The 71,235-nt window shown below is 43.9% G+C and overlaps 6 protein-coding genes across 6 annotated transcripts; 2 read left to right on the top strand and 4 right to left on the bottom strand.

The window, feature by feature from the left end:
- Positions 1-11,792: 11,792 nt before the first annotated feature.
- LOC306736787 (G-protein coupled receptor 22-like) lies at positions 11,793-13,346 on the bottom strand (the record flags this gene model as incomplete). Its single annotated transcript, XM_079218459.1, has 1 exon — positions 11,793-13,346. One exon carries the CDS (start codon positions 13,344-13,346, stop codon positions 11,793-11,795), a length of 1,554 nt encoding a protein of 517 aa, XP_079074585.1.
- An 11,268-nt stretch (positions 13,347-24,614) lies between these two features.
- Positions 24,615-27,554, bottom strand: cidec (cell death inducing DFFA like effector c; the record flags this gene model as incomplete). Its single annotated transcript, XM_079218468.1, has 6 exons — positions 27,451-27,554; positions 27,070-27,138; positions 26,803-26,956; positions 26,410-26,559; positions 25,564-25,754; positions 24,615-24,795 (listed from the first exon to the last, which is right to left on the bottom strand). The coding sequence occupies exons 2-6, from the start codon at positions 27,132-27,134 to the stop codon at positions 24,615-24,617; spliced, it is 741 nt and encodes a 246-aa protein (XP_079074594.1). The 5' UTR covers positions 27,135-27,138; positions 27,451-27,554.
- A 9,657-nt stretch (positions 27,555-37,211) lies between these two features.
- Positions 37,212-46,613, bottom strand: LOC306736796 (cytochrome b-c1 complex subunit 1, mitochondrial-like). The gene is made up of 17 exons (XM_079218470.1): positions 46,585-46,613; positions 46,352-46,500; positions 46,030-46,273; positions 45,603-45,862; positions 45,201-45,376; positions 42,476-42,616; positions 42,240-42,326; positions 41,444-41,573; positions 41,030-41,228; positions 39,885-39,964; positions 39,637-39,752; positions 39,144-39,287; positions 38,381-38,541; positions 38,185-38,270; positions 38,008-38,096; positions 37,822-37,897; positions 37,212-37,730 (listed from the first exon to the last, which is right to left on the bottom strand). The coding sequence occupies exons 2-17, from the start codon at positions 46,446-46,448 to the stop codon at positions 37,666-37,668; spliced, it is 2,151 nt and encodes a 716-aa protein (XP_079074596.1). The 5' UTR covers positions 46,449-46,500; positions 46,585-46,613; the 3' UTR covers positions 37,212-37,665.
- A 3,388-nt stretch (positions 46,614-50,001) lies between these two features.
- On the top strand, positions 50,002-51,982 carry hmces (5-hydroxymethylcytosine binding, ES cell specific; the record flags this gene model as incomplete). The annotated part of the gene is made up of 6 exons (XM_079217614.1): positions 50,002-50,190; positions 50,452-50,595; positions 50,690-50,914; positions 51,237-51,391; positions 51,474-51,666; positions 51,765-51,982. 6 exons carry the CDS (start codon positions 50,002-50,004, stop codon positions 51,954-51,956), a joined length of 1,098 nt encoding a protein of 365 aa, XP_079073740.1. The 3' UTR covers positions 51,957-51,982.
- A 12-nt stretch (positions 51,983-51,994) lies between these two features.
- LOC306736035 (ras-related protein rab7) lies at positions 51,995-54,781 on the bottom strand. The gene is made up of 5 exons (XM_079217615.1): positions 54,685-54,781; positions 54,331-54,457; positions 54,021-54,239; positions 53,713-53,841; positions 51,995-53,584 (listed from the first exon to the last, which is right to left on the bottom strand). Exons 1-5 carry the CDS (start codon positions 54,735-54,737, stop codon positions 53,489-53,491), a joined length of 624 nt encoding a protein of 207 aa, XP_079073741.1. The 5' UTR covers positions 54,738-54,781; the 3' UTR covers positions 51,995-53,488.
- Positions 54,782-59,158: 4,377 nt separating this feature from the next.
- Positions 59,159-68,710, top strand: rpn1 (ribophorin I). Its single transcript, XM_079218608.1, has 10 exons — positions 59,159-59,491; positions 60,198-60,262; positions 60,599-60,905; positions 60,993-61,202; positions 61,289-61,481; positions 61,702-61,801; positions 61,902-62,040; positions 62,948-63,067; positions 63,184-63,429; positions 67,701-68,710. The coding sequence occupies exons 1-10, from the start codon at positions 59,252-59,254 to the stop codon at positions 67,881-67,883; spliced, it is 1,803 nt and encodes a 600-aa protein (XP_079074734.1). The 5' UTR covers positions 59,159-59,251; the 3' UTR covers positions 67,884-68,710.
- The last annotated feature ends 2,525 nt before the right edge of the window (positions 68,711-71,235 follow it).

Here is a 71,235-nt window from a genome sequence, read left to right as displayed (position 1 = left end):
AAAACCACAGATGCACCACCCAAAAATACGCACACATGCTCAGACACAATGCCAAGGACGCACACATTTGCCCCAGAAAAGGCCTGAACCAGCATGCAAACACAGCAGTACTGTCACTGGAAAGGGGGACTGCTCTGATGATGACACGTCGACGCATTTGGTAACGAGCCTCGCCTCAGTCATTAACCCTTGCGACTTCTCAAAGGTCAAAGGGGTAACAGAAATGAAACGTAGATGCATAAGAGCATGACGTGGTAGTGGATGATCCGGGATGCGTGTAAATTCACAGATTGTGGAGGTCCACAGACTGGTGCACCTGGTCGTGTCAATCTCCAGCTGACCATGTCAGCGATCTTCATCTGGTTTAAACATGCAGAGCAGGAGGTCAGTAAAGAGCTCATATCCTGTGTGTGATCCTCCAGGTCTGCATGCAGAGAACGGAGGAAGAGAAGATTTACTAAATCTTTAAAAAAGCAAGTGTTAATTTATGGGGAACTGAAGCAGGAAGTGTACTTATATAACAAAAAGGTATGTTTACTACTTCTCCTTGCTCAAACTTCTTCCGTTACTTTTTAGTCACACTTCCTAGTAAAATGCAATTTTTGAAACTTATTTTCATAGCATAAGATTAGAGATATTTGAATTCTAGATTATAATTTTTTCTACACAAACACTCAAAGTTTATCCCCGTTGTTTAGATGAAGAGAACAGCATTTGCATATTGCTCTGATTTCATGACGTAGATCAGCACCCAGGCATTTTGCAAAGGTCAGCAGTGTTCAGCGAAAGAACAACCCCATCTACGCAGATTACACCGAGAAACAAGCCTCCCCGCTGTCGTTGGAGCTCGTTCATGGAACAGTGAGTGGGCTGCTCAGTCACTTTCTACTCAGTCAGTCTGAGAAAACAAAGACTCCTTTTGTCTGGAAGGACAAAAGCGATGTCATACTGTTCCCTTAGACAACCTCCCCTTGTCACATGTGGACTGAGTGCATCGTGGTGGGTTATGTCACAAGACCAACAACAAGACCATCTTCCAATTATTGCTTCTCATCTGAGGATCTCTGAACCTGCTGCCACCGCGACCCGACCCCGGATAAGCGGCTGATAATGGATGGATGGATCTGTAGATCCCTTCAATTCAGGGACACACTTATTTGAGACATGCAAACAAAATGACAGTGTGTCATGTCACTACAACATTCAATGGTAAATACTTTATCATTTTACAAGGCAGTTTGTAAAACACCTTTAAGCTTGATTTTCATTGTCTTTAATATCTCGCAAATATAGTGTGTCTGCATATTATTGTGTTATAAGTAGACAATTGTTACTGTGACCGGAATTCAGCTATAACCCCTGAAACCACACAGCCACACAGGCACACCCCCCTGGCGGCATGGCGGTAATTGCAGGCAATGCGTTCCCGTAGGTACGCCGTCGACGTGACGGAGAACCATAAACTAGGCTTAATGTATGCACCTTCCGCCTAGAAAAATTCCTCGTTTGTGTAAACATTCCTGGCAAATAAACGGTTTCTGATTCTGATTCTGAAGAAAAATACCATACTCCCTTAGAATGAACGGTGATGAAAATGACACAATAGCAAACAGTTGTTGTTAAACTTATTCTATCTTGTCCAGCAGCTCCTCCAACTTTGCATGGATGCACGAGCTGGCAGGGCCGCTTCTAGCTTCTTGGGGGCCCGATGCAAAATCTTTTTTCTTTTTTACCAAATGCCACTTAAGACAGACAAAAAAAAAAAATTAGATTCAATTTAAAGCTGCATTGTTACCATCAAAATATAAACATAAATATAATGTGCATAACCGAGTATGTACTTTATAAATCTCACTTTCTACAATATGTGCCCTTTCAACACACCCAGACACAAAGGAGAGTGACTGACAGAACAGAGCCATATCTTCTGTCACAGACCTGCGATGGGTTGGGTGTTTGCCAACTTAGTGGCGATGACAGCGGCTTGAGACGTCCAACAGCAATGGATTCCTGGTGACCTTTCATACTTCGTGAGCACATGAGAATGTGTATATAGCTGCCAAACTTTGAGAACTGTTTACTGGGCCACGGAAGGCCGGAGCGTGTCCAACATCGCTTGGACTGCTTCCTCGCGCAAGAGGCAGGTGTTTTCAGCAAAAAAACAAAAGTTAAAATACAGTACAGTACACAACCTGTACCCGCACCAAACAGCAGACAGCGATACGTAGACGCGACTCGTGAATCATTCAGCTGCTGGAGAGCCAGATAGCTCCCTCAGGAGTTGTCAGAGATCAGTTGACAGAGGAGAGGGTGGACTGAAGAGGATTCTTTTTGATCCTCTCACATCGTCACCTTGGTGAAGAAAGCCCGTCAGTGTCTCTATCGGCTCAGACGCCTCGGGGCCTTCAAGCTGCCCGCCAAGGTGCAGAACTCTCTCTGCACTTGCGCTGCATAGAGCGTCCTGACTGTTTTGGGAAGAGGGCTCACATGGCCCTGCAGAGAGAGTGGTGCTGTAACAGGGGAGGGGCAGGGAGAGGGAGAGGGGAAGGAGGGGAGTTTGCTGTGTGGACGTTATGCAAGCCTTCAAGCAATGCCAGACCGACCGCGGCGTCTGTTGGAGCTGCTTGGAAGTGGAACTAGACTGAATATAGTTTGGATTAATTCGAGCAAAAAAACATCCTCCCCCCGCAACCATGCATCCGTCTGTCCGGCTGCCGGGACTGTTCTCCACCTGCGGATTTCATTCAGCCATCTAATTGAATTGGTTTCAGAGCTTGACTGGCATCTTAAGGCATTTCTTTTTGTCAGTCTCCAAGAGCGCTGGGAACAAAGCCACCAGGAAACCACACTACAGTTGTGGAAACACTCCGTGCAAGGCACAGTCAAAAGGGAGAGAGAGGGATAGAGAGAGATAATGAGATATTGCATAACGGACAGAAATAAATGACATTGCAATAAATGAGGAAGCAGAACATCTATTAGAAAAAGAGGCACACAATTAGTAGTAATCTCTGTTGACTAATGTGCTCTCAGAGGTGCATTGAAGTAAGCCCAGCTTCACCCCCTCAAACACACACACACACACACACACAGTTACACAGTGTGTTTCAAAGGCAGGAATACAGGCACCATTACATAACTGCAATTAAAAAAAAGTATTTTAAGGGAAATTATGTTTATGTTGCTGTGGGAGGGTGTTGCTGCATAGAGGCATCCTATAGATCTAGCTGCATCTTGTTGTGGCCCCTTTTAAGGCCCTCCTTTTGAAAGCAACCCAGTTACAGGAACACGCTGTACGACACGCACACACGATCAGCGGGACATTTTACACCTTTTCTGTCCCCCCTCCTGCCAATCGTCCGCATTGTTAATTCTCTGAATCACTTTCGGTCTGTTCATTATCAATGCGCTGCTTATTAGCACATCACCATAGAGAGCCGGTTGGTCTTTCATTCAGGTTTCAATGGGAATGACGCAAATCCCTGACCTGCTTGCTGCCCCGTGGCCCGGACCTGCTCTCGTGGCCGAGGCTCTCTTGCCTCTCCGCGCCTCAGCTGGCACTCGGACAGGTGAGAACAGCTGAGAGACAGTGGACCACAGGAGGCCGAGGCTCTCTTGGCATGATATCATGTCTGATGTGACCTGAACTTTGTTTGTTTGTTTGTTTTGTTGCATAAGTGCGTATTTTGCACAAAGTGTTTTGACTACAGAAACATATTGAACCAAATGATTCTGTTAAATGTTTGTCTCTGTTACCTCCTCAGTGATGCTTGTTCGCTTGTATTGCACTAGGCTCCTTTTTCTTCACTTACACTTTCTGACGTATCTATATGTGCATAATGCAAATACATTCATACACGGCCATCTCATTAACATACTTGTATTTATACTAGCATCATATCAGCGGTTTTAGAAACTACTTAATAAGAAAAAATATACATACCTGGATCAAATCTGTATCATTATCTGTTGCTACCTTGTAACTCTTCAGTTATTCCTCTGGTCAAATGTGCACATAACCATAACAAACAACAGAAACAAAACAAAATTGTTTTGTCGATGGATACCTGTGCACTGCACTCTAACAATTTGAATACAAAATATCAAAACACTCAAAATGTATTCGCTCATTTGGCAGTCATAATAAATAATAATAATACATTGTATTTGTATAGCGCTTTAAAAAGGTACTCAAGGCACTTTACATGGTAAAGACAAACAATAGAGGCAGCAATAAAACAAGAAAGATGACAATAGTGAAGAATAAAACAACTGGTATCACAGTATGTGTGTGATCTGGATGCATCGCAGCAAGCTAGCGCCTTTCCTGGAATACCTGAGCTACTTCTGCATGCACAGTGTATGCAGGTGCAATAATCAATCCACTGTAGCACTGTTATTAGTGTCTGTGGTTGCAGTGTTTACAGTCTTTGTAAGTGGGCTGGAAACGCTGCATGAGTTCTGCCATCTGCTGGCTGTTAAATGAACTACTTATGTGTGTTATCCAAAAAATATCCTCCTAAAGTAATAATTACCTAGATTCACAAAAATAATAAACAATACCCTGCTTTGACTCTATGGTCAACGATGCTGTAGCTGGAGGACGAAAAATGACGTAAATTCCATGAAATACATTTATAAAAGTGTGTGTGTGTGTGTGTGTGTGTGTGTGTGTGTGTGTGTGTGTGTGTGTGTGTGTGTGTGTGTGTGTGTGTGTGTGCTTCTTCCACTTTATATAATCAGTCATTCCATTCCAAAATACAGGAAGGCTATCAAGCTTTGATACAGAAGTACAAAAGTTACATAAAAAACATAAACAAAAAATTAGACATTGTTTTTCTGACATGTCAATATCCACAAATGTAGAAAACAATTTGAAAATAGTATAATAGTATTCAGTATCAGAGCCTGATCAGGAAACTATCAAAAACAATTCCAAGCAGAAATAAGGTAGTTACAGCAGGTCCAAATCCCAAAAGGCATAATGTAAACTGAACATCTTGAAACAGTATCCATCATAATAATAGTAAATAAGCCTTCAACAACATTTCCAAGCAGAAATAAGGTGCTTTGTAGGTTCATATCCACAAACACAAACAGCCAGAGGATTCTGGTTAAACAGCATCCACCAGATTAACCAAAAATGGGCCGACTCATGATAATATCACAAACAAGCCAAAAATAAGGTGCCTATAGCAGGTTCATGACCATATTTGTTAAAGGTAAAAACTAAAACTCCAGACAAGCCAAAAGGGAGCCTGCTGAACCATAAAACAGATTTGTATTCTGTGCATTTTCAGTTTGATAGCATCACATGCCTCAGTCAGGGTATTTTACTACTACACAACTACCTTACTTATCAGACCTATGTGGTTTTGAGCCTGTTTGACTGAAAAATTGCATTGCCTTGATTTGGCAATTTCAACATAGTTTGGCTCATAAGTAGTAAGGGCAACCCTGAGACACTCGTGTAGCTTTTCATTGGTCATAGAGCAACGTGCCCTTGTGCTGATTGCATTCATGTGAGAAAAGCTAGACTGTAGGTGGATCCAAACATTGTTAGTATTAGCAGCGCCAGCGGAACGAGAACCTGAAAAAAAAACGACCTGATTCTGAAAACATGTTTTTAACCTGAAAAAAACGATCTGAATCTAAAAAAAAGTTTTGAACTTGAAAAAAATATTTGAATCCGAAAAAAAGAGATTTGAAACTGTAAAATTAAAGAGTGAAAGTTGAAAATATAAAATGTGTTACTGAAAACTAAAAAAAACTAAAAACAATTCAAAGTTCAATATCAAAACTTGATTTTTCAGGTTCAAATCTTGTTTTTTAAATGAACTGGATTTAGCTCCATAAACGCGCACTCCATCATAAAACCTCACATGTATGCACAGCTGGGCCATGTCGGTACAGTCAGGGTTCATCCACAGCGATAGACATAAACTCTGCTATTCGAAGGTTTTCCAAAAGCTTCCCTTCGACATCCGTTGCCAGTAGCTCCAGTCTGCGGAGAGTTGATGTGTCCGAGAGAGGCACTTTTTTAATGGATGAAGTGACGCTTTCACAGTCAACTTTACGACGCTTAGGCTTTGTGAGGGACATTTCGCAGCGTCAGCTAGCGCAGGTGTTTCAGTGGGCAGCCAGACCAGAGCGCAAGTGAGGAGTGGGTTACGGCAACCAACACAGGTGCGTAACATAAAGATGTAACCATACAGGTTTGGTTGAGGCAACAGTGAAAGTCAATGGCTCTGGGTTAGATCTCTCAATGTATAAAAGAGGCGTGTCCGTTACTTTTTTTCTTACCAAGCTATACTGATTTGCAGGCAGTCTTGCGGGCCATAGTTAAATCCGAACGGGCCGTGTCCGGCCCGGGGGCCGCTAGTTGAATAGGCCTGTCACCAACGTTGAAGTTGGACAGACAGGCAATGATCAGTACTAGAAAGCAATGATATTGCAGGGGAAACATGTTGGCTAACGGTAGCATCACACACTTTACAGGAATATGATCTGTTTAAGATGAAGCACAGCACGACTGAATAAAACATTCAAAACTGTTCCCTGCAGAAACCTACTGTTCTCTGAGTGTCCAGGTGTTAGCAGCAAAGGTGGACTTCCTCTGTTCTGCACACACAAAAAGAAGCTACATGGCTTCCTAGTTCACTGAAATCTAGTTTGTGCACTGCTAGTTTTCTCACATTGTCTACAGGGAAGATTTGCGAGGACTCGTTTGCTTCTGTCTAGCGCTCCTATTTGACCAAATCCCACTTAAGAATGAGGTTAGAACCGCACAGAAATAGATTAATGAAGGCCAACAAAAGTGTAGAAATGGGTTTATTTATGTATGACCCGCGTAGGAATAAACGTTAATTTACTTCAGCATTTTTTTATTTTATGTTCTATTCGGTTATTTTAGCATTCATTTCTGTAGTTCAATATACATTCATTTATACTTCATGTTCTGTCCTCCCTGCACACTAACATTTAATCTTGCACTTCAGATTTAAACAAATTAATTTTCAAAACGAACCCAGTCTCTGCCGAAACCCGGGATCGAACCAGGGACATTTAGATCTTCAGTCTAACGCTCTCCCAACTGAGCTATTTCGGCGGATGGTTACTGACGGACTCCCGTTTGTGTAATTCTCCCATCATCCCACCAGAGGACAGTCGAGCCCAAAATATTGTTCACCAGGGCTCTCAAGTTTTTAAGACAGGTAAGAGTGACATATCCTACCCCCCCGGCCGCGCCCCCGCCGTATGCCCACAGACCAGCCCTCCTGTCCCCATATTATTATTAGCTTTATTTTCATTGGTTGCTGGATTATATTTTACCCAGATACAACAGATACGTTTTTCTGATTGGCTGATTAGTGGCACCTCACGGCAGAGTTCCAGGGGATTCGGGGGAGACGTGCTTGATTCCTCCATGGTGAGGGCAGCGCGACCAGGTCATGTTTGTGCGCTGCGGCACATTAAATAACCTAGAGTTTTTTTTTCAGCGTGAGAAATACGATGTGTGGCGGGAGGGCGTGACTAAAGACCGAAATGCGTGACAGTCACGCTCAATGCGTGACACTTGAGAGCCCTGGTTCACCATATTAACACTTACAAGAAATGTTTTGATTATTTTCTCTCATGATTAACGACAAATATTTGAAGCATTTTTGCTCTTTCGTCTACAAAACGGTTTCTTTAATTAGAAGGAACAAATGACTCATTTGATATATTTGCTAGTTGTTCTGCAGTGTGGTGTAACATGCTGTCGTATAAATTAGGGTTTTTTATAAAACACACATTACTGTGCATCATACAAATTCACACATGCCTAATTTGATTGTCTTATTATGAGTCACGTTGTGTTTTTAGATGCTGTTTCTGAGCTATAGTATACAGAGGCCGGTGAGTTAACCTAAGTGCTGTACACATTTACAAAGAAGAGAAAATGAAGCTGACCTTTGAAAGTTATAACCCCAAAAATCTATTGTGAACACCACAAGTAAAGCTACCCCAACATTGACCTATAGCTGTTCTTTTTCAAAGTTAGGATCTTCATATCATGAAGTTTAAATCTCAAATTGTTGGCAGAAACTGGGCACAAAATAGCTCAGATGCTGCCACACATTTTACCAGACGGCGAAGGAAGCATGGAGTCCACGATGTAAGAGGTCAGTCTTGATGCAAGATGCAGCATGTTTGGCAGATGTTGAACCGAGGCCTGAGCTGATGTAATTGGAGCAGTGGTACAGTTTATGATAATTCACTCCAACAATGTCTGGTTGTTTGTAGCATTGCAACAGCCTCTGGCCAGCGGCCCTTCAGCTAATGCAGCATCATGTGAGCTTCTAACGCAAAGTACTGGACACCAGCTGCATGCTGTTTGCCTCACAGTGGCGTTTCCCCGCTCCCTCTCAGTATACATGTCCCCTTCTCCATTCAGCTATAAGAATGCATTGCTGTTGTAAAATGAGCATACTATACACACGCAAGCTATGCAAAGAATGCAAACATAGCCCATAGTATTGTAGGTTCATTCAAATGTGTTTATTACAAATGTTATGTGATAAAAAAATGGATTCATAATTCATGGATTTTATCCCATTGTAGTGCCAATGCATCTATTTAAAAAAAGGCATCTTCCTTGTTCTTTCTATTTTTTAGGTCCTATATCGTTACCTGAACAACAATCATAAACCCCACATAGTTCCTCGTCTTATTTTTGACTGATTTTCTTGTTTTCAGATCTCAACAGACTTCCAGGTTTGAACATTGGGAGTTTTGCTTGAGTGAGCTAAAGTCTTAACATTTTGTGAAACCATTTGTTTCTCTCCAGGAAACCACTCACATGACCTCTACCAGTAGACCTTGTGCTTCTCTCGTAATGTTTGTCATTCGAGCACAAGACATCTGCCTGTGACCTTTACAGCTTAATACTCTGTTCCTTTTCTATGAATTTCACTGTTCAAGCTCTACTCTGAAATGTTAAAACATATATTATGCTTGTAAAAGATATCAACTTGCACAGGTGTAATGTTAGATAATAACCGCAGAGGTCGATCTTGAGTTGTATGTATCATTCAAATAAATGTACAAATTACTAATTGTATGTGTAAATTGTGTGTTTTTAAATGTTGTTTTACTTTAACCAACGTAATATTAAAAGTAGCAGCAGTGGCCGGATGGTTCTTGCTAGGTTTAAGTGCTGCCGAATTACTTTGCCCTGCAGGCTTCATCCCACATGGATGACCTTCTTTTTCCCATGCTGCAGAGGTCTGCATCACCTTCCTCCCACGCAAGACAAAACCCACGCAAAGTTTTCAAATGGCATGCTGGTAGCTTTCCAACTGAATGCGTACAGTAAAGCTCATTGGGAGGAGCGGGACGTGAACACTGGCAGGTACCGGAGGTGCTCGTGCCTACTGAGGGCACCCGTTCTGAGCACGGATGCACCCACTTGAAACAGTAAAGGATGGCTAATCATCAGAAAGTATGCAACCGGTTCAACAGTGGAGTTAGACTTCACCATGCCAACAGTAACAAGACAATGCTAAAATTAACACATTACAAATTGCACCACCTACTCACTTTATTATTGGCTGCTTTCTGATTGTAATAACTGCACAAACAGTTTATCATATGCAAACATGCCGTCCTTGCTCAACACAGACCACAGAGAATGGTGAGGAACATTGAACACAAGTATATATTTATTTTATTGCAACAATGTGTGTCCAAGAGGACATGGCGTTCTTTGGCTCAGCAGTATATCGGCACATGTGTCCCTTCTGGGAACAAGGGAATAATCATGTGAGCTATATGGACAGTGTGTACATTGTCCTTGTGCTGTTCCCTTCACAGCAGGTTATAAGGAGGAAAAATACATTGTGATTGCTACACCCGAGGCAAAAGCCTTTTAGACAGAAACATTGTTTGTATTGTATAGTTTGTATAATATTTCAGTGGCCTACCTCACAAACTCATAGCAGGCAGCATACATGAATTCAAACAGACAGGAGCACGGGACAAAGACAGCAAGTCCAGACCTCAGTATTTCATATTTATTGATATAATTCAACATTGCATGGTGATACATTCACATAAGAACACCAACATGGAGAAAACCTAAAAAGATAGCATATTCTTGGTGTACATACAATATAATATATATCTTTTTTTTCATGTGTTTGCATTCAAGAATGCATTGTGTGTGTGTGTGTGTGTGTGTGTGTGTGTGTGTGTGTGTGTGTGTGTGTGTGTGTGTGTGTGTGTGTGTGTGTGATAAATCACGTGGCCTCAGTGCGAGTGCAGAGCAGTGAACACACAAGCAGGTAGAACAGAGTCCACAGGAAACACAAGTCCTATTAAGAATCCCACAGTCTGTCGGTGCTCGGCTGTGGTGACAGTTACTCTCTCGTGTCGACTCGACCCACGGGACCACATGTTGGGACGAGCCAGCTGCAGCCGAAAAACACTCCTCTAAATCTACAATCACACACAGACTTAGTGACTTGTGTCGTAGATTTCACATGAAATACATTTGAATCTGGTCAGTATTTACAGCATGTACATGCATGTTATTTCAAAAGACCGATGCATGCTTTTAGCATGCCAAAACCCCAAAATAGTGACCGTTAAACATAATGCAATCCAAAACAATAGGCCGACAATGAACACTATTTCTCATTAAGGCTGTTGATTGAACTCTATGGTTATTTTTCAAATTGCCGATTTTAGGTGATGAAACTGCATTATATTACATCACCCGTCATCCCACAACCAGCAGACTTTACTCATAAGTCTGTCAACATTAAATATAATAAAATAGATTCATTTTTTACTATAAAGGACTAGCAAGAACTTTTGGGAAAGAGGCTTATTGACTGTCTTGCTGAGAGTTAGATGAGAAGTTTGATAGCACTCTCATGTGTAACAGTGGAATCAATCTTCTCATCTAATTCTCTGCAAGAAAGCCAACGAGCCTATTTCCCAAAATGTCTAACTATGACTCCAATCAATGTCCCCCTACCTCGTCCAAGCAGTATATGCAAAACATCAATAAGACATTACACCATTTGATAGAAATTTTAGAGCAAAAGAGTTTCATTTATACAAAAGAGCTTTGCAAGATTTCTTGTAAACACTGTAGCATTGACTGTTTAATAACTACTTTAAGCAAAACTGCATTTGATTTTAAACCCTGGCACATTCACATCTCATCCTCATTATCACTGTCTTGCCTGTAAATATCCAACATGTTCCCCTTTGAGTTCAGAGTAGACATCACACCATTAGAGCGGAACTAAGACAGAGACAAATACATTCAAAGAGTTTGGAGTATTCATTTGTTCAAAGTGTAACAAATCTGTATTTTTAAAGCTGCCTTGGAGCATTCGAGTGGGTGGCAGACCAGATCATCTGCTGGCATTCTTTGGAGCAGTTAGGTAAGCACCACTATGAGAACGCTCTATCATACAAATCCATAGGTAAACAGACTTCACTAGTTGAGTGTAAATTATATACATTGTGTGTGTGTGTGTGTGTGTGTGTGTAGGTTGTATGATCTTCCTTCTTTTGCAGAGGCTATGTGTCGACTGCATCCTGCTCTCCCTGCTGCATGAGGTGAATGTTTGCCATTTGGGCTTCATGGTTACATTAAAACATCTCCCAGACGTGGCAATGTGTTTTTCACATTTCCTACACTGGCTTCACGCACCAGTGCGTTTCATAATAGAACACACCTGTGACTCCATTTTTAATTAGTATTAATAACCAGCCTGGCCCCATGGGTGTCAGTCTCACAGGACCTCTGCCAGGCAGCGGTCAGTACCTTCGCTTGCTTCCAGACGCACCTTCCGGCTGGTTTTTCTGTTCTCCACCCAGGAGTTGTGTATGACGGTGCCCCCTGGTGAAGGGTCTACCTGGAGCAGGGACACCACCCTCTTCTTGACCTTAGTACGGAGGGCACGACGCAGCTTCTGTCGGGTGAAGGCATAGAGCAGAGGGTGGGAGACGGTGGTGCCGTACGACAGGGCTAAGAACCAGAGGCGTAGGCTGACCAGGGCGTCACTGGGGCCGATACCCAAGATTAGCATGTTGGTCACAGAGAGGGGAGCCCAACAGCCCAGGAACGTGGTGATGATGATGAGCGACATCCTGAACACCCGCCGCTGTCGCTCTCGCCGATCCCTGTGTCGTCGCACTGCCCTCCTCAGAGCAATGATGGCAGACACGGAGGCCTGGACACCCAGGGTGGCGGGCATGGCGGTCGCAGCGCCTGTGTCGGAGGTGACGAGTGGGGCGGAGGACAGGGCGGGGGGGGAGGTGGCCGTGGGGGTGGGGGAGGGTGAAGGAATGAGGGGAGGGTGGCAGAGCTGTTTGGTACCATCAGTGGTGCACCGCTCCCCTCCTCCCTGCCCACCCTCATTTGTTCGGAGCCCCGCCTTCTTTCTATTCTGTCTCTTGTGGGGCCCCTCCTGCCCCCTGTAGGAAGGGCCCCTGAACCGCTGGCCCTTCTTCATGTGGGAGCCAATGCGGATGTTTAAAGCCCTCAGTATTTTGGAGTAGGTGAAGAGCATGACTGCCACTGTGGTGAAGAAGATGGGTACCTGCAGGATAAGATGGTAGTACATAGCCAGACCTGTGTGTAAGCCCTGCCCACCGACACACAGCAGAGTCTGGTTACGCCACGCTGGCAGCACTGCGGCACTGATACCGTGTGAGGACAACGACGCGGGTGTCACCTGCCCTCTCTCCTCTGCTCCTCCTCCACTGGACCACTGCACCTCCAAGAATGGGATAAAAAACACAGCTACCGAGGTGATCCAAACGGCCGCCAGGAGCAGCGTTGCTCTACGTGTGGTCAGCAGCCGGTTGGCCGGCCGCACTGAGATGTCATATCGGTCCAGGCTGATGACCAGGATGTTGATGGCCGTGGCTATGCTGGCAAAGGTGACGCCGGCCTCATGGAAGCAGCAGAGCAGGGCCATGTTGGGTCCCGGAGGCAGCAGCACAACCACCAGAGTGAGGGGCAGACACAGCACACACACCGCCACATCCAGCACATGCAGATTCACAGTCACCATGTTGCTCACAGAGTCCACTAAGTTGGATTGAGAGCAGTAGAGCACCAGCACCGTCAGGTTGCTGCTGAAACCCAACACCAGCTCCAGCATGAGGAAGGAGGTGAGCGACACCTGAAAGCCCAGCGAGTACGGTGTGTACCAGGCCGCCGGGCCGCTGGGCAAGCCCCCCCCTCCTTGCTCCTGAAGGAGTCCGATTCCCTCCAGGCCGGCCACCGTCCCAACCCAGTCAGTGTTGGCGGGGCCTGAGGTGTAGCTGTCAGTCTCCATGATGACCTCTCAGTCCTCATATATTGTATTTGTCACACCGTTGATCAGCTCCCATGATGCACTGGACTGAGCCTCCATGATGCAGCGATGAATAACAAGCTTGGTGACAGCGCCGGGGAGACAGGAACACAATCCAGACGGATGAGGAATGAACTGGGGAGAAGAAAATCAAAACACATTTTCTCTCTTATTGAATGTCATACATCTCAACAGAAAAGTCACAACACAGAGATCAGAACCCACGTTGTCTATCCATCCATCCATCCTAACCCTACCTACCTACGATCATTTGTTATAAATAAGCATGCAACATCCCTAGCGCCTGCAGATTGAACAGGTGCATTATGCAAAGCTTGCCTTCAGTCCGTCTCTGATTACCGCTGCGGCTCAGCCGGCGCGAGACCAGCACACACGCTGTCAGAACCTCAGGCCGCTACAGCAGGCCATCACTAATGTGTACTGCAGCTCTTGGGATTGGGCATTTGAATCAAGAGAAGTAATCACACCTTTCAATTGCTTTTTCAGTGGAGCAGTAAAAACAACACAGTCAGCAATTTACGCAAAATTGGTTATGATGACTAGTCTGTCTGTAGCAGACCACATCATTTATTTCAAAACCTTGACTGCCAAAGGAGCATATGTATTACAGTTGTTCACATTTGCTTTTGCTCAAGTCTTGAATGAGAATTTATTTTTCAAACCCCTGAGTTTTGGTTTGTTGTTCACAAGAGATATGAATTTGTCAATTTAACAATTGAAAGAATTGTCTATGCACAGTAACTACTTGCACATGGCTTGCTGATAAGAACTGATGAGACTGAACTGTATTTTCAAACCTCACACACACACACACACACACACACACACACACACACACACACACACACCTGATCCAATCCGGACTTAAACAAACCAAACTCTCGGCAATAATTGGCCATAATATGCCCATTTCCCAAAATAATTTTTGAAAATAACTTTTGGTCCTTGGTGGGGATACTTTTTGAAAAAAAATGCATATTATAGTTATACAAGTTGCAGGTGTATTCCCATAATTCCCATCTTGGAGAACACACAGTTAATTAACGGGCCACTGATTGCACCTGAGGGAAATCACTTGAACGAATCCAATCCCGGCTATTTTTTACCCCGTTAAATCATTAAGAGGTGAAAATCACAAACACAATGTTAAGAAATTTGCCGACGAAGTCAAAAGCACAGGAAACAAACAACGCGACAGATGAACTGCTGGAAACGAGACATTTGGAGCGATGGTCTCATTTTCTCCTGAGGTTCGGTTGCCACGGCAACCACATTACAAGAGCATAGATTAATGAGGGCACAGGTGCGATTGTATTGAAGTCTGTGACTCTGAGTTCTTTGGTGACGCCAGAGACGGTGGAGTGGTGGAGCTAAAACATCAACTAGGAAACATAGAGAGCATGCTACATTCCCACGGAGAAGATAAGGGAGACAAAAACAAATTCAGTGGAGGAAGGAGAAAGGAAGGGCGAGCCAGGAGCACTGGTAAACAAGATGTCCCAGGGTGCTGGTTTCCTGGTTGCCTCCAGTGCCCAACAGGCTGCCTCTGTCCCAAAAGACTGCACTCATGATTGCCTGAGTGAAAAGCGTGACGACGGCCCGGGTTAGATGCTTAGCACCGGAAAAAGCAGAAAAGCAATCTGGTCGTTGAATGGCACAGCAGATGATGGAGGCCAAAGCTCTATCTGACGCTTTAGACCGTTTAGAGTTTGTATGCTCTATTTTTAGGGAGTATTGGTGTGATTTTTTAGACAGTATTTTTTTGTAAGGGTACGTTTTCTACTTCCATTTAATCACTGTGAAATAAAAGGTTGATGTGAAGTGTGAAAAATCAATCAACACGGCCCCGCTTTAACCCAGCGGGCCTCGTGTCTGACCCTGGAGAGCGCCATGCCGTGTCACACTGTTCTTCACACACAAGCTGGTTATCAAGACTTGTCTCCCTCTTTGAAAAAACCTGAATCCGAGTCATCTCTGGGTTGGTTCGGGTTCGGTCTTGTAAAGCATGTTTTTGTATTTCCGAATCCAGATAAAACCTTGTCAGAAAGCCCCCCTCCCCCTCCTGCTAACTAATGTAAACCAGAGGCGCTGGTCATAAGATGGCTTCCTAATTATGTCGCCTGTGAGTGGAAGATGCTCGCCAGGGAGTTGCCCAGGTGACCGTGTGTGTGTGTGTGTGTGACCATTATCTGGCTTTGCAGAGGGCAATAAATGCATCTTAACATTCTGAGACCAGGAAAAGATCACATCAAGGAACTTGCTTTTAATCTGTGGTCGCCTCGTCTCAGCAACAGCTCGTCCGTTTACCCTCCAACAATTCAATGAAATCCAATGTGAAAGCATTGACTCAATTAAATTAAAAATTGAATGTCAGGTGATGATGTTGAGAACCAGGAAGTCGTCTGATCTTGTGTATCGTGAGAAAAAAAAAACATTTCATTGTTTGACAATAAACTAATGATAATGGTCATATCTGACTGCAGTTGATGTCCCTGATATTTTCCATGCAAAATGCAGAAATGTGCAATATGTAAACATTCATTTAATTCCCCAAAGCATTTGACATCACATCTGGGTCCTAATCCCTTATCCTGTCTTTTTGATTGTGTGTCTCTGTGTTTGATCTCATTTCTGTTCTATTTAGATGTAAAGACTTATAATGTTTAATATGCTATTTTGTATGTAACCCGCTTATGGATGCTTGTTTTGTTGCTTTGGGACTTTTTATGCCATTGTTCTTCAGGATAATCAAGTTGGACATTAAAACTTTTCGGCAATTCAGAATAGTAGACATTGCCAATTTCCATCTAATGTCTAAATCTGCATTATTTTAAAAGTAAAAGCCTCAGCACAGGGGTTAATTCACAAGCTGGTGCATCGCATCCAAGGCGAACACTTTCTACACACATCTTAGTGATGCTCGAACACGCTTTCTCCTCCTGTGTAGGAAGCCAGAAACTATGTGACAAGAGACTGTACAACATGTATAATTGAACAGCCCGTCGCATCGGCTATCCCCAGGAGCAGCAACAGCATAAAGATTAAACGGTAGAGAAGATAATCTTGCTATTCCAGTGAGACAAGCTGATGTAACAGGTTGTCAAACGGATGTATTGTAAAAAAGACAGGAGCGCAGACGAAGGGCACATGAGTAGGAATGTAATAGTATGAATGTATTTATATGGGAATGTAATGGAATATTATATTTATATTTTCATCAACCACACTAAAAAATATCATGATTTAATCAAATACAGCAACAAGCTTGTGATATTCTACTCTTTTAATCTGTGGCAACCAAAGCAGAGCCAGACATCACTTTTTATTTTTTGCACATATGTGACATTGTGTTGTTGTTGTATAAGCCACATGGAACCTGATCTTTTCAATTCAGGTCTGATTTCTTACAGTGGTACCTCAGTGTGAAAACTCCAATCGGAATTGATCATGATCCCACCACTACTGGCTCCCTCTCTGCGTCCTCACGCACCAACGTACAGAAGAAGCATCTATTGCTCCACAAAAAGCCATCATTTAAAATGTGGCCCTTTTTCCTCTTCATCCTCATTATCATTCGCTCACCTCGGGTGAGCGTGGTGGCGTCATTGGTGGGTGCCGGCGGAGAGCCATGCGGGGTGGCGGGGTGAGCGCCAGAGAGCAGGCAGGACAGCAGGGAGTTTGGCTGCTGCTGCTGAGAGGAGCCTGTTTTACAGTGAGATCACTCGTGAAGGGGATTCGGGAATATTTCACGTGAATTTTGTACCGTATGTGTCTGCAACTGCTGCTAAATTTAGAATCGGAAAAATCCACAAATTAGCCACACCGATATTTAAGGAAAAAAGTAGCGGCTTTTAACCCACATTTTATGGTATACGTTTGAACACATGCGCTTTTGCTTTTCAATCATTGTAACCGTAAAGACCGTCTTCTGTCTCGATCACCAGGTGATGTGGCGGTTCACTTTTACACTGTGATCTTTAGCTTCTATCTTGATATTTTTAACCTGTTTTCACTGTTCAATCAGTTTGACATCATGGATATATATTTTCATATATGTTCACATGAACTCTATAAATACCACAGATTTATAGTGGTTAGAAGTAAATCAGTTTAACCTCATTAAAATGCAAACTTATGCAGCAAGGTGCTTGAAAATCTAATCACACCGTCAACTTAACGAGGGAAGCTGTGAGGACAGTATGACATTTCTGCCATGTACGGTTTCATGCACTGTACGACACTCCGGGGGTAGGACGGACAAAAAAGGGAATAGTTAGGGTATTTATTCTATTGTATATATAATGACCCTGTATGCCTACTACAGCGTACGCGCTACAATAGAAGACTTGCCATCACAATGTGTGGTAGAAAGATTTTGTCTTCTTCAGGTACTTGAAATTAAGCTGACCGTCACAAAGCAGAATGTTGATTTTAACCAGACGTTACTTCGGACAAAGCAGACACAAGAATAGAACAGCGTTCAAGTCTGAGAGGCTTCAGTGTGAAGGGGTGAGTAATGACAAAACAGAGAGGCTGGAGTTAACACGAGGAGCACATACTGTGCACTCCTACTATGCATTAAACACCCACCAGCATGTGTGTGCGCACAGACAAGTGTAAAAAGACTCCCTATTGAGACGTCAAGCTGTTATTTGAGCACTCTCTCCAGTTACCACGTCATGATGAAGACAAAAGGTCAAGGCAGAGCCAAACTCTGGCAGTGCCCTGCTCATCCTCAGCACAGTCAGCCTGGGAGAGCAACACACACTATAATTACTATATTTGTGCATGCGCACGCACACACGCACACACACAGACACACACACACACACACAAACACACACACACAAACACACACACACACACACACACACACACTTGTACAACAGGACACCTGCTGAGTCTAAGTGGTCTTGTATCGGGAGATGAATACAGAAAGGACGAAAGTCTCATCTGGAGCAACGCTGGAGTGTTTTACAGTGTCGTAAATCTGAAGGATTATTTTTTTCTGCCGGCAGATGAAATGTTAAACAAATACGAATTGAATACAGATTTCCCCACTGAATCGGACTTAGCTGGTTGTCTGCCATTAGCACGCCAGCTCTTTGAGGCACGACTCCGACCTTCAAATGCGAGGACAAATACCATAGTGACATTATGTTCCCTGTTGTCAAGATTGGTATCAGCATGTAAAGTGTCATGAACACCCTCAATGCAAATAAATGGTTATATACTTTCAATGTGTCCATTTAATGCACGGTTGTGGACACACAACGGCAAACGGGCTTGTACATACATATGAGGCCCTAAACTGGGACTAAACATATTTTTAAATGAGCTGTAGCAATTTAAGATCGGTCGTTTGACAGAACTATCCCAGCTCAAGGTCCACTCACTAGCTTTTTCTGGAGCTTTCAACCACATCACTCACTTCAATCTCCATGACAATTTAGCCATCCACATGTGATGCGGTTTAAACGTGCCAGTAAAAACTATTAAGTGGTCCTTGAGTTGAAATGACTTTGTCCGATGTAATTAACTTTGATGCTAATCTATGAGGACGGACGTGTGAACATAGTTGTAGAATAGTGTGTGGTGTCTCATTGCTTTTTAGTGAACAATGTGAGTGTGTTGTCTTCTAAAAAAGGTTAGATCAACTTCTCTTTGGGTGAAAACTAAAGATTTTAACCATCAGGTTGTACTACACTTCTAAAAAACATTACGGGAACATGTAATCGTCAAAGTATCACACAGAGTCAACTAAACGTCTGGGATATCTGTCCAGTTAGGAAGCGTTAGTGATTGTGAATCAATTTCACCGGCTTTGGTGCAAATGAAAGCGACAGTCGGTGGACAGGAGAGGCAACAGGAAGACCAGCCCCAAAAAGGGAATGTTTTTTTTGCAGGTGGTGGCCACAGCAACCCTGTCTCCTAAAAATTACATTCCCCCAGAACCCCTCTCGGGCTCCCGGTGCGGCCGGCGCCCGGACCGGCCGGCTCTCACTGGCCGGCTGTCACTGGCCTCACCCCGTCCCTCTTTTCTTTTCTTTTTTTACCAGGATCTGCTCCTTTGTGTGAGGGGGAACACGAGGAGCACTGCCAGGGCCCTACAGCGTGACTTCCCTGGTTTCCTCCTGGTGCAGGACAATGCTCCAGTTTAGATTTTCTCGACAAAAAGTGAGGAGAATTCAAGTTAATACAACACTGTCTCATGATCAACACAAACCGATACATATATACTACATCAGGACACTCTTAATCTTCATTGATATGTTGGCAAGGGCCCGAGCAGGGTCAGGGGTCAGGGGTCAAGGGCCAGCTTCACTCCAATTGGTTTATTGACCCTTTATCCAAGGTTTCCACTGCCCTTAATTGCGGCTGTTGTTAAAGCTGCATCCATACTTTACAATGCAGCAATCCAATAATCATTTCAGTCCAAGTCATAAATATTTTTGACTCATTTCATAATGCAGCAGGACAGCATTAAATATGGAGAAATACAGAGAGTTCTATCGGGGAAAATATGAGGGAGAGTAAAAATCAAGCAAATGCCCTGCTTCTTCAGCAGGAGACTCATTTTTATGTATTTATCTCTTCAAGTTACCGCTGAGGAGAAATCTGAGCGATAACTTGACCGCTCAGCAAGTGCACCGATTGATATTTCGCTCAAAATACACTACAAATCCATTATTCAGACATATTCTCTGACAGACGGGCAATTCAGGTTTGAGCAAAGCATCCAGGCTCTCACTGGGGACCTTTGTGTTGTCCTGTTACCTTCATTATTTATTGCTGAGCTGAAATATGGACCTCAAATAGCCAACCATTTTAAAATCCTAAGCTTGGGGGGAAAAAGACGAGAAAAGTGGGGGGAAAGAAGCAATAGAAAATAAAAAAAGGGTGTTGCAGCTGACGGGTGTTGCAGCTGACATGCTGAAAACCAAGGTGACAGATGCAGACAACACACTGCAGAAGGAGTCAATCAGAAGACAATTGAATAATGTGTGTGAGAGGGAGAGGGGACGGCGATGTATTGACGCAGGCAGACACACTCCCTGTCTTCACGTGTCCAGTAGATTTGGTTTCCGTCCTTCATGTTCACAATCAAAGCCGTCCACAGCTGGACGGCGTGGCGGAGACACAGACCCAAATGCTTTCATTAAGACTGTTCTTTGCTTTCTTCCACCTCCACACGGTTACAACCAACCCCTTCCTGTTACTCCCCATCTCGCCTGCTTGGTCTTACTGCATTTAGTTTCACTTTTACTGTCTGTATTTGTCATCCCTCTTTTTTAGTTGTTCTTCGACAAAGAGCACTGTTGCTTGTGATGAACAGCTGAGAGAGAAAACTGCATGAGACAACACATGGATTGTTATTGGATAGTTATTTGATTCTGTGAGGGCGGCTCTAAAACGCTAGGCAGCATATTGTCCCATCGGTCAAAACACTGTTCGCCTTACTGTCTAACCCCAAAGGCTTTACCAAGCTTCAGTATTACTCAAACAATGCAGCAATAACTTCTGTTATCAATGCAATTATGTTCTCAATTCATCATTTGAACTAAAACATTTCAGAAAATAGAGAAAAATGCCAGTCACTATTTCTCAGAACCCAAAGTGTTGACTATAAAGTGCTTGTTTTTGCCAGCCCAGCCCCAAGCAAACTAATTAAAAATACAGAAGACTAAGAAAACCAGTAAATAATCAGTTGATCAACTTGAACCAGATACATTGTTGATCGACAGGTTGATTGAACTTGAGAACCACATTTTGGATGAAATAAATCAAGACAGACCTGGAGAAACAAAATCCTTTTGAGTGTTGTAAAAATGTTTCAGATTAAGGTATAAACCCTCAGTGCATAATTGTAGTAACCATATAATAATAGTTTAACAGACTAATGGCAAGTATACTGCATCCTGCTCATCACTCAATACACTATATCCTTATTAAGGTTTAATTACATTATTTCATGTAAATTGTATTTTGATGATTCTTCCTAAGGATGGGCAGATAGCCCGGGTCCTGGCTGGAAGTGGGAATAGATTACGAGAGCTTTAGGGCATTTTAAAAGGGACGTTTGGCCCCGAGGCCGTTGGCGCACACAACAAAACACAAACGCAAAACATCGCAAACGCGCACCCCATTCCAAACACACAACCACGCTTTGATGTGCAGTGTGCATGGTGAGATGTTTCCAGCGGACTGCGTTGAGGAGGACTCCCTCGGGAGCGTGGGAGAAATACAGCCTCAGTGCCCGTAACTGTGTCAAGCACCTTCTCCCACATACAGCCCGTGGGTTCTGATACAACCCGGATTCCTCTGCGAAATCGATATTTCGTGGGGCGCTTTGTGCCAAACCGCACACGGAGCGGTGTGCACGGGAGGAGCACAAGCTGCCTACCCATCTGTAGCATCAAATACACACACATAGTTTAGAATCATAGATGCATTACCATAGTATTTCTAGTTTGGAAGGATTTTGTATCCACACGAACGGGTATGAATTAAAATACGCTGCGTAAAACTTAGCTAGCAAATTGAAAAAAACTAAGTTTTTTTTTTTAAAGGGCGTTTTAATGTGTGTCATTTGAACGCATGCATATCATATATCAAATATTCAATGGACTAAAGTTATTGCTGTACTGGATAGGTCGGCGCTGCCTGCCTGACAACTGTTTACAAGCGGCTGCGCAATGTTACACTAAAATGTGTTTTAGCGGACAAACGATTGCACGAACAATATGTATACATATATATGTGTATATATCGCAGAGTAAATTAAAATTATTTTTGCAAAACTGCGCTCTTACCTCTTCGAGTCGGAGCCGTGCGCTCAGCGATTCACGTCCGCAGCGTGTGTGTGCTGATGGGAAGCATCCCGTACGTCCTGTGGAGCCGATAGTCGACTGACTCTGCAGAGCAGCCGAGACATGCTCAGCAGCAACAGCTCCACCAGGGGCCACTGACAACAAGCCCGCTCAGCGGGACAGAAGGACGGACAGCCGCGCGCAGGAAGGACGCTGCCGCCAGGATGACTTCAACTGAGTAAGGGAGGAGGAAGAGGAAGGAGGTATTACTGTCGAGTACGTTCAGGTCGAAGGTTTAAAACTTCGAACAACTGCTGGTTGAAACTTAAAGCCCCACTCAGGTTTTGGTTGTGCACTAAATTAAATGTGAAAGAAAGAAAACAGCTGTATGTGTTACCTTTGTGGCTTTATGGGGAGCTGCACAAAAACGGATACATTGCCTCAGGTGATGTCACTTGAGGCAGTGATGGGGGCTGAATGCTACACGTCTTACAATGTACACTTTATTTTAAGTAAATGTCACAGCATATATACATAAATTAAATCTGACATTTGTGTTGAAACCATCCTCAGAAGATCACCTCGACAGTCGGGTTCTAACACCGACTTTATGATTAAAGGACATGCTGCTCGACCCGCTGACCCACAGCAATTACAAAAATATCCAGTTGTCCAGATTGAAAGAAGCGAGTTTCCCAGACCTCCGTTGCCGACTACTCATCTCTGCTCATACGGCCAATAGCTGCTAGCCTAACACATGACAGTCGGCGGTTGAGTTGCATTGTGGGTAATGCAGGCACCAGGTGCTGACAAGGACAAAGAATGTATGAAATGTAACAAAATAAATCTGGATTAAATAAAAAAACAGGATCACTGCGTTTCTACTGCATACATTTTTGATTGTCCATCATGAGTCTAACCGTAAAGCAGTGGAGAACTTTAGGAATTGAAGCCCATTTTAAATGTTTCACAAATGTTCAACTGTCAGTTGTTTTGGAGTGACAGTGGGTTCCGATCTTGCTTCATCCTTTTGGGGAAGCGAACCCTTTTGTTTGGATCGATCGGAGGTTGTCCCTTCTAATGACCACAGAACTACAGTAAAGCTATACATTTACTCAAACTTCAAGGTCAACCATTAACGGCATGGTTGGGGATTTTCAGTTGGTGCATCCAAACATGGTGAAGTGAAAGAAAAATCAAAAACACTTTCTGAACCTGTTAAACAGAGTAGATACTGCAGAAACCAATCTATATGGAGCCAAGTGTATGGCTGCAATTCAACACACTGTAATAGTACCATCAGGAATACTGCAAACGTAGAATAAAGCACAAGAGACAGTCACCCCCTTGACTCTGTTCAGCTAAAAAAAAAAAAAAAAAAAAAATGGCACTTGACCACTGTTCAATCAGTTTAATGTAGTGGCGTTGTATGCAACTACTACTCATGCATTCATGAGATGCAATTTAATTGATGAACAGCCAATACCAAATACTGTTGGAGAATGTTTTGATTATCCCATGATTCATTATCTCATTACATTTAAACATCCATATCCCTCAATACATAAGCAAAACAATAAATCTACTAATATGAGGATTGTCTTTCATGTAAACATTGATTGAATCCTAAATTACCAAATCTGTTGACTATACCATTATTTCTGGTTATATTTTCTGCAGACAGGACAAAAGAAAAGAAACCAGCACAGGAGACACAGTCAGTCTCCAACTCTTGACCTACTGATATGTACCTCATTTATCTTTCTGCTGTATCAGAGTCAATTTAGTTGAAAATCTATCTGCAGCTTTTGGCTGCAACCTTTTACAACAAGATGGCAAAAGTGGCACTTCTGTCGCCAGCTGAAGCCATCATCTCTCTTCTCTCGCGGCATAATGGTTTGCTTCCGGCCTCTCGCCCCTTGCAGCTGCTCTTACTTCGTTCTCTTCCTCAGATTTTCTGAGGCAGAGGCAGGCTGCAGCTGACAGGACAGTGCAGGGGACAATTAGGGAAGCGTGGGAGCGACAGCTGGACCTGTTGCCAATTACACTGACTTTGACCAGGAAACACACACACACACAAGCACACGTAGAGCTACTGTATGTAGACTTAAATGGACTTTGAGGAACGGGAAATAAAAGTGTTTGCTTTATTTATTCATCTCCATAGGAAAAAGTTACAGTAATGAGTAAAAGTGCTTTCTGAGGAATAACTTGTAGTATTAGCTTGTACACATAAGAAAAAAAGAGTAACAGAGCAAGAAAGTGACTGAGACTGTTGCATTGTCTGAATTGTCCGCAAAACCTCACAGGTGTGACGTAAACGTGTGGAGATCGGCGGTGTCATCCGTGACCATCTAAAATGTGTGCTAAACCTAAGCGTGGACGAGGTGTTTGCGCCATAATTGGCAGCGCCAGTCCATCAGTGGGAAATCTTGCCCAGCAGCATGCTATGCAGCTGCCGGAGCCTGCTTTCCTGTGGCAGCGCCAGGCTTTTCTCTGCTCGCTCCTCCTCCTCCAGCAGCTGCTCGATGTAGCAGGAGGATCCCAGCAGGACGTGGCCTGTGGCCTGCATGGAGAAGATGGCCCATCGCAGAGCCTCCCTGGAAGCCCGGAGAGAGAAAGTGGTCAAACGCAGCAAATTTCCAGCAGCAATTTGCAGCAACTTGAGAGAGATTTTATATATATATATTTATATATATAAAACTATTATATTTTTTTCTAAATTAAATGTAATGTCTTGAGTAATTGTCATAGAAAATTAACTACACAAGCTAATGACTGACATGAAATAACAATCTTTCCTCACATCAACTGCATCTCATAACAAAAATAAAAGAAACGGGCATCTAAGAAACTGCCCTGTGAGCACAACAGACCCATATTTGACCAGTCTGTAATGTAATCCTCTCTGACTGAAGCTCCGTGTCAACACTAAAAACCAGCAGATCTCCACAGCGATGACATAACATGAATTTAATCCCGGTAAAATCAAACCTTTTGTTCTTCTGCAATCTGATCATTTCAACTCGGCCACCCACACAGGTACACATATTCAAAATATGAATTTACATGTTTGAGGTTGTGCACAGAATACTATTACAACTAGTGTTGATATGGGAGAAAAGCAGCTGATTTAGAGAAATGAACCAGAAAAAAATAATAGCATGGCAACAGTGATGATCCGCTTGTTATTTTATGAATTGGTAACTAGAAGTAGATGTGTTTTAATTTTTGACTGAATAAACTCTAACTAGGGAACGTCGCCAGAGAAACCCTTTGAAAAGAAGAACGAAACATTGATTACATGACAGTAAAAAAAAAAAAGCAGAATAATGACAGAAGGCGTCAGATATTCGACAGACACTCACTTCAACATATTTTTGGCGGCGTAACATCGCAGGTCATAGGACACGGTATAAGCGCCGTACAGGGTTGCTTTCACGTTCAGGCAGCCAATGAAATCCTTGGGGTTGTTTTTGTAGAGGTCAAAGGTCAGCTTGGCCACATCTGTCCGGTGCTGTGTCCTGCACTCGCTGAGCTGATCTCTGGAGGGGCCATTCTGTGAGGAGACAGGACCGGAAACACAAGTTGGGTCAAAGGGGGCACAGACACATTGAGTTGCCGTGATTGCGACCAGCAATGTTGTTGTCAAATGACAACAGTGAGCTCCACCAGCAGACATTACAGACTGAAGCAGCTCCTGCCAGCAATGATGGGAAAGGCAAATGACAATGAAGCGAGGTCAATGCGAGGTCACCAGACGAAACATGTAGGGGGCGGATGCAAATCACAGCATACCTCAATTTATATGGAAATGAATTGCTTTTGGGAGAAACACCATTTCAATTTAACACCAGATTTTGATTCTTCCATTAAAAATTATGAGGGGAGAAACTAATCTCTGGTATTCGCCCTGAGCTCAGCCTTTGCACAATAACTGACATATTCCTCCTCAATTTAGTTTGAGGACACAATATTTGCAGATTCAATTTCACTGTATTACTCTTCAGCCTACATACCCCTGTGCCATCCATATTCATGGCTGCGTCATTGAAGAAGCAGACATTCCCCCTTTATTCAGGCAATACTTCAAAGACTCACTGGCACAACAAATCCTGAATACAAGCAGTCAGTATGTTAAACGGCACACTGGGCAGCGGATCAACAGTGTCACCTACTGGTTGATGTGGAAAAAGGGTTAAACACTATCATACCGGCTGTGGGGTCCACTTGTGGCCCTTCTCCAGGACCATGAGGACAGCGTTGTCCGGCAGCGTCTGGAAGAACTCCTCCGTGTCCACCCCTGTGCCGTCTTCATCCAGCACCAGGGCGCCGACACACGGCACGCTCAGCGAGTCACTGACCTGGGAGAGCGGGCACAGGGAGAAGCGGTTACACAAAGATAGAGCATTGTTGCAGTCGGGCGTACACCTCAGTCTTGTGAACTTTAACCAGCATGAGCCTCACAGACGGCGCAGCAATGAGTGAGTCACAGGCCAATCGTTCGGTGGACGTTTTAATCACCGCTTCATTGTCAGCCACTCTCGACTACTTCACAATTCCTGCTCAGCCCTTATGAACACTTCACACACGCACACACTCCTTGCCTTGTTCATCAGGTCTTCTAGCACGTCCGCCATGATGCCCTTCTTCAGACTGCGGTCGGCATTTGTGACCCTAAAGGGCTTTGGCCGAGGAGCTCGACCCGACAGGAGCTGCTGGGTCATTGAGGCACTGGCCGAGACGCTGGCTGTTACACACCTGAGAAAAGATGGAAGACATACTGCTGAAACTCCATGATGTTCAACCTCCTCCTCCACCATTAACTGGCGATTGTTGACCATCCCGTCCAGCCCGTGGAGCAGTGCTCTTACTTGGAGAGGGAAGACGGAGTCAGAAGGCTGAGGGACTTCATAGCGTAATCCATCTGAGAGCTCATCGATCTGCGGTTAGAGGCAGCATCGGTTTAAGTAGACTTCAACTGAGAAAACACATCATCAATAGCAACAGGTAACGTTCCCAAACAGGCCTAATATTGCAGCTTTAAGGATCAAACATTTTACAGTCAAACGATAAAGAATTAGGGCAAAGGATCTGAAGTACATTCCAGTCGAGCATGCCCTATTTAGTGTCCAAGCCTCCATGTCTACATCTATAATAACTCCTCTGTAAAGCAGACCCCTTTTTGTGTTTCAATAAACGACACACATTTCACAATAAAACAAAACAGAAAAATCGAGCAACACATATATGACCTTATAATTATTATTATTATGATAATAATAATAGAGAGTGACAAGCTGTTGTCCTGCCGTGTGTGAATGTAATCCTTATCGTGGTCCTGAAGTGCTGCTCCTAACTCCACTAAACCTCTCTGACACACTCTTCTCTTCTTGCGCCACTTGGTGACTGAACTTTGCGCTGATGACTGTTGAGCTTGTTGCAAGCTTTATTGGGTAATTCTCCATGAGCACTGCTCTGACCCTCCCCTGTGAAAGCCCCGGATTTCAGTTTGTTATACGAGTCAGAGCTACATTTAACTTAGCATCCAAACTACTGAGGAAATTGTCCCTCTTAAAATATGCTGACAGTGTGGTCTGTTAAAATGTAGTCAGATTAACCTGGAGATTGTTATTGGAAAGATTTCTAAAGACATTCAAATCATATTTTTCAATGCATGTAGAACAAACTAAGTAATATTTAGCTCTACTGTATTGGAGTGGTGGAAAATTCTTATCTCTAAAACACAGTTTTCTAATAAATCTGATATCAAATACTTCAAGTTTCCTTGGCAAAGAAAGACTTCCTATAGTCAGCATTTAATGTGGGTTTTCAGAGGAGGATTGGGGCTCTGTTCGTCAAATTTAAGTAGAGCCTTAAACATTTAACTTGGCTTTATTAAATGCCAGGTCTCTGTCAGGAAAAACATTTTTAATCAAGGATTTCATTATTGGGCACAAACTTGATTTTTTGTTTTTAACCGAAACTTGGTTAAACCAAGGTAACAGTGCAGCTGTTCTTATTGAATCAACACCTCCCAACTTCAGTTTCATGAGTGAAACAAGAGCGCCTAAGAAAGGAGGTGGAGTTGCTATTTTATTTAATGAGTCTCTTCAATGCAAGCAGATGTCTTTTGGTCATTTTACTTCCTTTGAATATGTGGCTCTGAATTCCACTCAAGATTTATTCCTCAACATTTACAGACCCCCTAAATACTGTGCAACCTTCTTTGATGAGTTTACTGAACTGCTGTCTATAATCTGTATTGATTTTGATTGTGTTGTCATTGTTTAATGTGCTACTGCTGTCTTGGCCAGAACACTCTTGTAAAGGAGATTTTTAATCTCAATGAGGCTTTTCCTGGTTAAATACATTTTAAATAAAAACAAATTGTTGGTGATTTTAATATCCATGTTGATAATCCCCAGGACAGAGGGTCTACAGAGCTATATGGTGTCCTTGATAACTATGATCTGACTCAGCATGTAACAGGTCCCACCCACAACAAGGGGAACACTTGCACCAATCGACCTGGGCATGCAATCAATTTGCCTCCTATTTTGCTGACAAAATTCAGAAAATTAGGCAAGCAGTCTGTGGCTCCACACCAACCACAGGATATGTGTTGTCCCCATCTTTAAATAGCATCCATTCAAATATCATGACACAATTTCACTCAATCAACCAAAAAGTCCTAGAAGACATTATACAACATCTGAAAACATCCTCCTGCTGCTTGGATATTCTACCAACACACTTTTTCAAAAACATTTCACATTGCATGACCACTGATCTTTTACAAATTGTAAACACATCCCTTCTTTCAGGTGTCTTCCCACAAGCCCTAAAAACTGCAGTTATTAAACCACTCCTAAAGAATGCTAGTTTAGACCCCGAAATATTGAAAAACTATAAGCCAATATCAAACCTCCCATTAAGTAAAATAATAGAAAGTGTTTTTTCAACAGCTGAACAACTTCTTGGTGGAAAATAACCGTTTTGATGTCTTCCAGTCCGGCTTTCATCAGCGCTACAGTACTGAAACTGCTCTTGTTAAGGTTTTCAACGACATCCATTTAAACACAGACAGTGGTAGAACTTCAGTCTTAGTATTACTGGATCCCAGTGCTGCATTCGACACGGTCGATCATGACATACTACTAGACAGACTGAATGTCTGTGTAGGACTCTCTGGTGCAGCACTTAACTGGTTTGAATCTTACTTGAAGGACCGACAATACTTTGTGTCGGTAGCAAATTACACATCAGAGCTGACTGTATGTATATGTATATGTATATATATATATATTGTCTTCATTATATTATCCACGACATTGTGCTGCACCTTAACTGCTTTCTCTTTTGCACTCTTGACAGATGCAAACTCCATTTCGTTGTCATAGTACTTGTACTATGTGCAATGATAAAGTTGAATCTGAATCAGAGCTGACTAGGATGAAGTGTGGTGTTCCCCATGGCTCAATACTAGGGCCTCTTCTGTTCAACATCTATGCTTCCTTCCACTGGCTCAGATTATGAAAAACAACAAAGTGTGTTGTCATAATTATGCAGATGACACACAAATCTACATAACTATGTCACCAGGGGACTATAGTCCCATACAAGGGCTGGCTAAATGCATTGAAGAATACAACTGGATGTGTCAGAATTGTCTTCAATTAAATAAAGATAAAACAGAAGTAATTGTTTTTGGTCCCAAGAATGAATGATTGAAAGTGAGCGCTCAGCTTCAATCACTGATGTTAAAAACCTCAAACCAAGCCAGACATCTACGTGTAGTTGTGGATTCAGATCTCAACCTGAACAGACATATCAAAACAATTACAAAATCAGCCTACTATCACCTGAAGAATATATCAAGGGTTAGAGGAGGACTTATGTCTCAACAGGATCTAGAAAAACTTGTCCATGCATTTATCTTCAGTAGACTTGACTACAGTGACGGTGTGTTCACAGGCCTCTGTAAAAAGTCAATCAGAACGCTGCAGCTCGAGTCCTCACTAAGACCAGGAAAGTGGATCACATCACTCCAGTTCTGAGGTCTTTGCACTGGCTCCCTGTCAAACAAAGAATTGACTTTAAAATCCTGCTGCTGGTTTATAAAGCACTGAATGGTTTAGGGCCCAAGTATGTTTGTGATCTGCTGCTACCTTATGAACCATCTGACCCCTCAGGTCGTCTGGGACGGGTCTACTTTCTGTTCCAAGAGTCAGAACTAAACATGGAGAAGCAGCGTTCAGCTTTTCTGCTCCACACATCTGGAACAAGGTCCCTGAAAGCTGCAGGTCTGCTGAGACCCTCAGCTCCTTTAAGTCCACATTGAAGACTTTTCTGTTTGCTGCTGCCTTTAACTGAACCAGATTCAATTGCTGCATCTCACTACTGCATTTTATTTCTTAAACTGCACTGCAACTTTTATTACATTTTTATTTTGCTTTTTGACTGTATTAATGTTTTCTTAAGTGTTTTTAAATCCTGTTTTCTCTGCATTATGTTTTGATGCTTTTAATGGTTTTATGTGAAGCACTTTGAATCTCCTTGTTGTTGAAATGTGCTATACAAATAAACTTGCCTTGCCTCTGTGGGAGCGACACATCTAACTCAAGGAACTGAGTAAACTCTGGTGAGAAAATCAGCTTCTTATTGTCTTAGATAACACATGCAGCGTTTAGATAAACAGAAACATCGAGTACTTACTATAATACTGAGGTTGCATTTTACAACCACCAAGAGGGGGCCAAATAAAGAGAATATAGCCTCCCGACAACGGCACCACGGCGTAATGCTACATTTAAATGTATAATGCACTAGTTTCAATCAAATGTGTGCACCGGCTTGTTTTTTTATTTCACAGAACAAAGTGTGATAAAATACCCAACCAAAGCACAACATGAAACAAAAAATATTCACTTACTTTCCCTTTCGCGTGCTTCCTGACGCAAAGTGCAGCCACACGGAGCCCGTCGCTAGTCCCACGCTAATTAATAACACCTGGATGACACTGATTGACCGCTGCAGTTTGCGACCCCCTCTGTTTGCGTGCTAACTCCCGTGCATTGAAACAATGGGATGCTCAGAGAAGAAGTAGTTACTAATGAATATATGTTGACGATGAGAGGAGCCGTTTTTTGCCAATCCGTAAACAAATGATAGCCACAGTTAATTTAAGAGACACAACGAGGACACTACGCGGACAAATGACGAACTGCCTCAGTGTGAAACACATTGTCACTTGCCGAAGTCCATTGCAATGCTTTGGAGAGTGGTGAACATCTTTACTTAAGTAAAAGTACCTCAATAACGTAACGTTATTCAATTTGCACTGAAGTAAAAGTACAGATATAAACTATTAGCCCCTAAATTACACAGAATTGCCCCCATATTGTGATATAACCTATACCCTTGCCTTGGCCTTGGAAACAAAGATTTATATAATGTGCACTGCAATATTAAATGCAATAGCAGCTGCTGTGGCAGAAGAGACTAGGGATGGGTATCGTTTGGGTTTTTTCCGATACCGGTGCTAAAACGATACCGGTGCCTACACGGTGCCTGAACCAATACTTTTTTATTGCCAAGGCAATTTTTTTTCTTCAAATTGAACAATATTATTAACTATTTAAAGTATACTATAGATATAAATAAATAGGTGCATACAAAACACGCTTCAAAGTACAGCTTCAAACCTTTTAACTTCAAACTATAAAAATATACATTTAAAAAAAGAACAGACACAAGCATCAGGTGGCCTGATGGGACCGTGTGCAACAGAACTCAGACACTGTTGGATCCTAAAACTGCTGCTTTTCTGGACTACACGTCATCATTAATATCAACTGGAGAGATTTGTTCCATCAAGCCGAGGACGGGCGTTCAAAAGCTCGTGCTCGTGTCTGCAGCGATCTCTGTGTGCGCGCACTGTGTGTGTGAGCGCTGGAAGCCCCGCCCCCTCGAGCCCCGCTCTGCATGCAGGCAGACAGAGAGCAGAGCAGCATGTGTGCTCTGATCCGCGCTATTTTAATAATTGTTTTTAACGTGCGGGCAACGCGCTACCTTTTTAGTATCTATATACCGTGCAACTTTACAGAGTAGTGTAAAAAAAAAAAGTATTTAAATCGGCTCAGGCACCGGAAGGAAGCACCGAAATCTGCGTTGCTTTTCGGTCCGGTAGGTACCGGACGTGTTGGAACCCAATCCTAGAAGAGACCAATATGTGAATAACGTTTAAACTCAAACCTAAAAGACTAACTTAAAATTGTGATTTCTCAGACAAGTGCAATCATTACAAAAAACGCTGTTGCCTCCATTTGTTCATTGTGATAAAAGGGTTATGATGATGATGAGTGGAGTTTTTTTGTTTTGTTCCATTTCTACACTTTTTTAATAAGTAGCCTTTGATAAGTAGCCTGAGAAACCCAGTGAGCCTTCCTTAAATATATTATTGTCACAGCATTTTAGTGGAAACATAAACAACCTTGTGCTCATTGAGTCCAGTTGGGGTAATTTCTGCATCTGCAGGGTTTGGAGGGTTTCTCTGATGCCCAGTAATGACATCATAGTGGCCTTGGTACTTAGTGGCGCGGCAACATATTACAAACGTTTCTTGTAATATTTGCACTTGTGTTAACTACCGGGGCTTGAAGTGGTACACAATAATAATAATTCAAGGTTACAACCAGCGTAAAACTGGACAAACTCCGGTGCAAATCAGATCAGCAGTTTATTTCACTCTGTTGCTTCATATTTCATGCTCTCTGCAGGAGCACAGATGATTCATACCACAGATATTAATGCAATGTAGAGCAGATAATGCATCAGACTTAAAATAGCTGTGACTTCTTTGCCAAATTATTCAAGTATGAGTGAACAAAGGTCTATAGAAAGGGTCTGTTCTTCCTTCAGAGGTCAATATCCTGCCCACGTCTTTGTCCTGTTATCACATATCAGACCCTGCTGTGGTGACGCACGCTCATTTGGCTCAGACCCATTAATTTGTGCTTTATGGGTTACTGATGCTTGTAATTATACTAAGCATGGCTCATATCAATGCAGTGAGTGAAATGAATTAGACTTGAGAAAAGAAATACGATTATCATATTGGATTTAATTGAACAACCTTTATTTTCTTTGAATCCAAGATTACACATGCAAACACAAGAAACAGATTTCGGAACCTGATCGCAGTTTTCCGACCCATGGGTGAATAATCTTTGAGACAAAAGACCAGCTTCATGCTACTTTGTTTGACATTGTTTACAGTGTCCTTTTGTTTATGTTTTTTCATCATTCTCTCTGTTTTACTTCTGTCTCAAGAGTCCGCCCATGGAGTGTGGTTTTGGGTGTAAAATTAGGTCATATATTCATTTAATGCAAGTACAAAAGTAAAGCAGATCTAAGCTCTAAAGGACAGATACTGACCGTAATGACTGATTTCACCTGAACTAACACGCTTTCTAACCAGGTGCCAGTGTCACAATGTAAGAAGTTAACTCCTCTGTGAGGTGAGATGTTGTCCATCGGGCCCCTGACAGATGCCGGGGGCCCCCTCCACTTCTTATTTCCTCTTGCCTATTCGTGCCATCAATTCTGCATTGGCCGCAGCCTTGGTTCTCATGTCCTGGTTCTTGGCCAGGTCTATTAGGACACTGAGGATGCTGGTGGGAACATCAAGGGACAGGGCGAAGCGAGACCCCTGCTGGGCTCTCTTTGGCACCTGGGAGGCCGGACGCGGGGCTCGTTCCCGCCGGAGCAACGAGTTCAAGACGCCGCTGCGGTTCAGGATGTCGACAGCCAGCACGTCCCTCCATGTGTCTTCGTCAAGTTTAGCGAGAGCGGGGCTGCTCCTCTGGCTATGGACGATCCACGGCAGCAGCAGAGCCAAGCAGAAACACACACACACGCGCACACTTCTCATGGTCAGGACTCTGTCTGCAAGGAGAGGAGGAGAACAGGTCAGCCAGTGGCTCTTGATTTCATAACTCGACACTGCAAGGGTTCTCTCGGCCGTCGTTCTGTACTGATGACGTGCAAATCCCTCTTTAGTCAAAAAGTTAATGAAAAACAGGAGGCTATTAGATGAGACTATAGAGGCAACACAAGCAGGACAGTCCTACTATTGTGTATATATCAACATCTACACAGTATGTAAGATTAACATTTCAATAGTCCCTCAATGCACAAATGGAGATACGTGATCTACCTAAATCTATCTATCTAAATGGTAGAGACAAAAGACATAAAAGCACGTTGGAAAAGTACTTTGTTTATACAGTTTTCTGCAGGGAATTACAGATTCTCCAATATTTGTTATCCACTTGTCCTATGAATACTACTAATAATAAAAAAAATCATGCAATATGTTCTGACAAATGTAGACTACAGATGAACTAAGACCCAACAGATGTCATAATCTCCATCAATACTTACTCAGTCACCGTTTGTGAAAAGTTAGTAACTTGACAAAAAGGCACTTCTCCTTCCTCTGGACTAAAGCAGGACTTTGGTTGATCTCTCGTCTTGGACCCAATAATACTGTGAGCTTCTTCTATTTCTATTTCTTCTTGTTCTTCTTGTTCTTCTACAGGAGGATCGACCTGTGTGACATGCAGTCGGATGTTCAAATGGACTTCTGCCTCCTTGTCCACGTCGGTTTTTGCTGTGGCACTGCCCCTTTCCCTCTCTGTTTATCTTTTATATCATACACCCCATCACCCTCCCTTCATTTCATCTCATTTCCTCTCCAATCATTGCCGCCTTTCTCTTTCTAAAAATAACACAATGGTAATTACAATAGTTTGCCTAGAATGAATGGGAGCGTTGCCCTGAGGCAAAGCACAACTGAACCCCACCACTTCTGTTCAAAAAGCTAAGTACCAACACGCTGCAAAAAAACAAAACAAAACGGTGTCATGAGTTCCTCTATTATCAATATTCCAAGCAGACTTGGTGACCGAAGCCTCATCATTACAAAGGGGAGGAATACGTTGTGTTTTAAGGCAAGATGAACAGTATTGCTACTGAGATGGCCAACGTTCATGCTATTGCAGATCGTTGTGCTCATCTTTGTAGGTGTGATACCATGCGGCGACAATAATGGGGAGCATGCTCTGTGTATACTTGTTTGTGGCTTTACTCAAGTATGTTCAAATCAACAGAACATTTTCTCATCAACTAGTCAAAGAGTACAGACAAATCTTCAGGACGGAAAACAAGCACACTACGACAAAAACTCCTCATTTGGGAGTTCTACATGAAAGAGCAGCCCCAAATTCTCCCACATTACTGTGACGGTGATTCAATTCTACAGGGAGCGTTTAGTTGGGACTAACTCAATGTGGTGTCATCAGTGAGAGAGTTTAGGGAGGCAATTACATATCTTGAAATGGGTTTAATGCGTTGCATAATAATTGAAGTAAAATAAGGAAACTCAAAATGTGCTCCTTGGCTTTCTATTTTGTAATGATAGGCTTGATTAAAGTCTTCTTTTTTTTTCACTCACATTGTCGACTCAGATCAGATTTCGGGCAGCGACAGCCACCCCAGCTATGTGCACGTGTTCTCGTGCGGTACCTTGAAACGTTTGGCATGTCATGGAACAATCTAAATGCTGGACAATGTGCATTGTTACTTTTTTGTTTTGTTTTAAAGGAACATTAAGTACATGACTACAGAATTCCTTTTTTTATAAGGAACATTATGTACAGAAATGTATTTAGAGACCACAGAAATTGGGGGTGTTGGGAGGTTAGAGGGGAGCTTCACAAAGAAAGCCCTCCGGAGAACATCAAGGAGGAAGGAGCTGAAAGGCCCAGGAGGGAGATCAACAAGACAAAGCCTACCTCCATTCCTGAGTCATCTCCAGTCCAGCCCATCCAGGAACTCATCCTCATCTGACTAACGACATGGATATCACAAGAGCAGCCTGATTACAATAGTTGGGCCCTCAGGGGCCTTTAGGATTACAATCCGTCTCATATACCCTCCGATAAACAAACACGGGTCACACAAAAGTCATCCAGCAGCAATGTCCTGGTTAAACCAATAGTGTTATCACAGATACTGCATGACGCAGCAATACTCACTATGAACTAAGACGATGCCATATCTATGATTCACGATGCGGCATACACATATACATTATATACATTAGCACAGCAGGTCCTATTGTGTCACTCAAGTGGCCTATTGACGTAAGTTCTGGATCAGATAAACTCAACGTATCAGAGAGCACGTCATTACAATTACTTTCATCAGTGACGTCAATCTGATTGTTGTGCACATTGAATTGCCTTTCAAATTCTGAATACAAACTTGACTCCAAATTAAACATCAAACAATAATATGATAGCAATTGGTGGCGTAAGTATAGATAACAAGAGGACGACAGCATACAGTGGTAACATCGCACAGCGGTGAGTCGTGAAAGCAGCACGGTGCTGCCGTCTGTGTGGCAACTAGACTAAATGTACGTGAAGTGAACGTCAACGCTCTCTTGTGTTCTGAGTCCAGTGGGAGTGTCTCCTGAGAAGCCTGTGGAGTCTCAGTGCGCAGTCAGTTAAGTAGATAGATTAGAGTTTATTCAGTATCGGTATTTCGAGAATATTCATCATTAATAAGGTATTTTTCCACAACAGGCGCCATACAAGTCCATTTACCAATGAATGAGTGAATGAAACAACAAAAATAACTAGTGTGCAATTAGGACAGTAATTTGGATCAACATCATCCAACGTTAAGTTCAGCAATTTTATCTAGTGTCCTATTTTTCTAGAACTCTGAAGCCCACTAGACGAAGTGACATTCTTGTAGACGGTATATGGATTTCCTGCAATAGTCTCAGAATTAAATGTAAAGGTGACAAATGTGTGCACACATTCTCCTCTTGGCCTTTCTACTTACTGCAGTTGACAGTGACACAAAAATGGTTCACACTAAAAAGTATAAGAGGTTCTAAAAGTGTAATACAAACACATGCTGGGACAATCTTTTACAGTATTTTTTATTTTGTCGGAATGAGAGCTTCTGTTATGTACAATAGAGGACAGAAACAAATGTTACAGAAATTATAAATATACTCTTGCTCCGAACTGGTTGTATTCTGTGTGTCCAGTAGATGATTATTTACTATTCAAGTCTGCCCTCTCTCCCCTCTGCAAGTCAGGACCAGGTAATGAGGATCTGCACAGTACAATCAAGAGGTAACCGATGTGTCAAATGTAATACTCAATGTGCAGACTGGCTGCCCCCTCCCCCATGGCTAAATAAGAGCGATCGGTGGGCAGGATTAGATAAGGGGGCGTGGAGAAGAGCGGATGAATATGCTGTCAAGCCAACGAGTGGACAATCCTCTGGCGTCCGCTCTTGCGTGACGGCGGGAGGAAAATGGAGTACGGTTGAGGAGGAAGATGAGGAGCAAACATGGGACACACGGAGCAACACAAGTACGCATCTTAAAACCTCAGCCAGTACATGGCACTGCGCATTCTGTTGTAGTCGGGTAGCTGCTCGACAGGACCTGTTGGAGGGAGCCAGGAAGGACAGATTAGAGAGAGATGTTACAGCATGGGCCCTTGCAGCAAAAGCACCCAAACCCACAAAGAACTCACCGACAGCTGCCACAGCAGGACACTTATCGTAGATGTATTTGGAGCAGACGTCTCGCACCATCCGGGGGGTCACGGCCTGAAAGAAAACATGTGGATGGAAGTCAGAACTCTTATACTACAAGACTTCTGTTTAATTGTACAAATGGCATGAATGGGCCGAAACTCTTGTTCAGAGTGTCAACTCACATCGATCCGAGCGTCCCACTCTGCCAGAGGAATACGGCGCCCGTAGTTCAGGACGTGTCTGCCGATGTCGTCGCAAATTGGGGTTGTTCCTAAAAGACAAACGGGTGCCGTTGACTTGAGATTCGGGAGGGGTTTGTTTGTGTGTTCGTGGAAGTATATGACAGACATGTAATATACCATCGAGCTGTCCAACCAGGCTGGCCTTCAGAGCGATCTTGCCTCTGGCTACATCACTCTCTGTCACTGTGGTGCACAGGTTCATCCTGCGGAGACAGTGGAGGCAATGAGAAGAAATGCATACATTGACCTATAATTCTAAACTGACACAACATTACAGATGTGTTGCTCGGCGAGCGTGCGTCTCACTACTGACCAGGCATTCTGGGACCAATGCATCATATCTTCGATGTTGTGCCCATCGGCCACAAAGTAAATGCCCAGCAGGCCGGTGTCGCAGTAGGAGGAGTGGAAGGCCTGGAAGCTGTGACACAGGTTCTCCTCCACTGCCAGGCGGGCCAGACGGCTGCTCAGATGCTGCAGGTGAGAGGAAGGAACGGAAGTTAATATCCGACTGTTCACAATCAAAGTGAGATTACAATCAGACCTGCAACAGTGGTAACAGAAAAATATGATAAGAATATAAAAAAACTGTTATAGTTCTGTATAACCCTCCAATTGCAGGAGAGATGGAACAACAACAGGAAGTACAACTTCTGCCACCCCATAAATGTGCTAATTATAAAGTGTTACCATAATCTGTTATACAACTGAGAAATAAGAAAGATATAACATTCAAAAAAGTATACATTGTCAGTAAATTAAACAATTACATAACTAAAATAGCTGCACATTCTATACATGATTAAACCATTTATTGGCAGTGCTATGAATTTCTGATCTTGTTCCTTCCTACAGGTCCAGAGGCAGGAGTGAGACCCCTGACACAGGTTTACAGAGAGGATCGTAGTCTACCCCTTCATAATGGCCACTCAAAACATCAACAATCTCAAGTGGGCAAAGCTTAAAAGGGGACACAACTGCATAAGATGAATTAACTTTCATCATTGCGGTCTTTAATGCATAAACTAAAATATGCAAAACTATTGTAACCAGCCTAGATTACATATTTAACCAACCTTTCCACCACCATAGGTGAGGTCGAAGCTGCCGATGATGGAGTTGGCCACCATGAGTGGCACGATGTCTGGGCTGGCAGCACTGGCTCCCTCCACAGCGATGGCAATGTGGGCCAGAGGCAAAGCATCATCACGCATACGGATCTGGGAACAGAGCGACAACACAATAATCCATGACAATGAAAAAGAAAAAAATATCTCTACTAATACATGATGTATGCTCTTCCACAGGCCAGAAGCACATCAAATGCAAACGCATCAATCTAAATAACTTGAAATTATTATGTAACCAAGTGGACGTTTGTGGCAAATTAGAAGAAATTGCCTCAAGGCGTTCCTGAGATATCATGGTGAGGGGAATGGGAGTCCAGATGGATGCTTGTGCCACATTTTTATAAATTCCCTTCAGGTGTTCCTGAGACACATGTTCACTAGAATAGTACGCTGTTGCCGGCGCGGAGGCAGGAAAAATATTCCTGCAAAACATTCTCACCTCACTGCCTGTGAATCGGCAGGGTGACAACACGGGCACGGCATCTCCCTCATACTCAAAAGACACTCCGCTGAAGTGAGATTTGGCCAAACCGACCAGCTCCTCGTGGTTCACACCTGCGGAGGAAGCGCATCAGATCGACGCCAAGTCATTCCAAGAAAAGTAGAAATTCACCGCTACCAGCATTTCCCCTCACAGTGTGTGTGTGTGTGTGTGTGTGTGTGTGTGCTAGGACTAAGAGGGCCTACCTCCAGCAGCAGACAACACCATGCGAGGGGCTTTGTAGTGGCTGTTGATGTAATCCACTAGGTTCTGGCGGGTCAGAGTCCTGGAAAAATTGCACACGAGTATTGCTGATAACTTACACATTATATATAATATGGAATAAATATACTGAGAGGAAAGGCAAACATTAAGTCTTAAAATGACATGTCAAATTGTTGTTGTGCCTCTTTTGAAGGGAGAATTAGCATCATCACAATTGGAGGTGTGGTGGAAATTTCTCCATTCTAAGATGCTTCGCAATGCGGACAGGAGTGACTCTGCATCGATGCAGTGACGGGACATAGTGGGAGTTTGGTTTGATCTCAGCTCAGTCTTTACTGCTTTCTTCTGTCATTTGTCTTCCGTCATGCTTCTTTCTCTCCTCTACTCGATGTGTCCCACTGAGGGCTAAGCTAGCTTATACACACTGTGTGTACAGAGCAGAGACATGGCCGTCTGCGGTCTGCTAGTTTGTTGCTCTCACCACCAATATTAACTGCTCTGTTGTCAACAATGTTGGGATGAATAAAACGTGCATGCAGGCTCACATTTAACCGCAGTATTGTTAACGCTATCGGGAAATGCACCAATTTAAGCAAAGTTCAAGCGACAGTAGAAGAGATAGAAGTAAGAAAATGTCCGCTAGCTGCTTGGCTAAATCAGTGGCGTAAAATGCCATCGTCTTAAAGCTGCTACGTGAAAACATATTTTCCAGGTTATAGCCCACTTGCGTGTTTATGTACTGAGGTGGGTCACACAGATTTTGAAAAACAGTATTGAAAAAGATGCAGCTATGTCAATTTTAGACTGTTCAAGACAGATTTTTTTAAACCATGAAGAAAATAGAAAGGGAGCTCAGATTTATCATACCGATTAATTCTTGAAAAAATAGCAACAGTAAAAAAAAAATATACAGGAATTGGTGCATTGAGTTGCCTCGAGAATCGTGCATTCGAAATGTTGACAGATGATTCGTAATAGAACCCGAGATGAATTACATTAGGTGACGCTTTTATCCAAAGCGACTTACTTTTATTTTTGCTCTATACACCGTAGACACAGCAACAGGGAGCTGTCAGATTATGATACATTTTTAAATGTGTGTGTGTGAGCATGCAGTTCCTCTTGCCTGGCATTGTTGGAGGGTCCCAGCACACTGTGTCCCAGAGGAGTGCCCTGGAAGGCGGTGGCATGCAGCAGGTCAAGGCAAACTTCCTGCAAGTTACCCTCAATTTCCTCCAGCTCACGCAGTACCACACCCCTCTGCTGCTCGATCTCTGCCTCGTTCAGCGAGCAGCTCTGCACCACCTCTGACAGCAGCTCCACGGCTGAGAAAACAGAGAAGAAAAACAACTGAACTTAGTTATTGCCCCACATAGTACTGGGCAAAGTAATTGGGGTTCTCAACTCATTAGGAATGTAAGTTTGTGTGTTTATTGATTTATTCTTAACGCCTTCATCTTACAAACAAGAATGGGTTTTATCAAATTATTATAAAATCTAGGGGGAAGATGTAGTTGAGTGCTTCACCAGGTCATCTCACCTTTGGGCAGGTCTTTGGCAAGAGTCTTCATGTAGTATGCAGTGTGCTCCCGAGAGGTATAAGCACTCAGGTGAGCACCCATAGACTCAACCTGCTGCTCCAGGGCAGTCTGGGGGTGCTTCTTGGTTCCCTTGGGTGCGAAAATGAAAGATGAGTGGAAGAAAACTGTGTCTTTAATTAATTCTGTTTATTTCAAGGGCTGCTCATCGAAATGATGCGATCTCAGGATTGTCAAACACAAAATAGTGCACTGAGACAATGTTTCACCTTTCTTTTCACTGCAATTTAATTTCTAATGGATTATTCTAAAACCGTTGTGTGGGCCAACCAAATGTACCCAGAGCATTGTTCAACCGTAAGGTAGAAGGAGGTTTGATTTCATTTTTCAAAAGCTAATATGCAATCTGGAAACACAAAGTCAGTGTTAAATGTTTCTGCTTTGACTTCCAGCGGTGGTAGGGAGGCCCAGTCGAGACTTTGGTTTGGTCTGCTAGGCTGAACATGACTCACGTCAGGGTTACACTGTACATTTATTCCCATTAAAAAAACTCTAATTTCTTCTCCGTTACAGGCTTGGACCATGTGTATGACAATGACAGATGGTTCATCCAATCATCTGTAAAGTATTTTTTTAAGGCGCCTGCTCTTTTCCAAGCAGTGTCCAATGACACTTTTCAGATGGTGCTGTGTGACAAAACATTATAGTGAATAACACTGAATCCAAACCTGACTTATATTTGTTTACAGGAAATCTCAACAGGGTACCTTTCAGGTAAAGAAGTCTACTAATGTCTACCTTGAAAGCCATGTGCTCCAGGAAGAAGCCTGCTCCATTGTTCTTCTCACTCTCATACCGACTACCAGTACTGATCCACAGTCCAACCTAGGACAGGGAGAAGATATGAGAAGAGTATGAGAAATGATTATCGACAGCAACACAAACACAAATGACAGTGAAATGGCATGTCTATAAAGCGCTAAAACAACCTCCTACATTGGTTCTAAACAGACCCCCCGTTACTGTGTTCTTACAGTGCAAGTGGCATGTCCAGTCTCCTCAGATGCAACCCTCAAACCATTGTCTAGGGTAGTCAGGCGAGTTTCAGGGGCTCCCACCAGGCTCTGGGCATAGCTGACAGAGGCATGGCTACGCCTCAGAGACAGCAGGATGGGCTGGAGGAGAAGAGACAACAAGAGGCAACACAAGTCATTTAAAAATTCTGTACATTTTAAAAATTCGGTTAGAATAACATGCATTACTGCAACTGAAAAAAGCAGGCTCATGTTTGCCATGCTTGTCTAAAACTATGCACTACATGCGATGCAGATAGAACATTTCTACAGGTGTTCGGTTATTGTTACAAATAACACATTTTAAGGGAGTGCACACCACAGATTTGAGGCATGTTTCCCTCACTAAGACCAGAGGGAAAGTTTAGACGCAAACTAAATGCAGTAATCGAGTGAGGAGAGGCTCAGGATAGGGTCCAATGGCTGTAGGTGAACACTTCAAGTCGATCCGTTCACATACACAGCAAGGGCAGAAATGTTTGGCACAGGACACAACTTTGCAGCTGACATTCACACCACTGACACCTTCTGCTGTCTGCCAATGACTAACATTAAGTAAGCCAGAATACATCAGTATATATCAGTGTAAATATACCAAATTCAATCAGATGTAAAACGTGTAGTTTAAAGTGTCTAGTTTAACATATCATCCATCATATTGCACTGGAAGGTGATGTCATTATATAACCATTTTAATTTCAGACGGTAATTTCAATTTGTATGATTATTTCTGAGAATAGTCTCACATGATATCGACTGTAACGTTATTACAAATGTATAAAACAACAAATGTATAAAACAACAAGTTGTGCAATGATTTAGGATCATTCCTCAAATCTGGGAACGCCGCTAAAGCTAACGTTGCTCTTAACGTTGTTTCTCAATCTCTTCGTTTCCTGAGTAATCTAAAAACCAGTCAGCAGTGTTGACATTATGGTCTACATGATATAAACGAACGTATTTAACAATCAAACATATCGATGACCGAAAAACAGCCGTCACCGTCAGCGTCTCCAAAGTCACCGCGCTACCGCTGCTAGCAGGAGGCTTGCCGAGGGCAGGTGAGGACACACGACTAACGTAACAGCTGCTGACTTTGTGAAAGACCGAAACAACGACCAGCTGGTCCGAACAACACGTATTTAAAGGAAGTTTCGCGTCAAGTCTTTCTTACGAAAGGCATTGCCTCGTTTTGACAGCTGACCTTGCGTCCACCGCTGCTAACCGCTGCTAACTATTCAGCTAACCTAACCGTCCCGTCAGGAGGACTAGGAGAGCACCGGCATCCCGCTTACACTCTCCGTGCTGCTCAACGCTTTTCTGGTTTCAGCCGTAAAATCTGTACTTACACTGCGGGTTTTGGCGAGGGCTCGACCCACAGTGCTCCCGACTCGGCACACGGACGCCGCCATTTCTTTAGCACGGTTACGGAAGGTAGGACAGGGGGGAAGTCTTTGGCCGTTGTCGCGTATCGCCTCTTCTTCGTCGTCCGATGAAGATATGTTTTACCTCTCCGATTGGGAATTGTCGCCCCCATCAGGCCATTGCGTATAATTCACGTCCCCCTGTGCCTACTCTCTACAAACCATGACTACTCCACCTGTTTTTTTCTCCTTTTCTCAATCTGTATTAATAAATCCTTTCTTTTCTACAACAGACACAGACAGAAACCTGACTTATAGTCTAAATAGATTCAGTGTATAAATGCTGACAACGGCTTCAGAAAAAAAATCTTAGCTTGTGTATCAAATGTTATTATTTTTTATACATAACTATAAAAAAAATCACCAGCACATAAAGCACTGTGCTTTAAAAGTGGAATTTTCACTATATTTCTGATTCCAACACAGTACACAGGTGGTGAAGGGAATGCTGTTTCTGATGCTCACAGCAATCAACACAACTCAGAGCAACATTCCTGAAACAGTTTCCCTGTTACTCTGGATAGTCCACTAAGTCCATGTATTGAAACTGCAAAAAAAAAAAAAAAAAATCACATTGAAACACATACAATTAGTGTAAGTAGTGAGTGAAAAATAAGACATGGACCATCTATTACATTCTGACTTTATTATGAGACAAAAGAAAGTTAAGCTGAAGGAGTTTGTGAATGATTTGGTCAACAAAAACCGTTGTACAGTTTTTTAGGCACTCAAGGTGCTGCTTGTCTGGACTGTTTTGGAAAGAGACAAATGGATACAGGGTTGGACTTCCTCTGATACCTCTTGTGTCCTCTTCCACAAAAGTACAGAGTGAGACTTGGCGCTAATGGGCAGGTGGATGGATGTCCCAATCTTTGGCAGGTGAAGTGAGAAGGTTTCAACAGGGGCTAGTTGGGGCGACTCATGAGGAAGAAGTTGTGGAACCTCCCTGCTCATGTCTTTGGGCTTAGTCTCTGCCCTCTTTAACAACATCTTATGCAGAGTCTTTACTTTTTCTGCTTTAGGTTCCTTCTCCTTGACACTGCGGTTTGGTGCTGACCGGTTGGGTAACTGCAATGGAGGAAGTGAGCTGGGCCGCCCGATGTTTAAGCCCTCAACAAGTAGCTTTACCCCGACAAACAGTGGCACGTCTACTGCTTCCTAAAGACAAAAAAGGGACATGTAAAGTAATGTATATCTCCCTCACAAAGTGGGCCACTTGAATGTGCAATATAACTTGTAGAGGAGGGATAACTCTTCCTTACCTGCCGATATATGAGCTGAAAGTCTCCAGTGCTTGCAGAGCGGTCTGCCCTCCGGTCCAGGACGACACGTAATGTGTCTTCCTGCACAGCAGTGCAGAGGCGGGCTGTCACTGGGGTGGAGTGAGCCATAGTAGGACTGGCATTGATTTCTATCAACCATGGACACAGGTCGTGACCTCAGAAACACAGAACAAAATATCTCACGTGTGATTATTCCTTTGTTTTTCATAATTGTGTTTATCAAAATTGATCTAAATTAGAATTGAATGCCATGTTTATTTTACAACTTTTTTTTTTTACAGCTCCTGAAAAATCTTTTTTAAAAGATAAGTTGATGTATGTTGAAACAGTCAGTATAACATATTCTGTAATATAGCATAATGTACAGTGATCCCATCCTACCAAACATGAAGTCAGCACCGTAGAGCTCAAATGTGTTTTTGCGTGACTCCATCAGATCCTGTGTTGTCTGTAACGCGTGGATCACAGCCTTCTTCATCCCGGGGATGGCCACTGTCTGCCACTGAGCTTCCCGGCCCTGGCTGGACAGAAATGTCCTGAACTGGTCATCCGACCACATGTTGTCTGCTGGAATACCACGATGGCGTTGTTGGGAGGGTGTCAGGTGTTTCTGGATGGAGTTATTGCACAGGTGGACAGAGCTGAAGAAATGGGGTCAAGGGGTCAAGATTGGAAAAAGAAATAAGAGGAAATCGGTGACAAGGAATGGAGAGAAACATGAATTAAGAGGGCACGATTAGAGAAATGATACAAGCCCCTTACTGCTTCTACTCTCCTACTACTTTCTTTTGAAGTATCTCTGTCTCACCTGTCAAGCGTATCTAGTGAGTAAGGCTGCGTAGAGAAGCGCAAGTAGCACTTTTTATAGAACCACACAGTCAGAGGGTTCCAGACGGTGACCAGGAACCACTGGCGCACGTCAAATTTGGTGCCATGGACCAGCAAAGGACGCTCCAAGTACTTCTGCACTACCCACTTGCTTTTCGTCCTGAGAGTTGAATCCCCGTCCACCAGGCTGAGGATCTGATCCAGATGCCTGGCACATTTGATACCTGGGAGGCAGGTGTCGCAGGTCAGCCAGGACTATGTCAGCTATTATGTAATCAGTTTGATGGTGTCTGACTTCTCACCTCTGCCTCTGGACTTTGCTCCAGGTTTGATGATCCAGATGTTGTGTATGCCGTCTGTGTCCAGCTGCGGGCTGACCTCCGCCAGCCTCTGTAGCATGGCTTTGCAGCAGGTCACGAAATGATCACTGTTCTCGATCTCCGCTCCTTCACTGAGCGAGGAAACGGAAAGACTACAGTGAGATACTGAAGAGCACTTTGGTTTGGTTCCCTGTTATCTCTCACACAGCACTCACTGAACGACACGGTGGTAGCCGCTGATGAACTCGGCCCACTCCTCCTCTGTAAGTGGCGTCGTTTCCAAGTGTGTGTCAATGTCGCGATGCTCCGGACTCTCTAGAAACTGCTGGCATACTTTGAGTGCGCTGTTAATCATGTGGGAAAGGACCACAGGGCTAGATTGGAGTTTGCTTCGTTTCCTCACAGACAGAATGTTGTGGCTGGTTCCCTCTTCCTGAACACCTTGCTCCCTCTCCACAATGTACTTCAAAAAACTGGTGCAGGCTGTCCTCCTGTAGTCCTCTACACAAAGGACAGAGAGGCATGTATTTTAAGTTTTCTCTGCAAGTGAAAGTAGAAGGATGCTGGAAATACAATAAAAAGAGATGGCCGTAATCTAGTCTGATGGGCCGTTTAGGTCTGGTCTGACCAATGAAAGCAGGCTTCTCATCCTGTGCTCCAAGTCTGTAACAGCGAGGGAAGAAGGTGTCCGGGTCAGCTGAATCAAACCAGTGCAGGTTCCTCAGGTTCACACACAATCCCACCTGACCAAGAAAAGAAAAATATGGATGTTGGGTGTGACAGGAGACCACTGTATAGTTTGCTGTAACAAATGGTTATAGCATATAAACCTTGGTGGTCAAGCTGCCTGCTTTTGCAAAATGATTGGTAATCTGTTCTTTTTGCAAGCTGTTGGTGTCGATGGCGTCCCTCCGGTTTGTCCAATGGAAATAAACCATTTCATTCTGCACCAGGCGACACTGTTTGAGAAGGGTGACAGGGTGAGAGCTGAATCTGTCAAGACACTTACACGTCCAACAAGGATCCTTCACTTGCTGAGCCCCTTCTTGCACATCACCTTAAGCTCATGTTTGCCTACAACCATGAATGTCATTTTTACCATCAGATCATATAGTCCATCTCGATCCTGCTCTTTTTCAAGACTATCTGAGAAGAAGGAGTAATGTAAATAAAGGATGGGTTGTGGACAGATATCTACATGCAGTGATGACATGATTCATGAAACAGTGCTGGCTCTGCCCTCACTGCGGTGACGCTGCTGAGCCGTGTGGTTTGGGCGGTGCGCACGCTGCTCAACCCAGCCTCTGGCCCTCAAAGCTGCCCTGACCACAGGGTAAGGGCCCTGGACAGAGAATACCTTATGCATCTGAGAGGAATCAAAGCAGACACCAGTGAAGGACTGAACTTTGTGGAAGAACCAGCATTGTGCCAGCATGTGACCACGTAAATGTCATATACATCCAGTCATGTCGACCCACCTTGACAGCTTCTTCTGCAAGGGCTTTGGCTTTCTTCAATCTCACTGGGTTAAGAACAGGTAAACTGACAAAACTGCGGCAAACTTTGCCCTCAGGAGGTGTACCTGACGCACGCACACACACACACAAATCAAAATCTGTTGAGTAATTTATACTGTTAGTTGCCTAGAAAGCTCTTCAGAGATGATGCTGTTTATGCAGTAGAAGGAGACTATCCCAAGGGAACCCATGTGGCATGTTGGTTGTTCACCTGCAGGGTAAACCTACTTGTTTGGGGACTTTTGTCTTCATCTCGGTTGCATTGCTGGACCACCGCTGTGACCTTCTGATCCTTTGACGAACCTCCCATTTCCCCTGCAGTAAAAGGGGGATTGTTACAGTACAATATACAGAATGGCATAGCAGGCCAACATACAGTAGACCAGTACATTCAAGAGGAGAGGCAGCAGAATATTTACACCGTATAGTTTCTTTGAACATTCAGCATATGTGCAATTGTAAAATATATATTACAAAACAACTACAAATTTGTATATGGAGGCCTAAACTGGTGAGCACACTGATTTAATAAGTATATAAGGTGTATAAGCCACGGGGAGAGCAAAGCCAAAGAAAATGTGACTAAAGATTAATACTTGACATGTTCAGCTTGGAGCAAAAATAATTGGGAAGTCATGAAACTTTAATATGCGGCATCCGAGTTCAAACATTTGGCCATCTGTCCTCCTGAGTGTGACCTCATTATTAATTCAGTGCTCATTATCTATATGCAAACTCTATGAAAGCACTCCTTTGGAGGTGTGAAGTCAAACAGGAGTTACCTTTATGTTTCAGTCTAGAAATGGCTAAAAAAAACAAAAAGGGAAAACCCAGGATTTCATCAATTGAAGGCCCACACTGTAATTCTTTTGACAATATGAAGTTCTAAAAAGCTTAAATTGGAATATATGCCCATGCCTTTGCCATAGGAAGGGGTAGATGGTTCAACGAACCATCCAGTGTTGTGAATTATGGTGATTAACATTTGAATAAAATACATCTTAGTGATTTACAACATTATTTGTCTGGTCCTTGGGATGTTCAGATGGGGTCCATGTCTCTCACCACTGTCCCGGCGTGTTTTGCGTCTGTTGGTAGCCTGGAGTCCCTCGTGGCCCAGCTGGTCAGACGGTTTGGACCTGGTGGCCTCCATAACGTCAGATCTCATTCTTTAGGCAAACCTTTTCTTTGGTTCTGCTTCGTGGTAGACAAGAAACGCTGAGGAGGACAGTGACATGTAACATGATTAAAAGAAGGCTGTAAACAACCACATTTGTCTCTGGCTACTGGTCTTGTAGATCAGTGTCTATCCAAGTGCACTGGACCATAAAGTGGGTCAAATTGCTCTGCAGCAGACAGGTTGGCTACACCTGTCAGGCTCATAGTACCTAAGGCAGAGTGTGATACTCATGATTTCCTTCAGTAACCTGTAGACACATATCCCAAGAACTGAAAACCACCATAGGTGACAAGTCTTCCTTTTTTTTTAAACTAACATTAGCATCACTGTTACAACTCTCCGACTTCCATACTATTTTTAAAACGTACTGGCAAAGTAGCCAGCCGCAGCAGACACTGTCTTCTCGACCGTAACCATGTTAAACAAACTTTTGACCCTATGGTCTGGTGTTTTTGTTGCTCTTACCTGCTGAGTGAGGTCCACAAGTCGATCAACTAGACCGGTGTATTGTCGCCATGGCACCCGCTGGGTAGACGTTATCTGGACCACGTTATCTGGACTGAACCTTGTGTGTGTGTCTGTGTGTGCTACGTCATATCGTAGTCTTGTGGAATAACTGAACACAGTGCCAGTACGCCGTTTTGTTGTTATAATCTTTGTATTTGATCGTTTTCGGTGTTCTGGCGCCATCTTGGGGCTGCCGTACGGAGTCACGGTGTCACGTGACGTCGCATCCTGCTCCTCTGCCCGGGCAAATCCCCGCACTACGTTAATGCTAATAACATAATACAGCTGCACTTTACGATTGCCTTCAGAACACAAGCAAGCAGGTAAACCGAGCGATGTTTTTCTTTTTCTTTTTGACGGTTTAAGACAGCTATTATAGTGGTGGTTTTCTTCCTGAATTTAACTTAAGCTAAACCGCTAAACGCTGAATGTGTGGAAGAACCGCGTGCACGCTTGCTTCTGACGAGGTGAGCCGAGCCTGCTCCTACAGAAACCGGGGAGGGCAACGAAGACAGCCCCGCTGGAGGGACGGAGATGCGGACAAGTACCGACCCTCTTACAACAAGAGCCCCCAGTCCATGAGCCCCGTGCTGCTGTCCCGGAGGCATTTCGACACGGTAAGGGAACACTTTGGCCTATAACGTCTTCTAGTAGATAACAATACGGATACACAACAACACACAATGCAATTCAATGCAACAACCCACACCTTAACAACTAACCACAGACATAACTCGTAAACTCCTCCCTGTCACAGTCTCCACATTATGGACCATTGTGAGGCCTCAAAAGGTGTTGTGTACTACAGACCAATTGAATTGAAAAGCATTATATATTGTTGGTACTTGTCTTTGTGTTCCCTCCTTGTGTGTCTGCAGAATGCTCCTGTCGATGAGTGTGTGCTGGCATCCATGCGATGGGGTCTGGTCCCTGCCTGGTTCAAGGAGAATGACCCAAGCAAGATGCAATACAGCACCAACAACTGCCGCAGTGAAAATATGTTGGAGAAGAAAACATTCAAGGTGCATGCAGTTTTAGGCACTGCTGAGAGCTGTATTGTCATTATTGTTTTACGTCTTGGTCTCTGTGTGTGATCACTTTGTCGTCTCCCTAAAGGACCCCCTGATAAAAGGGCAGCGCTGCGTCATCCTGGCTGATGGCTTTTATGAGTGGAAGAGGCAGGCGAAAGACAAGCAGCCTTTCTTCATCTACTTTCCTCAGACCCAGGGAACCAGTCGGGAGAAAACAGAGGATGAGGATGACCCCGTGACCTCAGCTGGCAATAAGGAGAATTCAGAGACAGCGTGCCCTCCAGAGGAGGCCTCTGCTGACTTGACAGAGGTTCATATTGGGGTTTCTATAGCAATATAAGCACCACAAAAATGTACTTTCATCCAGATGAGAAGTAGAGAGAATGCAGATGGGGCGGAAATTGTCGTGACTGAAAATATCCTGTGTGGGAGAGGAGCCAAAATGTGCATGTGTCCCACAAGTGTTTCTTTAGCATTCACAATATCATGCTACATGCAAACTCATGCTTTGCTACTGGTGCCAGGAAGTGTAGAAACAATAATTACAATCATACCAACAAAGTCTGTCCCATTTTCATGAAATCTGCTAATTCTTATTGCCGTACCCCTCTGTTCTGCTATGTGTTGGTCAGGGAGGAGAAGCACCAGGTGAGTGGAATGGATGGAAGTTGCTGACGATGGCTGGACTGTTTGACTGCTGGACACCTCCAGGTGGCGGAGAACCCCTTTATACATACAGTGTAATAACTGTGAACGCTTCCCTTAACTTGGAAAGCATCCATGATAGGTAAGGATAGCTAATGAGGAAACACCCTTTTTTCAATTGGTGTCTGTATGGAATCTTAAATTACTGTGTGGTTGTGGTTTAGGATGCCAGCAGTCCTGGATGGAGAGGAAGAAGTGAGAAGATGGCTGGATTTTGGAGAAGTGAAGTCCCTAGACGCCGTTAAACTGCTCCAGTCTAAAAGCAGTTTGACTTTTCACCCGGTCTCTTCACTAGTAAACAACTCTCGTAACAACTCTCCAGAGTGCCTTCAGCCAATAGATCTTAACAGCAAAAAGGTATTTGATTTACTGTGGTATTTTACTCACGGTGGTTGGATAATTGTTCCAGTTGTTTGGTGAGGTTTAAGCTGACCAATCTGACCTTCGACACATAGGAGCCCAAAGCCACAGCCAGCAGTAAGATGATGATGAGCTGGCTGATGACCAGTGCACCTTCAAAGAGGAAGGAGCCCGCCACATGCGAGAGTAAAGAAGAGCAAGAAAGTGAGGCAGAGGCTCAGTGCCCGTCAACAGGATTACTTCACCAGTGGCTTCAGGGGGCCAATAAGAAACCAAGAACCAAATGAAGATGTGAACTGGGATTGAAAACTCTGTAGTGTTAAAAGACCATTTTGGCATTATTTATTCCACTTAACTATTTTTGACAGTTGTGCTTTTGCTTCGTAAGTAACCGCTTTCAATGTAATAAAAAAGAAACGCTACAGATACGATTTCATTTCAAAATTCTATTAATAAATGGCAGAAATAAAGAGCATGCTTTAATCAAGATGTTTATTACCCTTATTACTTGAAACGCGAAGACATTTCAAAACAATGTAGATGCTATGCATTTATCATATTAATAATATAATAATGATGAATGTCAATACTTCCCCACACTTTTTTTTCTTTTCTTCTTTCAAAAGTTACAGTATGTATGCTATCTTGTAATCTATAATGCATTTCAAAGTTTTAACATAATACGAACAGATGGTTAAAGATCTGATCGGTTAAAAGAAATGTCAAGCACTTAAATTGTTTGCCAACACGAGCAACTGGCAGAGTCGGATATGGAGATTTACAACACAACTTGTTTGCCTTCCCACAGTGATTGAGAGGTTTGCAAATATACAAAGTCTGGCAATAGTTGACAGTAAAAACAAATTTACTAACTAATAGTACTCCGTTATGAATGATATTGATAGTTGAGAAAAATGTCTCCTCTCCGGGGCTATCGGGTAAAACGACATGCTGTCTTCATTTGGTTCATTCCCACGGCAGATTTTGTACCCAGAATAACTGATTACGAGATGAACCTTCATTTTTCCAATAGAGGGACAGCGCTTACATCAAGCAGCCAAGTCTGGATTCACACAATGTCCTCAACCTCAGCTACAATTGCATTTATTGTGGCTCCAACTTGAGATCCTTAAGAGAGTCTTAAGTAATTGTGACTGACAGCAAAGTGCAAAAAAATAAAAATAACTGTTGCGAAACTGGATTTTCAATTATGTGCCAATTAATGAGAATCAGCAGGCAGCACATTATTGTGGCCCACATGCAAATTCACACGTTTTGATCCTTCACTACTTCAGCAGAGTTCTTTTTTATTTTGTAGACTGCACGAGGTAAAGTGAAACCACGGTCACGACTGTTTTTGAGAGTCGAATACATTTAAGCCACAACACAAATCAGGGGGGCATGTTTCCTCTCAACACAAACATGGAGATATAATGTTTCGATTTACTAAATAAAAAGGAGTTGGAAACAAAACTGGGCATGAAAGCTGTGATATACATGGAACCAGGTTAGCCCAAACAACCACCGTCATGAAAAAGCACGTGGAGAAACACTGGGAAGTAAATAAGCATCGTACGTGGATACGTTTCTTTGAGGTGTTCTTTGGGCTAGGAGACTCATATATTATAGAAAATGTGTGTTTTGTATACATATGGAATGCAGCACATTTGTTTGTAGTACTCAATGAGTGGGATGCTGCTTGTATGTTGGGCTTTCAGGATTAACACAGTGGGCCATTGGATAAGGGATATATAGACAAGGCAAGAAAGAACAGTGAGGGCAGAGACAGCCCCCAACCCTCCAAAGATCTTCAGAGCCCTCAGCAGCTGCAGGTCTCCGCTGACGGCTTGGCTCGCTCGTTCCTGTCCAGCTTTATCGGCTCGGGGAACTCGTTGTACAACTCCACTTCGGTCTCCTGAAATCAGACAAAAACAGTTGCATCTCCCAAGCTTTCACTGTACACATGCCCCCAGAAATTATATTCCTCAACATTCGAGAGACTCTGGGTCAAACGTCTGACAGGATTTCCTGCCGGTCCTTTACCTGTTTGAGGGCGTTGCGTGCAATAGTCTGGAAGGCCTGCTCCACATTGATTGCCTCCTTGGCGCTGGTTTCGAAATATGGGATGTTGTTCTTGCTTTGACACCAAGCCTGTGCTCGCTTGGTTGTCACCTGAAACACAAAGCAGCGATTGTTAAACGTAAGAAACATAAGCGCATTATCCAATCCATTTAAAAAATATTCTAAACTAAATTCTAAGGCCTCAAAAACTACTGAAGAACAAAAACAAAGGGTGCCCATAACGACACCTCTTGCAAAACATACAGTAAATTATGACTGTCTGGACCCACCTGTCTGTTCTCCAAGTCTATCTTGTTGCCCAGCACCACAAAGGGGAAATTCTCCGGGTCTCGAGGGCTGGCCTGGATCAAGAACTCGTCCCTCCAGCTGTCGAGAGTCTTGAAGGTGTTGGGTGCCGTCACGTCAAACACCAGGACGCAGCAGTCTGCTCCACGGTAGAACGCCACGCCTAAGGACTGGAATCTCTCCTGACCGGCTGTGTCCCATATCTGCGATACAGAAACAATCAGATAGTGTGTTTACATACACTAAATAATCAGATTGCTGCGGCATCCTTTGCGTGTGGCATTTCCTCAGTACCTGCATCGTGACAAGTCTGTCATCCACCATGACTTCTTTCGTCAGGAAATCAGCACCTATTGTGGCTTTGTACTGGTTACTGAACTTCTTATTCACATACTGGTTCATCAACGAGGTCTTCCCAACTCTAGGAGAGAAAATAAATCACAGGATACATTCAGAAACAAGTGACAGAGAAAAGGTAATGTGTTGCATTGATTGGTGAAAGTACAAAATAGGTTCCTTGCTTGTTAAATAAAAGTGAGCATATTATTACCCCAATTAGGTGTTTTCTTTACAATAAAGCATCTAGTGTCCCTCTTTATTGTTGTTCTCATCGCCTTGGCTTTTAGGCTTTGGCTCAATAACACTCACCCAGAGTCTCCGAGGATGATGACTTTGAGTAGTACTTTCTTCCTTGACGTCATTGTGCCACAGCTGTAAAGTCAAAAAACAAAAAGAAGGGAGTAGATTAGAGGGGAGAAGAAAACCCCAATAGAAGCAGAATATCGCTGGTATTGCTCAAACAAGATGAACACAGGAGTCCTGCCCCCGGGTTTTGACCCTTCTGATATGGGCCAACAGGTTTCACAGAAAGATGATGATGCCCGTGTGCGTCTCGAAATACACTCCAAAGAAATTGGGCTGTTCTCGGAATGAAACCAAGTACACTGTCACCAATGCAAATGTTTACTTCACTTCACAAAGACAAATACAGTAACAGGGGGTAAAAACAATATGCTGCACCGCATTGTACCATGACACGTGGCTCGAAATACAATTCATGAAACAAAACAATTCCCTCCACTTTGTTTTTGCTTTGCAAAAATATAACAATGGCAGCGCTAGAGCTGTTGAGCTGAAATGACACAGACTGTGTTTAGCACACACAGCTGTTTGTTTTAAATTGTTATACTCTAAAGCATTGATTTTGTGATATTTATATTTTGCTTATACAAACCATTCAATGGGAAATTAAACAACATTGTTTCATTCCCAAGGTACAATTCTTGCATCTTTTTTAAAGCTGGACATTACAGCAAACTAAAAACAAAAATGGAACCAGTGCATTCTGAATGCTGAACCCTGAATCATATTAATGATTACATGTCTGTGCTGTATTGCATCATGACTTCCCAGCTGAGACCTGTATGTGTCCTTACCAAACAGGTGGTGCACTTCAATCATTCTCGACACAGACATAAGTATTATCGTAAAACTACTTGGAAACTAAACTTAACTCGGGAAAAGAAGGAGCAATATGAGAATTTCTCTCAGCTCTTCTTGAAACATACTCGTCCTTAACACAATAACTAAATCTATATCGGCTTGTTATTAAATCCCTGATAAATGTCTCAAAATTATTTCTTCCCATTTTTTTTTTTTACATCATATCATGCAGAAATGTGTCCGGATCATCAACTACAGATTTAGTTTTATTATCAAATCCATGGCTGATGCTGATTAAAATGGTCTCATATTTGGAGCCTGCTCCAGACAGCAACGAAGCATTTCTCACTTTGACTGCATGTGCTTTGTAACAATAAACCTCCCCATATTGATGTAACAACCAAAGTCCAAACTCTATTACTGATGGGCTTCAACTCATCACTCCACTCAGGTTATACCTGGATGACATGATTATTAACAACAATTTGGAATAGGTTTAATCCACGCGTCACTTTTACAGCCGGCTAAATCAATGACAATACACGGCTTTAGTCCACATCGGTGCTATAGCGAGGCAAAACTATTCCCGAGCTATTGCTGCGGCGCTCATAATCTGAAACCCATGACACTGTGTCAGGGACTGATCACATGGTTATAAAACACAGGACTAACGGAACCATGACTTGGCAAGCGTGATTAGCACAGCAAACGCTGCTGTTGCATACAATACACACACACAGACCGGTATAATCCATAGTTGGGATCAATCTGTGGACCTCTTTGGTCGATTCCACTAAATACACTGAAAGCAGATAGCCCTATCTCACATGTTTTACCCAACAGCAAGAAAGACATCCAACACACTATTTTATACGTTACAGTCTGGGATCAAAATGCTAGATAGCTTAGTAACTACGTATAAGACAACGATGAACCGTAGGTTGGGATATCAGTATTAAACACAGACTCTTCTTACACCCCGTGTCAACGATCAATTAGCCGCATCGGTGACACTTCTTAATTTAAGCTAACGTTTAGTTAGCTAAATCTATAAGGTGTATTAACCGACGTGAAACTTAGTTGCAGCAAACGTTATACAACGTATATTTATATTATATGCATCGTTAGTAAAAGCAATAATTAGAGCCACTAGAAACTAACCTGAGCAAGGATCCTGCGGTAAAAAAAAAAAAAAAAAAATCAAAACTGGACTTTTCTTCTGGTTGGAAGCGTCAGCTAGCGAACGGGCTAGCTAACAGGCTAACGGCTCCTGTGCGAAAACAAGACGTTTAAAGCGTCGACAGCGAAGTGACCTCCGACAGCTAGCTCCGCAGCTACCTCTATTTGTCTAAGCCAACCCTGCCAACACACATGTCTATCTCTCTTCGTCTAACGGAGGCGATTTGGTACAATGTTCTGTTTCGCCCCGTTACCGTTGACGCTCGCTTTTCCTGTCAAGCTAACGCGCTATCTGCTAGCCGAGATCTGTTCACTTCCTCCAAAACAAGCTCGGTCGACGTCACGCGCTGGACACGCCTTGTTCAACAGAAACCCGAGAAGTCACAATAACACACATGTCATAACTTGTAATATAGATTTTATTAAATATAGTGTGAAGGAACAGAATAGCCAGTAAGACTACCTGAGCCTTAAATCGTATGCTTCAGCATTATTATTGTTTATAGTTTTAGTTAACAATTGTGACGATTCATTAATTAATCAATACACAGAACAACAACACTTGGGGCCACACATCATCCAAATTTAAGTAGAATGTGTTTTTTTCTTTTAGCAATGTATGGTTGACCAGAATAACCTGCCTGGGACAAAAGTGTGACCTACTCCCCCTTTGATGTAATGATTACTGCCTCGTTGCTGTCATTCACTCCAGACCTTCCAGGCAGTGGTAGGACATCCTGATGTCAGCCATCTTCGCTGTTTGCCAGTGGTGCCACCAAATGAGGGTCCTGACCATAAGCCTTGAATTGTCATGGCTGTTTTGTAAGATCATAATGAATTCCTCATGTTGCCAGTTAGGGCTCTTAGGAGTTAACACTTTGTGACCCAGTTCACTGTTTCTCTGTTTATTTAAAAAAAAAAAAAAAGACAGGGGCCCTGACGCTAATTTAATCCCAGCTCATTTCCAGTGGTTGCACAATGTCTGTGCTGGATTTTTGGGTGTAATCGTGATTTTGAGGACTTTTCAGGTCTTTTCCAGTCTCTTTTCAGCAGAATTAACTCCTGAATCAATGTCCTCTCTGATCAGCTCACTACACACTCTGCAGTCTTTTCATGAATTAATCCCCAGTAACATTTAAGACATCTATTTAAGTGCTCTATAATTAAATAGTCTTTTCAACTAAACCTAAACCTAAACTCCCTCTGAGTGTAATATTTAGTTGTATTTATCACATTTGATTTACAGAAATGTCAACTACTGTGTGTGATTTAGGTGTGAACAGTATTATTGAGTGAAGCCCTATTACTGGAAAGTCCATGGGCTGATCCTACAAAGACATTAACAGCAATCAGGTATTTGTCCATAAACCCCATTCAATAACAGCATTGTCAGCATTGTCAGCATTGTCAGAATGCTGTCAGAATGCTGTCGCCTGCATAACATTGTTAAAGTGTGTTCCAAGGTCATCGGACTTCCTACACGTCATCTTAGTTTTGTGTATGAGCAGCAGACATGTGGCTTGGCCCGCCGTATTCTCCGTGATTCATCACATGTGCTGCACTCATCCTTAGAGCAACTCCCATCAGGACGTAGGTTACGCTGTCCAGCGTGTAAAACCCAGAGAAGGAAGTCCACATTCATCCCCAAAGCTGTTCTTCTCCTAAATACTACAGGGTTAACATAATCACACTTACTCCCTCACTTAGCATCTAGCAGCTGGTCTGCCACCGTATTAGTATAAATAACACAATTCTATAACATATGTATATATGTATTTGTTTATTCTTTACTATTTATTATTTAAATACATAACTGTATTTTTATTTTTATTTTTTTCACTTATATTTACTTGCACCTTATCATTCACCTGCACCTTTTATTTATCATAGAACCTCCTCAACTTTGCGTGTGTGTATAATTCTTTCCTATCCTTGTCTTCATCCATTATTGTTTGTTTCTTAATTTCTTTATTTGTTTCTTAATCTCTTATATGCCGCTCTTTGCCTTCTTAATTACCCCTCGGGGATAAATAAAGTTTTTCTGATTCTAAAACACATCCTGCAATTTCTAAAGTTTAATCGTGCCGAAACCCGGGATCGAACCAGGGACCTTTAGATCTTCAGTCTAACGCTCTCCCAACTGAGCTATTTCGGCCTGATATAGAACTTTGAAGATAAAATTCTGCTAAAATAATGTTATATTGTGTTAGTTAGTTTACTGTGTGGTACACTGACACTGTCATTAGAAGGCCTAAATCACTGACTACCACAAATATTTAATGGTCAGACAGTCAGTCCATCAGGGTCCAACATTTCGAGACAAAACGTTGCAAGGGTTATCTCAATGTGGTTGTCTTCTGAAAAAAACACTTCTTTAATTATTATTTGTCAGCTTGTGCCACAATCGCTTCCGACCGACGTACAACACGTTGCAAAGAGCGCGTCGTGACGTCATCACGTCGGAGGGAATGACGCGTCACCCTTTCTGATGTAGAGCGGCACGGCGGCCTTTCTTTGCTGCTCTACGGTTTCCCCTCAAGCTGTTTGTTCTTATCCCGGTTTTTATTTCTTCCAGCTCTGAATTTCTCCCACAATGACTCGAAAGTCGCCACTTCTCGCCGCTTGCCTGCTGCTTCTGGCTGCTGCGAGCTCGCAGGTTTCAGCGGACGGTTTGGTGAACGAGGAGGTGAAGAGGACAGTGGACCTGGGCACTCATCTGGCCAAGATCACCGCGGAGATCGTCCTGTCCAACCAGGGACACTCTGCCGTCCATAGCTTCATATTGGCGGTGGAGGCTGAGCTGGCCCCGCACCTGGCGTACGTCGGAGCCTCGGTGAGCAGAACACCAGTGAATTAAATACCGCCAGCATCTCTCTCTGTAACCCGACTCGCGAGCCTTTAGCCTGTTAGCTAACCACTTCATAGTACGCTACTCGTGTCTTGGCTCTGCAACTTTCGCTGCTCTCAAATAATGCATTCGTTTACCCCCTGCATTGACAGCAGCAACATTGCGCGATTTAATAACGACGTGCGTTCAATGAATGCATGAACTTAGAGCTAACTGACTCGCCAGGCTCGTGTATTTCATTCAGTGCGGGCAGCGTCAACGTTAGCTAGCATTTCAACACGTACGGTAACTAACGTTGTATTGCTTCGTGCAAAGATATTGGCACGAGCTCATTTGCTCATTTTGCAGAAATGGGCCTAACACGGATCACTTGATTTTGATTTTTTTTTTTAAGATATGGGTTGTAGGACGTTAACTTCCGCAGCGCTGCACGCTCTGTCAGTAGCTGAATGACACGTATGAGCTGGGCAGCTCACTTCCGTGTGTGACTGCGCAGGACTGCCCCCCCACCACATACACGCACACACACACACTATTATTTGTGAAGCTCTAACTAGGCTCTGTTTTTAGTATGAATAATAAGAGGAATTATTATACATCGCATTTTAGACCCCTCACTTGTCCTGCATTTAGAATTAAACTGTTTTTTCTCTTTCATCGAGAGTATGCTCAAAGCGCAATGTTTCCACAGGTGAAGGGTGACGAGGAGGAGGATGGGACACTTGAACTTCAACAGACAACAATTCAGGGCCAAAGGTATGATGAGATCGGATTCTCGCATTGTTAACCAGCATTGCCTTCCTGTTTAACTGTCAGTCCATTGACTTTTAATAGGAAAAAAAATGGGTTGGGTTATAAAACAATACCACTTGCTAAATTAGTTATTCATAAACATGTAGGGTCATTTTGGCAGCAATTTATGCCTACAAAGTTAAGTAATAAAAACCAGTCTGTCTCGTTAAAAAGAAATCCTTTAAAGAATCCCAACTTGAATTCCTGAAAACCAGTTTTCGTTGTGTAGTTCTGATCTTTTACAGCATTATGTAAATGTATCTCACCGTGCTCCTCCCTGTCTCATCTGATCCCATGCAGTGGTTTATTTTACAAAGTGCAGCTGCCCTCCAGTCTGGCAGCAGGCGCTCAGCTGAAAACGAAGGTGGAGATGACGTTGAGCCATGTCCTGAAGCCCTTCCCCACACACATCACACAGGCTGAGCGCCAGCTGGTGGTCTTTCAGGGGAACCACTACATGTACTCCCCTTATCCCACTCGCAGCCAGACTACACGTGTCCGCCTGGCCTCCAAGACTGTGGAGACCTACACCAAGCTGGGTAACCCCAGCAAGAACGATGAGATCCTTGAGTACGGACCGTTCCGTGATGTTGCGCCGTTCAGCGAGGTACAGCTGTGACAAGATCGGATGAGCTTCAAGTGAATCTGTAGAAAAAGTGTTCCTAAAATGTTCTGCGTGTTCTCTATTGTCCAGGATACAATGAAGATCCATTATGAAAACAACTCGCCCTTCCTCACCATCAGTAACATCATTCGGACCATTGAAGTCTCCCACTGGGGTAACATTGCTGTGGAAGAGACTATCAACCTGAGGCACACAGGAGCCGTACTGAAGGGCCCTTTTTCACGCTACGATTATCAGCGTCAGTCAGACAGCGGTATCTCATCTGTCAAGTCTTTCAAGGTGTTGTATTAAACATAAACCACTGTTGTTGTTTTCACTCTTAAGATGATGATGACGACTATAACTATATACTTTCTGCCCAACAGACTATCCTTCCGGCCTCAGCTCAGGACGTCTACTACAGAGATGAGATTGGCAACATTTCCACCTCCCATCTGCAGGTTCTGGATGATTCAGTGGAGGTGGAGGTCAGGCCTCGCTTCCCCTTGTTCGGAGGCTGGAAGACCCACTACATGATCGGCTACAATCTGCCCAGCTATGAGTACCTCTACACCCTCGGTGAGTTGAATTCTAAAAACATAACTAACCCAGACACACGAGAACACTTTGATTCCTACCCATATTATAAAGAGAACAACAACAAATGGATGAAAAGTAGAGGCGGATAATTGAGACAAAATGTTGTGTTGACAAAGAAGATTCACCGACGCTTGCTGTTATCCTGATTTATACCATGCTTCTTAATTAGACTGAATCCCAGGGTGTGTTTCTCTTCTAGGGGACCATTATGCACTGAAGATGAGACTAGTTGACCATGTCTATGATGACCAGGTGATTGACTCCCTCACTGTGAAAATCATCCTGCCAGAAGGAGCCAGGTCAGTGACTGCAAGCAAATCTTCAGTATGTTTGGTTTAGCAGAGATTTCTGCAGTATTTGGTGCTGAGTTTTCACATTTTTCCTGTAATGTTCTCTCAGAAACATCCAAGTGGATACACCTTACAAGATTGATCGCATGCCAAACCAGCTGCACTATACATATCTGGATACGTTTGGGCGACCAGTGCTGATCGCCACCAAGAACAACCTGGTGGAGCATCACATTCAGGATGTTGTGGTAAGACTAACATTAGAAAGAGATGGGTACATGGACAGTCTATATTACATGCATATTTTATTTGCCTGCAGATTTGTAGGCGATTGCTTACATCAATGTAACATGTTGGAGTGTTATTAGGTGCTTGAAGCCAGATAAGCTGCAGAACTGGTAGTAGTATGAACTTGTTTGTTTGTTTTTTACCTAATTGAACAATCCTCGTGACAAAACATACCCTTCCAAGAAGGCGTTATCTGTATAATGTTGCTGAGTAAAAACAGGAACAAGTCTTTTTACACCACTCCTTGTTCCAGATGTGTGGAGGTTCTGAGTTTCTTTTATTTTTATAGGTACATTGTTAAACTTGCTTTGTGGAACACTGCTTAGGAAAGCCTCTAAGAACAGCAAAATGACCCGTATGTTTTTGTTTGTGGTGTTTATCTGTGTCAGTCATGAGGGGCTGTTTAGTGCCGTTAATGTGTTGTGAAGACCTGCCTGGCTATACTGTACTTTCACAATGCATTCTTCTCAGTGCTGTAATTCTCACAGCGTCAACAGTCAAAACAAGGTGTTCAATTTACAATATGCTAGAGAGAAAATGCAAGGCCTCGTCTTTGAGAAGCTTTAGTCGGCATCGGTTTTGGATTTTTATTTAAGGCATTAGCAGCTTAGTAATGTGATAATATCTTGTTTAAGCAGGCACTCTATGGCTTGTGGGTTAAGAAAGACCTTTGACTGCAATGTTTAGTATGGCTGGGGACTTAAGTTGCATGTTGTTCCCTTTTCTCTCATTTTTCTCACATCCCTCTACTTTAGCTATCTAATAATAGCATAAAATGCCCTCCCCCCCAAAAAAGAGAACCTTTATGATATACACTGTGAAAATGTATACAAATATGAGTCAATAAACCTCTTTTGTGATTACTAGGTTCATTATAACTTCAACCGGATCCTGATGCTGCAGGAGCCTCTCTTGGTTGTAGCGGCCTTCTACATTCTCTTCTTCACCGTCATCATCTATGTCCGCCTGGACTTTGCCATCACAAAGGTATGACTGTTGTCTCTAAAGGAAACCTAGCTTCTGCTGGCCTGGTTTTCTCCCTCCCTTTGGCAGATATTCTTTATAATTATATTTCTGTGTTGATGTCTGTCTTCTTTGTTCAGGACCCTGCGGCTGAGGTGCGTATGAAGGTGGCCTCCATTACCGAGCAAGTGCTGACTCTGGTCAACAAGCGCCTGGGTCTGTACCGACACATGGACGAGGTGGTCAATCGCTACAAGCAGTCCCGCGACACCGGGGCTCTCAACAGCGGTCGGAAGACCCTGGAGGCCGACCACCGCACTCTCACCAACGAAATCAGCTCGCTGCAGGCGCGCCTCAAAGCGGAGGGCTCCGACTTGGCTGATAAGGTGAGCGCCGCGTATTCAAGAGCGTAGGCCGAAATGGTGTAAGTGAAATTATCTAAAAGTACAGTAACCTTAACTAGGGCTGAACGATTAATTGCATTTGCGATAATATCGCGATATGATAAAACGAGATTTTCTAACCGCATCGTGCGCGATTACAACGTCATCACGTGATGCGAGCGAAAGAGCGGAGAACTCGGCTGCATCAACTTTTCATGCGGCCCTTTAACCTGTTGCGCAATGGTCTCTGGCTCCACGGAACAGTCAGAAACTGACACAGCTGAGACTTTAGTCTCGAAGAGGAACAGCACGTCGGTGGTGTGGAACCACCGACGTGCTGTTCTGGTTTCAAAAAAGAAGATGCTGCGCAGCGTCAGGTGATGTGGGATCACTGACCGAAATGTTTGAAAGCGTCAATCCATATGAACGGAATTCACAAAGACACGGGGAAATCACTCGGGCAATAACCAAGTTCATAGCCAAATATATGATGCCTCTCAGCCCGGTGACCAAGCCTGGGTCCATGGCATTGATCAAAACGCTTGATAAACGGTACAGGATACCCCCCGTACATATTTCAGTCAGACTGCCATACCGGAGCTGTACAAAAAGTGCAAAGAAAAAGTCGCCACGGAGCTTAAAACAGTGGACTTTTTTGCTACCACTACTGATCTGTGGTCAAGCCGCACAGCTGAGCCTTACCAGAGTCTTACAGTCCATTTTATTGACGGAGATTTCAACCTCGGAGCTCGGGATCTCAACGAAGTAACTGAAGTTACCTCGCCCGGACAAGGGAAACCGGGGCAACCTCCCGGAGCCAGACCCAGGAGGGGAGCTCGTCGGCGAGCGTCTGGTGGCCGGGCTTTCGCCCATGGGGCCCGGTCGGGCTCGGCCGGGCTCGGCCCGAAGAAACAACATGGAGCAGCAGTCACCCCATGGACCCACCACCCGCGGGGAGAATTATCGGGGTTGGGTGCTATACAGACCGGGCGGCGGGCCAGGCAGGAGACCTGGGCGAGCCGATCGCCGGCAGCATAGACTAGCTCTAGGGACGTGGAACGTCACCTCGCTAGCGGGGAAAGAGCCGGAGCTGGTGCAGGAGGTGGAGCGGTACCAGCTAGATTTAGTTGGGCTCACCTCCATGCACAGCATGGGCTCTGGAACCAAGCTCCTGGAGAAGGGTTGGACTTTGTCCTTTTCTGGAGTTGCCCAGGGTGAGAGGCGCCGGGCGGGAGTGGGGATACTCACGAGCCCCCGGCTGAGCGCCGCTATGTTGGAGTTTTCCCCGGAGAACGAGAGGGTCGCCTCCCTGCGCCTACGGGTTGCAGGGAGTAAAGCTCTGACTGTTGTTTGTGCTTATGCACCGAACAGCAGTTCAGAGTATCCGGCCTTCTTGGAGTCGGTGGGAGGGGTCCTGGAAAGGGCGCCGCCTGCCGACTCCATAGTTCTCCTGGGAGACTTCAACGCTCACGTGGGCAATGACAGAGAAACCTGGCGGGGTGTGATTGGGAGGAACGGCTTGCCCGATCTGAACCCGAATGGTGTTTTGTTGTTGGACTTCTGTGCTAGCCACAGTTTGTCCATAACGAACACCATGTTCGAGCATAAGGTGGCTCATAAGTGTACCTGGTACCAGAACACCTTAGGCCGGAGATCAATGATCAACTTTGTAGTCGTATCATCTGATCTGCGGCCATATGTCTTGGACACTCGGGTGAAGAGAGGAGCAGAGCTGTCAACTGATCACCACTTGGTGGTGAGTTGGATCAGATTGCGGGGGAGTCGGCTAGAAAGACCTGGCAAGCCCAAACGTGTAGTGAGGGTGAACTGGGAACGTCTGGCGGAGGATCCTGTCCGGGAGGTCTTCAACTCCCACCTCCGGAAGAACTTCTCACAAATCCCGAGGGAGGCTGGGGACATGGAACCCGAGTGGACCATGTTCAAAGCCTCTATTGTGGACGCAGCTGCTCGGAGCTGTGGCCGGAAGGTCATCGGTGCCTGTCGTGGCGAGAACCTGAGAACCCGGTGGTGGACACGAGGGGTGAGGGAAGCTGTCAAACTGAAGGAGGCCTTTCGGGCCTGGCCGGTCCAGGGGTCTCCTGAAGCAGCTGACGGGTACCGGCAGGCCAGAAGGGCTGCAGCTGCGATGGTCGCGGATGCTAAAACTCGGGCATGGGAGGAGTTCGGGGAGGCCATGGAGAAGGACTTTCGGTTGGCCTCAAGGAAGTTCTGGCAAACTATCCGACGGCTCAGGAAGGGAAAGCAGGGGCTACCCCAGGCTGTTCTCAGCAGGGGGGGGGAACTGCTGACCCGGACTGGGGACATCGTCGGGCGGTGGAAAGAGCACTTTGAGGAACTCCTAAACCCGGCCAACATGTCCCCCGGAGACTTTGGGGTGGTTTCTCCCATATCCCTGGCAGAGGTCGCTAAGGTAGTCAAAAAGCTCCTTGGTGGACGAGATCCGCCCTGAGATGCTGAAAGCGCTGGACATTGTTAGGCTGTCTTGGTTGACACGCCTTTTCAGTGTCGCATGGGGGTCGGGAACAGTGCCCATGGACTGGCAGACCGGGTTTGGTGGTTCCCATCTTCAAGAAGGGGGACCGGAGAGTGTGCTCAAACTATCGTGGCATCACACTGCTCAGCCTCCCGGGAAAAGCTTATGCCAGGGTGCTGGAAAGGAGGCTCCGACCGCTTGTCGAACCTCAGATTCAAGACGAGCAGTGCGGATTCCGTCCCGGTCGTGGAACAGTGGACCAGCTCTTTACCCTTGCAAGACTACTGGAGCGGTCCTGGGAGTTTGCCCAACCAGTCTACATGTGCTTTGTGGACTTGGAGAAGGCTTTCGACCGGGTCCCTCGGGGGTTTTTGTGGGGGGTGCTGCGGGAGTATGGGGTGCCGAACCCGTTGGCACGGCTATCCGGTCTCTGTACGCCTGCAGTAGGAGCTGTGTCCGTATCCTCGGTAGTAAGTCAGACACGTTCCCAGTGGGTGTTGGCCTCCGCCAGGGCTGCCCTTTATCACCGGTCCTGTTCGTGACCTTCATGGACAGGATATCTAGGCGCAGCCAGGGGACGGAGAGGATCCGGTTCGGGAGTCTCGGGATCGCCTCTCTGCTGTTCGCGGATGATGTGGTCCTGTTTGCCTCCTCGGACTGTGACCTCCAGCATTCACTGGGGCGTTTTGCAGCCGAGTGTGAAGCGGCAGGGATGAGAGTTAGCGCCTCCAAATCTGAGGCCATGGTGCTTTGCCGGAAACCGGTGGCTTGCTCCCTCCAGGTGGGGACAAACTGCCTACCCCAAGCGAAGGAGTTCAAGTATCTCGGGGTCTTGTTCACGAGTGAGGGTAAGGTGGAGCGGGAGATCGACAGACGGATCGGTGCGGCTGCAGCTGTAAAACAGGCGCTGTACCGGTCCGTCCTGGTGAAGAGGGAGCTGAGCCGGAAGGCGAAGCTCTCCATTTACTGGTCGGTCTACGTTCCAACCCTCACCTATGGTCACGAACTCTGGGTCGTGACCGAAAGAACGAGATCTCGGATACAAGCGGCCGAAATGAGCTTCCTCCGCAGGGTGGCCGGGCTCACCCTTAGAGATAGGGTAAGGAGCTCGGACATCAGGAGGGAGCTTGGAGTCGAGTCGCTGCTCCTTCGTGTCGAAAGGAGTCAGCTGAGGTGGTTCGGGCATCTAGTCAGGATGCCTCCTGGACGCCTCCCATTAGAGGTTTTGCAGGCACGTCCAACTGGTAGGAGACCCCGGGGAAGACCGAGGACACGCTGGAGGGATTATATCTCCCAGCTGGCCTTGGAACGCCTCGGGATCCCCCAGAATGAGCTGGAAAGTGTTGCGGGTGAGAGGGAAGCCTGGGTCGGCCTGCTGAACCTGCTGCCACCGCGACCCGACCCCGGATAAGCGGCTGATAATGGATGGATGGATGGATGGAAAAAAATTAAAAAATAAATATATATAAATTATGTTGAGTTGTGGAAAGTGGATGGGATTAAATTAATTCACATTTCCTCCCACTCCTCTTTTTATTTAATTCTAACAAATAGGCCCAGCCAATGGGAAAGAACATTTTACACTAAATGTATCTACTATTGTGTTGGTCATATTTAAATCATTCATTATGTTTTATTGGGGAAAAGAGAGGATAAAATTTAAAAAAATAAAAATTGTATATTCAATTGCAATATTGGAGGAAAAAAATCGCGACTATTTTCCCTAATCGTTCAGCCCTAACCTTAACCCGCCCCGCCCCTCTCCTCTCTGTGCTCTTAGGTCGGGGAGGTGCAGAAGCTGGACGGCCAGGTCAAAGAGCTGGTGTGCCGCTCCTGCCAGGAGGCAGAGCGGCTGGTGGGGGGCAAGGTCAAGAAGGAAGCGTACATCGAGAGCGAGAAGACTCTGACCGTCAAGAGGCAGGAGCTCGTCGGCCGCATCGACAGTTTGTTGGATGCCCTCTAAACTACTCCTGCCACATAGCGCACATAAACAGACACACAACACCCCTGCTACGATATACAACCGACTATTTGTATGAATGAGAGTTAAAGGAAATGTGACACACATTCGTACACATTTTTTGTTTGTTTTTTTACCATCTTTGAACCCAGACATGGACAATTAACATCTCATCTTCTGGTAGTGATGGGTTTATCCAAACATGTGTGCCTTGTGATAAACTTGAGGTCACTGTGCGCTCGGCTCTACAGCAGCTACGTCACAAGTGTTGGCTTTTTTTTGTGTCTGTTTTTGAGTTTGTTGAGCTACATTTAAACGTTGTCACACTGCTCAGACTTGACACCTGATTTTGATGTTCAAATCTGAAATGTTCTTTTTTTTCTTCCCCCTCTTAAGTATGTGTGGTTATGGGACTTTTATTTGGAAAACTAATAGGGGAAGGGCCCAGGTCTCATGTCTTTACTCACATATGCCATATTATACGGTTGAATCATCTCTAGCTCTCAAAGTATTAAGGTGATCTTTTATCCAATCATGTCTCTTTTGCACTTACAACTTTTTTCTACTCGCCCATGACTGACGTTTATTTTTTAACAAATTTGAAGCTCTGATTCTGCATCGTCTCAAATGTTTGTTTTCGATGTTCCTCAGTCATATTTTCTACATTTTGTATGATTTTTCTTTTGTTTTGTAAGTGGTGTTTTGGCCATGAGATTAGTGAATACATGAGATTAGGTTGTATGCGAGAAAAGACATGGGACACCAAGATTGGCGAAATGGGCGATGATATGGAAAGTTGTCAAATTTCAAATAAAGTTTTGAGAAACTCATCATTTAGCACGTTGCTTTTTTCATATTACATGTATATGTATAAAGATGGACATTGGGGTTCTGGTTTACAGGTGTTCATTTGGGGAAGCAATACCCTTGGTTAATCAAAAGAGGGCGCACCTGTATCGAGAACCACCAGTTAACCATATTGGAGGCTTTCTTCTGTTGAGCAACTACACTGCATTTATGACCCTGACATTTAATACTCCTCTAAGATAATGTCATCCTGACATCCTTAAATAAAAACCTGCGATATATGCACTACAGCTGGTGCCCCATTTAAAACGGGCACCTTAAAGGGAATTTCCAGCACATTGTTGCCTCCCTTGTTTCAGTGAAACCCCACCTATCGCCCTCTCCTCCTCCCCAGCCGGCAGGCAGAGCAGCTGACCTGCCTCGATAGAATTTGGCGCCCAGGACAAACACAAGGGTCAGTCTGAGGTCACTGCTTTCCCTCTGAGGTCACCAAGGGTCCTGGCAGGTCACTTCCTGCTCCATAATAACAGGCCCTGTTCCCCTCACAATGATAATGTTAACATATTGTATGTGCCATACAATAATCATTCTGAAAATACACAGCAGGGGGAAAGCAAAGACAATGTCTGTTCGCACTGATGCTCGGTGCTTGTGAAAGGCCACACAATAGCAGTTTTGTTTGTGTGTTTGTACTTGAGTGGAGATTTGGAGCGGTGAGAGTTCGGAGAGTCGGCGAGTCTCATTCTCACAGCAGAACACAGCACACGTCCACCTCAACGCCATGCAGCGGCTGTGTGGAGCAAACCGCTGAGCTCACGTCTGCCTGCCGCTCTGTAATGATGCTATCGGGCCACTGTGTGGGTTTGAGCGCTGGACTGACGTGTCTGAAGCATTTCTTTGGGGACTGAAAGTTAATTTCAAATTTGTGGATTTCAGAGGTTTTATAGATTTAATTACTGGCCTTAAAAATATACATTCTTAAAACAAAAGAACCTAAATTAATTTGTACATGTAAGCTTTCTGGACGTCTCTCCATTCTCAGATCAACATAGAGATTCATAATAATACCGGTACAGTTGAATTTCACCAGGATTTCGTGGCCAGAGTCTGTATTTATCAAATTATTAAAGGTTGTAGGCAACAATTTACTTAACATCTACCAATATGTACATTTCAGAAAAGGTTCAGAGGAAAGAATAAAGTGAACATTGAATTGTATTTGTGCAATATTATTATTTAAAACTTAATTTTGTGCCCCTAAAAAAACATGTAGATGTTGCACTGTGTGTTTTTACACACATTATATTGTTGTTTCTTCAGTTCTTCTGTCCATTTGAGCTAATTTGACAAATTGATCTTGAAGCAAATGCATAGCATGTGATTTAATGAAAGCTACAACATTAAATCACATGAATTCCACCAAAGTACAGGACTATTCTGTATCTCAGTCACTGTAGTTTGTTGTTTTACCTCTTTCTCGTTCTTTTTTTAACATGCTCTTTTGTTGGTATTTTTTTTTTAAATTACTCACTTCTATAAGGCATTATACATTCTATATAGTAAAACCGATGTCTGATTCGGGTCTTTACTTACTTGTAGCCCACATATGTTGTTACTGTGTTGGCTTTGTTGGACAGAATAGTATGGCTGTTGCTTCTCAGACTGGCCATTCATTCTTCGAGCATACCTGATTAAACATGTGATCATCTGTTAGTCGGAGTAAGTCTCTTGATATAAATGCCTCTTATTCTTCAAAGTGTCTTTCAATGTGATGTTAGAAGGACACTGTTGGCAAGTATCACGCTGCTGAACTCTTCCCTGCACTCATCAAGGGCGGATGAGACACCCGCGCGAAAACCAAGGCAACAAGGTCTGAACCCGGCGATTAGAAAATTGCGCATATGCAAACTGTTTGATAATAATAATAATAATAATAATAATAGCTAGGATTTATATAGCGCCTTTCATGAAACCCAAGGACGCTTAACAAAGACATAAATAAACATAACAAATGCAACAGTAGCTAGAGGACATAGGCTTTGGTGAAGAGGTGAGTTTTGAGGAGTTTTTTGAAGGTGTCCAGAGATGGTGTGTTGCGGAGCTCTATGGGGAGAGAGTTCCAAAGTGTGGGGGCTGTCACACTGAAGGCTCTGTCCCCAAAAGTTTGCATTTTTGTGTGAGGGATGGAGAGCTGACCCGTGCCTGAGGATCGAAGGTTCCGGGACTGTGTGTAAGGGTGGAGGAGGTTAGATAGATACTGAGGAGCCAGGGCATTGAGGGATTTGTAGGTGACGAGGAGGATCTTGTAGGTGATGCGGGACTTGACCGGAAGCCAGTGGAGGTGGATGAGGGTGGGGGTGATGTGCTGCCAGGGCTTGGTGCGGGTGAGAACCCTGGCAGCCGAGTTTTGCACATACTGGAGCCTGTCCAGGGCTTTGCTGGTAACCCCGGACAGAACTCCATTGCAGTAGTCCAAACGGGAGGTGACGAAAGCGTGGATAAGGGTTTCTGCCACAGAGTCAGAGAGTGATTGCCGGAGACGTGAGAT

The sequence above is a fragment of the Taurulus bubalis genome (genome assembly GCF_910589615.1).
Source record: "Taurulus bubalis genome assembly, chromosome: 5".
Taxonomy (NCBI): domain Eukaryota; kingdom Metazoa; phylum Chordata; class Actinopteri; order Perciformes; family Cottidae; genus Taurulus; species Taurulus bubalis.
The sequence above is the reverse complement of the archived record's forward strand: the minus strand, read 5'-3'. Positions and strand labels throughout refer to the sequence as shown.

Excerpts from the sequence above, each read along its gene's own strand:
- LOC306736796 (XM_079218470.1), bottom strand. The coding sequence starts at position 46,448 with ATGCTACAGAGGCTGGCGGAGGTCAGCCCGCAGCTGGACACAGACGGC. Across the intron at positions 45,863-46,029 it reads TCACTAGATACGCTTGACAG|CTCTGTCCACCTGTGCAATA; the intron begins GTGAGACAGAGA and ends CCATTTCTTCAG. Across the intron at positions 45,377-45,602 it reads CGGTGCTGACTTCATGTTTG|GTCACGACCTGTGTCCATGG; the intron begins GTAGGATGGGAT and ends TGTGTTTCTGAG.
- LOC306736035 (XM_079217615.1), bottom strand. The coding sequence starts at position 54,737 with ATGACGTCAAGGAAGAAAGTACTACTCAAAGTCATCATCCTCGGAGAC. Across the intron at positions 54,240-54,330 it reads ACAGACTTGTCACGATGCAG|ATATGGGACACAGCCGGTCA; the intron begins GTACTGAGGAAA and ends TCTGTATCGCAG. Across the intron at positions 53,842-54,020 it reads TAGACTTGGAGAACAGACAG|GTGACAACCAAGCGAGCACA; the intron begins GTGGGTCCAGAC and ends TTTGTGTTTCAG.
- rpn1 (XM_079218608.1), top strand. The coding sequence starts at position 59,252 with ATGACTCGAAAGTCGCCACTTCTCGCCGCTTGCCTGCTGCTTCTGGCT. Across the intron at positions 60,263-60,598 it reads ACAACAATTCAGGGCCAAAG|TGGTTTATTTTACAAAGTGC; the intron begins GTATGATGAGAT and ends GATCCCATGCAG. Across the intron at positions 61,482-61,701 it reads TGAGTACCTCTACACCCTCG|GGGACCATTATGCACTGAAG; the intron begins GTGAGTTGAATT and ends TTTCTCTTCTAG.